At 37.7% G+C, this 72089-nt stretch overlaps 2 protein-coding genes across 2 annotated transcripts in view; both read left to right on the top strand.

The window, feature by feature from the left end:
• Positions 1 to 3167, top strand: part of LOC113228075 (C-type lectin 37Db) — a 78121-nt gene extending 74954 nt beyond the window's left edge. The window contains exon 5 of the mRNA XM_026461215.1: positions 2738 to 3167. Coding sequence (XP_026317000.1) covers positions 2738 to 2988 — 251 coding nt within the window. The 3' untranslated portion in view covers positions 2989 to 3167. The remainder of the gene's footprint in view (positions 1 to 2737) is intronic.
• A 23132-nt stretch (positions 3168 to 26299) lies between these two features.
• On the top strand, positions 26300 to 69914 carry LOC113228074 (protein FAM135A). The gene is made up of 17 exons (XM_026461214.1): positions 26300 to 26555; positions 55098 to 55315; positions 59948 to 60194; positions 60750 to 60779; positions 60899 to 61042; positions 61117 to 61288; positions 61420 to 61580; positions 61756 to 61962; positions 62230 to 62300; positions 62387 to 65340; positions 65422 to 65554; positions 65655 to 65786; positions 66047 to 66232; positions 66325 to 66490; positions 66581 to 66789; positions 66890 to 67137; positions 68916 to 69914. The coding sequence occupies exons 1-17, from the start codon at positions 26479 to 26481 to the stop codon at positions 69102 to 69104; spliced, it is 5544 nt and encodes a 1847-aa protein (XP_026316999.1). The 5' UTR covers positions 26300 to 26478; the 3' UTR covers positions 69105 to 69914.
• The last annotated feature ends 2175 nt before the right edge of the window (positions 69915 to 72089 follow it).

Below are 72089 nucleotides of genomic sequence, written 5' to 3'. Positions count from 1 at the left end.
CTTTTATTTTCAGTAAATGTGAATCCTTCTTCCATTGCTTATTAAATAATATTCAGTTGTTATAAAATTCCAATGAATGAAAACCCACAACACGTAAACAAAACAGACAATGACAACATACAGACAATTTGTTTTAACATTAATCTATGCATCTAATCAACTTTTCTAAGTGGCCAGCTCTCCAAAAAGATTACTTTATATCATAGAACGAACACTGGAACTCCTTAGTAGTGTATTATTACAGTTTTAAGTGAACGATACCTACCTATAATATTGTATGGATATGTTTTTTTTGTATTTTTGTTAAAATATTAATTGTTTTTAAGTTTCATGAAAGTAGACAATGTTTGGTTTTAATTTCATAGTAAATTAAGTCTTGAGTTTTCTTGCACACCGTAACCAAGGTAGTCAAATAAGGAAGTGGTCAAAAGCAGAAATGGTCTTTAAGAGAACTAGCCTTATCAAGAAGTGGTCGAATACAGAACAGGTTGTAAGCAGAAAAAGGCAAATGAAGAACTGGTCCCTAAACGTCAAAACCCACTCAAAGTACTTAATAAATAATTAAATTATTATATTTATTAATGAATTTGACATTCACCGTATTAATATACTGTAATAAACATTTATTAGTTATTAAGAATTTATATTGACATTTCCTATATACACTTGACATTGTTAGTTTCATTCAATTTATTAGTTTAATTAATTATGTTGATTTTGTATATGTACACTATTGTGTACTTAAGAATCACTATTATATAAATTGTAAATTGACGCTCACTTTTCGATAGTAGTATAAAATGACATGTAATTGTATTTGTATGAAATTTGTAATGTTGAAAAAATAAACTAGCTAATAAATCCGCGAGGTCAATCACCAAGAACAACTTTTACTATAGGGAAATTGTGGAAAAAAAATTAGCGTCTTTAAAATTAAGTTCAGAATGTTTATCTTTGAAATGTAGTTGAGTTATATTTTAAATTTAAAAGAGCGGCGATCGTCTAGTGGGAGAACCTCTGCTTCTCAATGGAGAAGTTGATAGTTCGGGAAATAATAAAGAAATTAAATTGCTGTGAACTTTGTTAACTTTAATACTAACTGCGTTAAAATGAGTTTACTGAAAAATAAGGACAGAATATAACGACAAAACAAATTTTTATTTAACAAACAATGAAAAGCTTAGAAAATGAAACTATTTTTCCGATTTTAAATCGCGTATATTTGGTTTTTCAAACAAACCGACGTTTCGGGCCCTTTACAGGTCCCATGGTCACGGTTGACAGTCAACACTATGAAAAAACAGTACTTCCGAATAACATACGAAATCTCCGACAGAAATACTAACTTAACGAAAATGTATATTCCTTAAAAACGTATTTGATACACTGTAGGATTTAGCCCCTGTAACTTTCTACATAATTTTTGATTATACCGTTCGCTAGGGTATGCGAGAAGGGCACTATAACCTGTGCGTGCACAGGAATCTTTTAAGTTCAAGTTCTGACCCCAGATCAGCCAGTGTACAGGACCGTCATAGACTGTTGTCACTTGTCACCACTGAGTTCATCCGGTTCTCAAGACACGCACTTTATACACAATATTGGTTAAGGATTTACTTCTTTAACTCACAATTATAATGAAAATAATCACAATTATTCGGCCCGCGATGGCGACGCTTCGTGCTAGCTACAGACGCGACGCCATCTTCAATTTTTTATCGAGCTTTTATTACTTCGCTGATGGAAACTACACATTGGCTTCAATTTCTATGTTATGAACGTTTACTAGCAATACCTCTCCTTTCAAGTGAATTAAAATATAGTGATTAAAAGTTTCGCGTCTTTTGGAAAACGTCTGAAGTCCTCAATCATCATATCGGGCACGTGTGGTGGATTATGTAGGCCATAATTCACCCTTTTCCTTAAATGATAAGTGCCGTGCCTATTGTTGATGATCATACGTAACAAAAGTTATGTAGATGTCCACGGAGTAATTTTGGCCCTCTAGCAGGTTTTTGCAGAACGTATACCTGCTTCGATAAGTCGTCCTTTCAGTATTCTCACTTTTTGTAGGTGATTTTAAGGTCTTTGTAACATTTTCACAAGGAATCGATCATTTCTGTGCACTGTACATCTTTTCCTTCCAGAACCAGACCTTCTACTGAAAGAATCAATCCCTTGAAACCTCTTCTAAATCCTTTGAACCTTAGAACGCGAAATTCCGTGCCGCAGGGCTACATAACTTTTGTTAAAACCTTCAACGAAAAGAGTGACGACATTACTAGCTACTACAGTGAGTCGTAATGAAACTTGTTTAAGTGAACCCTACTTGTGCAGTACTTCTATTAATCAATAAAATAGTGAAACTAAGGAATATTTGCACAACTGACGATAAATGAATTAATTAATTAATTAAATGATTCCATCTTTAACATATTTCTTTTTAACATTATGCATGTATTTACTACCATGTTATTCATCTATTTTTTGTAATAATACTGCACTATAGTTTGTTTTTTGTTTATTGATATAAATATCGAACAAACACAAAGAAAAATTCTTTCAATCCGACTGCCACCAGCATCTGTCGCCTCAACGTGGCTACACGTAGTCCAATCGGATAGAAGGAATATTTATTGTGTAGCTTCGATCTTTGCATCAATAATATTTTAAAAATACATTTCAACCGAGCCAAAACAAGATTCATAGATAACATAGATTGAATATTCTATTCCAGGATACGGTCGTGAACATTTCTGGACATCAGGCACCGATCTAGCAGAAGAAGGCAACTTCTTCTGGATGGCGAACGGCAGACCCCTTACATTCGTCAACTGGAATGCAGGGGAACCTAACAACTTCCGATATGAGAACGGTGAAGAAGAAAACTGCCTTGAACTCTGGAATAGAGACGACAAAGGGTTAAAGTGGAACGATTCCCCATGTTCATTCGAAACTTTCTTCATTTGTGAAGTAAGAACAGACTGATGGTCTGTAGTTTTGTGCGTTTGTCACTGCTTGTTTGACCTGACTGTTTTTATCAGTGTTTATTATGTATAGCAAACATTGACTTACAATTATATGGACGTCGGGTCCGCGCTAAAAAGTGTCAGAACTTATAGGGCGTTAAAATCGTATACAGAGCGTCATTCACGCTTTAGTCTTCGTTTGTTCGACTGACAGCGAAGCAAGCAAAATTAGACAGTACTGCGATGACATTACAATTTAAATTCAACGTTTTAGCTTTTTCATATTCCTTTACATGTCACTACGTTTACGTTGACTTGGGACATTTTTTTCGTGGTTTTTGTATTAGACCCGTCGTCCATTTATTTGTAAGTCAATGATAGCAATGGATATATTGAGATATCCATTAGGTCCACAAAGGTCCTTATTTGGCTTGATTCGTACGACAGTACCTACATATGTATATACCAATTCAGACGCACCCTTGGTGAAATAAAGCCACATCTGAACTTTCTTTTTACGTATGTTTCTATAAAAAAAAATTCAATAATTGCAAGTGCATTTCAATTCATTACACGTCAGTAAAATGAATTGTTAATATTGACAGGTAGTATTGATAAGTAACTACATTGAAAAGTTCATGTAAAGATTGAAAAAAAATCGGCACTCTTGATGTAATAAGGCTACATCTTCAAAATGACAACTTTGAAGCTTGAACTTGTTTTATAACAGTACAGCTCCTTGTGAAAGAGTTCGTCCAGGAAAGTACTGCCACCTTACCTGTTTCAATTGCTGCATTCATTCCGGTTTTGAAGGGTAAGGGTGCTATTAAAATTAGAGGCACATGGGACTTGTTAAATACAAGCTACATAATTACAATAATATATACATTTACACTTAATACATTTGTTTCATGTAGTTCGTATTATTTTTATGACTTTCATGTGATAAAAGCACTTTTGACGTATGATCACATGTGGCTTTATTGTATGGTCTATTGTATTAGGCTCACTGAACTTGATGACTGTACAGACCATGCCTAGTAAATAAATCAAGATTGAAATAGTTCATTTGCAGTTAGTGCCTCAACCACGAAATTACAGTGAAAGTTCTCACTAAAGACCGCGTAAAATATTTGTATACAAAATGTTGTTTCTTCCTGTGACCGCCAGGGATGTAGTATAATTTACCAAACAAAATTGTGAAGTAATACACGCGGTCGCTAGCGACAGTTGTCACAGTAAACTCATGGTAGAGGCACCGATCTTCAATTGTTTTTAATGCTAAGGTTCATTGACACTTCCAAATTATGTAAATTTATTAAGAAAATGTAATTTCACGACGACGTGTAGGCATCGCATATATAACCAGAAATAGAGACGAAATGTCACTTAATTTCTTTCAAAACTATTCTGCCAAATCACTACGATGTCAACTGCGCTCCAAATGGCCAGCCCAAATTCGAAACAATTGACGGGTGTCTTTAATTGTTTCACTTCAAATCGACCAATTTAAGTTGAGCTTTGCTATAATAGACGAAAATTGAAAAATTACATATTTAATATTTGATTACCGATGAAATATGATTCTGTTTGTTTTGTAATTACATATTTTGTTGCTTTTCCCACATCATCGAATGGAAAGCCCCTCATAGTTAGAGATATTATCTTTATTACAATAAATACAGAATATTTTTGAAATATACGGAGACGTACACACAGGACAGTTGTTGGCGCTGTACTATTTCAGCTTTCTAATTTGTGATTTCAGCGCAAACGAGAGTTGACATTTAAAAGTGATATAAGGCCCATTTGTCTGATGAGTTTCCAGGGATGGATGACCCTTATTTTGTCTCTATTTCTGGTTATGTACTCGATGTGTGTAGTATGTCTTTGATTGAATTGTTTAATTTTTGAGAAATCGATACGATAACTGTTGTAAGAGCGGTTACACACGGCAATTTTTTTGTGAAACGCGCATTTGCATCGCAACTCTTGCGATTTATAGCAGCATCGATGCTGGCGCTTATGTTGAATCACCAAAAACGTACACCGCGTTTGCATTGCTATTGCATCGAGATTGTATTGCTGCTTAAGTTGCGCGTGTGTGTAAAAGTAGACAACTAGCAACTGCATCGCCGTGTGTAAACGCTCTAAGATTTGAGTGCGTTGAGTGCATTTTTTGTTTCTACTTTTATCTAGAATTTCATTATGATAATAGACGCTTAAAATTCAAGTGATATGAAGTTATAACGAATGCAAAAAGTAATTGAAAAAAAAAACTTTTAAAGTACATAAGAAAATGATATCGGTGGTCAGTACAATTTTAATTTTAGGTTTAGTATGAGCTTTATTTATTTTTAATAATACTCTTTGTATAATTTTAACTTCACTTTGTATTGTAAGTTATATATGTAAGACGTACACATAAAAAATATTGCAATGTCCATTTGTTAATCTAATTCCGTATCTGGAAGGATCACAAGATTTATAAGTACTATAAGTTGCCACAGGAATCATACAGCAAGGCGATAATTATAACTTTTATTAAAAAAACCGACTTCAAAACTTTTGCCGGAGTCTCAGCAATAGTAACTAAAACGCGGCCTACTCAACGACAATTAAAACGCATGTAGAAACGAATTCTCGTCAAAACGAATCGTATAAGCCCAAACATGAGGTAGCTACTATATACTGTTGAAGAGTTCCTCTCGTCTGTCTCGTTTAACCGAAGTGACTGAAGTTCGACAAATCATTTTCATCCCCTAATTTGCCTTATTATTAATTTTGTAAAGTTATTAGTATATCAACTACTGCCCCCGTAGCATGGCTACGCATGATAGTCGCAACGATATCTAAATTAGATTTGATTAAGACAGACAATAGCGCGCGCTCATTCCAATTTTATCGCGCGCGTCGCGACTATCATACGTCGCCATGCTACGGGGGCTGGTCTAGTAGGTAGGTACACCTTTGTATATCAAAATTTCTATTATAAATACAATTGCACAATTTATATAATCTAATAAAACTAGCTTTACTTCTTTAGGAAATTATGGATTTTGTAACAAACACTGCCGATATGCGCGTGCGCGCGTCATCTCCGGACACTCAGTGTCCATAGTCAAACTTAGAAGGTAGTTACCATAGATAGTTACCGTAGATTAAGTGTATCATAATAACTTGTAAAGAGTGTACTTGGTACTTGGAGTAACGGGCTGGTGTCCGCAACTCGACGTCAAGGCGCCTATTTTGCGTGTAAAGAGTGTAGAATAAATGTTGTATTAAGTTTTTTATGCTCGTTTTATTGGTATAGTTCCTCGTGTACAAAAAATACCTTACAATATAAGTTAAATGGGTCCTAAAGTATTCTAAAAGTACACAGGTAGGTGCCTATGGGTATTACACACCGTAAAATTTAGCATGAATAGATTGGCACACGTCAAACTTCATGAACCATTGACGGCCCACGATCAGTGAATCGAGAATCGATGTCAAAATATATCGACTGGACAGATTTAAAACAGGTTATAAATATAAATAAATAAACATTAGACAACATCTTCAACTACTTCTTTGGCCGAACGGTTACTTGTTGTTGTGACTAATTTTAGTGGTTACTAAAAATAGGTAACTTACAAATACAATATTTACGACAAAGATCTTTGACTCATTCAGTCAACAATCAGTCCGTTTACCTCTAAAAAATTGCAATAACAAGCTCTTGCTAGACTTGCCAGCCACTACGCGGATGCTTAAAATACACTGAATTTTATTATACACAGTCAGGTCATAAGTGTTGTCACACAGTAAAAACTTTTCTTTTAGAATGCTGGCCACAAAAAAGTTTATTGAATTCGAATTTCGAATTGTTCATGAAAATAAAAATGTATACTTTTTAGAATTTTACTCATTTTTAAATATGGAGTGGACGCTTAAAGAAGACCGTGTTGCAGTTATTGCGTTGCATCGTTGCGGTTACGCGCCAATTCAAATTTTTGACATACTGAAAAATTTGAATATAATCAAAAGATTCGTTTATCGTACCATCAAACGATATAATGAAGACTCTAGTGTAGATGACAGGTCAAGAAGTGGTCGCCTTCGGTCTGTTAGGACTCCAGCAGTGATAAAAGCTGTGAAGGCGCGAATTCAAAGAAATCCCAAACGTAAGCAGAAACTGTTGACCCTTCAGATGGGGTTAAGCAGAACCACGGTGAAAAGGGTGTTAAATGAAGACTTAGGGCTTCGGGCATATCGAAGAAAAACAGGACATCGTTTGAATGCTCGTCTAATGGACCTGAGACTGAAGAGATGCCGCGCTTTGTTGAAGCGGTACGCGGGAAAAAAATATTCTTTTTCCAGATGAAAAAATTTTTACCGTAGAAGAGAGCTACAACAAACAAAATGATAAGGAGTACGCACACAGTAGTGAAGAAGCGGGCAACCGTATTCCGCGTGTTCAACGAGGTCATTTTCCATCCTCGCTCATGGTATGGTTGGGAGTTTCTTATTGGTGCTTAACAGATGTACATTTTTGTGAGAAAGGTGTAAAAACGAATGCAGTTGTGTATCAAAATACAGTCCTGACGAACCTTGTGGAACCTGTTTCTCATACCATGTTCAATAACAGGCACTGGGTATTCCAACAAGATTCGGCGCCAGCTCATAGAGCGAAGAGCTCACAAGACTGGCTGGCGGCGCGTGAAATCGACTTCATCCGGCACGAAGACTGGCCCTCCTCCAGTCCAGATTTGAATCCGTTAGATTACAAGATATGGCAACACTTGGAGGAAAAGGCGTGCCTAAAAGCCTCATCCCAATTTGGAGTCACTCAAGACATCCTTGATTAAGGCAGCCGCCGATATTGACATGGACCTCGTTCGTGCTGCGATAGACAACTGGCCGCGCAGATTGAAAGCCTGCATTCAAAATCACGGGGGTCATTTTGAATAATCTTTAGTGTCATAAGAATCTGTTTTGTTAAGTTCATTTTGGTATATAAATGGTTACATAATGAATAAACTTGTTTCAATTATTTTGTATTAAACATGTGACAGAATTTATGACCTGACTAGGTATACGCTAACGTATTTCGACAAATTTTGAAGTACTTTAAAAACGCTATTGGTACATAAAAATGGACGTAAATTACTAAACTACTCCGCGAAGGTCAAATGGTACAAAACAGTTGCCCTTGCCTTCGCTGGGTTCGGAGGGTAATAGTCTTCTATTTTTTTTTATAAATTTTCGCAAAGTAGTATCTGAATCCATTAACTAAGTAGAATAAAAAAGAACATATAGAAATTAACTTACTTGGTGGGAAGGATATATTGGATTGCAGCTTGTAACAAAAAGTGCGATTGTACTTTAGCTTGTGACTGTTGGTATCACCGAAAAATAATTTAACAAAAAAATGGTTTTGCTGAGAACAGCTCTTATCTTTTAGTTACACCTCGTAACCATTGTGTTACCATAATATTGTCTTCTACAAATGTATAAGGTAATAAAACAGCCAAGATCGTATTGGCATTTCTCTATTGCAGCGCTTATCTAACGACAGCCAAATGCGTCTAGTCAAATTCAAGGCAGTCGCATTAATTAAATTGGGAGATATATCAAGAAGGCGGCTGGCTATACCAACCACTACCAAAATTATATCTCTATAAAATTTTAAATAAATAAGTCAAAACACATGTTGAACGTCAACTTTGAAAGCAAAACAAGACTGTTGAATAGAAAAATAGTATAAAAAGACAACGGCTTGTATGTGTGTACGCTTGCCGCACGCAGTGTACAAGCGCTCATATTCGCATTATCTCGCGGTGCACTTGAGTTGCGCAGCGCGGGCGGCACGCGTCGTTAATTTTTTTAAAGTTTTTATAATAATAAGTGACGGGACGGGTAATATAATAACAAGTCGTGTGCCTGGTGGTAAGCGACATGCCTGCGCCTAACAATTGCAGTGCCACTCAGAGCTTTAAATCACAAAGAACTGAGGGGCACTGCCACTGCACCCGACACTCTAAGACATAAGTTGACAAGTCCCATGTGCCTGTAATTTCACCAGCACCCTTACCCTTTAAAACTGGAACACAGTAATGCGACATTATTGCTGGGCGGTAGAAATATGTAAGGTGGCAGTACTTCCCTAGACGAACTCTTTCACAAGGATCTCTACTACTACTAAATTCAAGAATTCATTACAGGAATTGAAGCGTTCGCTTGGTGTTTAAAATATTTTACATACAAACTCGCATTTTACTTCTATTTCAAATTCCCAAAATGGAGATACTAATCCGTGATGTTGGTACAAAAATATCAATCACGAAGATCTGAGGGGCACTACCACTGCACCGCCCGTATGAGTACTGCATTTGACAATGTATACTTCAATATAGTACGAGAGAGAATGCAGTGATGAATACCTTTTTTCTATCAAATTATCTTTACGACCTGTAGGTAAAGCAAAAATAATAATGTGATATCCCTACGTTTCGTGCAATGCATGGGGGTCGTTTTCAAAAGGCATCGAAAGAAAATAAGTACTTTTGTGTTATTACACGAATGCTAATTAATATTTATTTCAAATTATATCTTGTTTACTTAGTCTGTGATACATTAATATAATATTGTATTCTAAAATACGATAGACATTTAGGAGACTGTGTGCAGAACCTTGTTTTTATAATACCAAATGCTGGGATGAACAAGTCGTGCGCCTTGTGGTAAGCGACACGCCTATCCATAACAGTTGCAGTGCCACTCAGAGCTTTAAATCACAAAAATCGTAGGGTCACCGCCACTGCGCCCGTCGCCCTGAGACACTACTAAGACTACACAAAAAATACCCGTCGGTACATACTTTTGTAAGATCGATGATTACCTATAATACCATGGCATATAGATACCAAATATATAGATACTATGTATGTTCTCCTCTACATGTTTTATTCACATGAGGGGTCGCTAATCGTTATGTAGGAGATTCTGTCAAAACTGGGATATTTAGAAATCTTGAAGTTGAATACTCAAAATATATGTGATATTAATACAGTAAGTAGCAAACGTAATGTGAATTTGAATCTGTAGAAAAGATTCGGATAAGGCCCGCTAGCGAAAGCCCGGGAAGTTAAAGGGATTGCTAGCAATCTCTTCAACATCATGCCCAATTGTATTGTATCCATTTCGTTTTAGTTATGTTTACTTCTGCTTCATTTCTAAAAGCACAATTAATTTCTACAATTTCCTCTTAAAATGACTCAACAAATATTACTTCGTTGTTACAGTGTTATAATATATTGCGCTCTATTAATGGAACCAATGGACAGTCGGAGGGGGATCGCCAGTTCATTTCCTGTGTCTGCGACGTGTCGCCACTCTTATTTGGTCCTAAGTATACGTGTGTATAAAAGAATGTATTATAGACCAGCTATGGAAACAACTTTTTTTTCCATGGTATCAAGCACAGACATTTTAGATGTATGTCTGTGGTATTAAGCGACGGGACAGTTCACCGCCCTGGCCCAATGAGGGTAAAGTAGTTAAGGGTAAGAAAGAAAGAAACATTTATTCGGCTATTACAAATAAGTATACAAAAATAATAATAATATTAATCTAAATTTAAATTAAAGAATAAATCTTTAAAAAACAAAATATATATATATTACTAAATATATAATAATAGAATATAATATAAGAATAGAGTTAGCCAGCTCAGCTTAAGACTGGGCAGAGCCACAGCGCTGATTTTCAACTGGATCCTGAGAAGAGTTAGATGGCTATGCCTATTTGACAAAAACTAAAAAGAATAATAAGTAAGTATTTGATCTGTAACCTAAACATTTAAAACAACAATACCCAATTTAGAATAAAATTATTACAGTATGCAGCGTGCCTCTTAAAAATATAAAGTAACAAAATGTATTTAATGATCTTTATACGTAAAAGTATAAAGACGATTAAACAGATTTTAATGTGGGTATACTTGGAAATTTCCTAAAATGTTATATTTTAATTTATTTATAGGAAATGAAACTAGTTTTACGGATCTAAATATCGTACACTCGTATTTGTTTTTTCAAATAAGCCAACGTTTCGGGCCCTTTACAGGTGCCATGGTCGCGGATGACAGACCGGGCGGGACCTATAGGGCTAGCACGATAAGGCGCGACTTGCGTGAGAGCGACATAAAGTGCGAGATCTCTATGCGAGAATGGCAGTATCTCGCTTTTGTCGCTCACGCGCTAGTCGCGCACTATTGTGCTGGCCTTACTGTAAAAGGCCCGAAACGTTGGTTTATTTGAAATCACAAATATACTAGATTTCGATTCGAAAAGATAGCTTCATTTCCTATGTGTAACAACCGCGAAAACCTAAGAACTCGTTATTTAATAAATTATTATAAGTACAATTTATTATAATTTGACTTATTAATTTATATTTATAAATTATAAGTAGACTTAGTAATTTTTAAATGTTTTATCTTGTTTTCTTCCCATTATGTGCTGTGTACAAGCACTTAATTTTTTTTATATAATACCAAGTGACGGGACGGACAAGTCTGTGTGTCAAAACCTATACATGACAGTTACAGTGCCATTCAGTGCTTTAAATCGCAAAGATCTGAGGAGCACTGAGACAGAAGTTGACAAGTCCCATGTGCCTGTAATATCACCAGCACCGTTACTTTTCAAAACCAGAACACGTTAAAGCTCACATTAATGCTTGGCGGCAGAAATAGGTAAGTGGCAGTACTTACCAAAACGGCTTTAATATCACTCCTCTCTCCATCACTGCCACTCCTACTGCCCTTTTGCGATTCTATACTACTCAAATCGAACGATAACTAAGTATTCTATGATTTTTTTTTTAATTGCAGTTGCGAGAATAATCGAGAATTAAACAATGCATTAATTACCTGGTGCTAACATAAAGAATGTTGTAACATTAATCAATCTAAATATTTCCATAGAATATTTAATTCATATAGAAGTAAGTATGCAAATGCTCATGTACAGGTAGGTAACCAGCCATTCGTGAAAAATTATGAAGTGTTCGCGTGTTCTTACCTTATAACCTTTACTTTTTCGTGTTTACGAGGGACCTTAAATTGTTTCTGAAATGCCAATTCCTTCCTTTGGGACACTTAAGAAATACGAGTGTTGAGGGTTATTATATTGTGGCCCCTAATAAAGAGCAAAGAAATAAACGACTTTTTACCATTTCCGATGCTTTTTTGAAGATATTAAGAGTCGATATTACCACAGCTCGAATTCAAATTTTCCCCGTACTAATACGGTTCATTTTGCTTGGGTCGAGCAGCAGGGACGCCGGTTTATTACAGAATTTATATTTTTTTTAAACGATATTATAGCTCTCTATTTGAAAAATATATATCGTATATTAGATATTCTATTTAGTTCAGTTGATTGAGTATACAGGGTGTAACCGCAAGGTGTAGTCATATTAAAGGAGCCAAACCTATACTTGATCTAGACCCTCTGTGCAAAATATCAAATAAAAATAAGTAACTTTTAATGTTGATATAAGTTTAATTATGTTTGTATAAATAGTGATTGTCCGAAACAACCACTGCGTCACAACTCTATTGCTAGTTACGTTACTACGACTTCACAAATTCATTCATGAAACCTGGGCGGCCGCAAGCGGGGAGAAAGAACAGCTGACTACAATTGAAATGCCATTGTAAAAACATGATTTGAATATGTTGATAATACGTTAATATTAAGTAACAAAATCTTTAAATACCTAGAAAAATCGAATTATTTCTAACAATATTATTTTATGCCATACCTAGGTACGCGTACGTACTTATTTACATACAATTTAAAGGATATTTATTTACTTATTAAGCCCGTAGTTACGCACGCCTTCATCGTATACACATTCTACATAATTTTGTATCAATACATTTATTTACGACAATTTTACAATAGTGGATACTTTTTTAATTGGTACCTACTTACCTACTGTTCAATTCATACACGTTTTAATGAATTTCCTACGAATTGTAATTCACTGTTGTACAATGTACGAAAGATTGACTTGTTTACGATAATTTTGAATAATAAGTACAATCACTGCACGCACTGCTGGCACATTTCACACATTTACAGGTAAGGTTCAAAATGCCGACCTCCATGCAATATGCATATTTCCGTGCGTCGGTACAGAGACTGCTCTACTCTTTGAAGCATCTGCCGAGTGATTTGACTAAACGCCATTTCGATCCTCTGCCTCATTTCTTCTGCGCTTTCACAGGACTCCGCATAAACAATATTTTTATATGACCCCATAAAAAAAATCGAGCGGTGTCAAGTCTGGGGCCGCGCTGGCCAGGGTACAGGACCTCCCCGCCCAATCCACTGCGGGAAACGGTCGTTCAGATGGGAACGTACATTTCGAGCAAAAGGTGCTCCATCGTGCTGGAAAGTCATCCTGTGTTCCATCACGAGTCTCACGTATTGTGTCACTGGCAGGGCCATCAGAACGTCATCCAAGTCTTCTGTTAGGAATCTTAAATAATTGGCCCCATTCAGACTTGCCGGCAAAAACACTGGACCGATGACGGCACAACCTATTATACCAGCCCACACGTTAATCCGCCACTGGTGTTGAAAATTTGATTCCCTTGATACGCGGGGATTCAAATGAGTCCAAAAATGTTCATTATGCATATTGATAATGCCCGCACGCGTAAATGACGCCTCGTCTGTCCACAGTACCGACGAAGCGAAGTCGGGAGACCTCCCCACCTGGTCGCGGTAGGTACCAGCGGCAAAATGCCAAACGTAGATCATAGTCCGCTTGTAACAGCTCCTGCGTTCTTTGAAAATGGTATGGGTGCTGGCCATCATCCCGTAGCACACGCCACACACTCATATGGTTCACACCACCAAAGGCTGCCGCAGCACGACGAGTACTTGTCTTTGGATTGCCGAGAAAATGTTCCAAAACATCTGCCTCGAATTCTGGGTCTCGTGAACTCGGCCGGCCTTCAGAACTGGAACCACGGAACGATCCACTATTATGAAGTCTCATAACCATCTTCCTGAAGCATTCCAGAGTAGGAAATAGTCGACGTCGATTTTCTGGGACGCCATCAATAAACTTTGCCCAATAAATTTGGCGAGGCTGGCGCAAGCTCCCATCGGCTGCGCCTACGCACAACATCATCTCATAGTAATCACTATTGCTTAAGCGTGACATAGTTTAAATAAACACAAAAACGAGACACAAACAAAACGATGACACCTATTTAGTCCTCACAACGCAAACGGCAATTACAGACTGTTACAAAAAATTAAAAAATAGCGCCTCTGCCTCAGTGGCGGCACATCAAAGGACGCCGACTGAAACGCAAATTTTGGAATACAGGGTAACGTTTTCATAATGTACCTACAGGGTGAAATTAAAATTATTACCATCCTTTTAAAATAAGACCCTTCTCATGATACAAATTACATCATTACATACACATTACACGAATACCTATATCATACGTATCTACGACCTTCAACGTTGCACTGCATACGCCTTTGTTTGTAAACAAGCTCTGACCATCACCCGTACCACTTCCACACAACGCAAGAACTGACTGGGTGAATACGGATATACTGCACTAAGGAGGCAGTCACCCATCGGAAACCCACGACGTCCGAAACGAAAGCCTAACACACTAACCACTACACCATGGAGGCAGTCGACTATAGGAATCAAATCCACGACCTCCGAAACGAAAGCCTAACACTCTAACCACTACACCATGGACGCAGTCGACTATAGGAATCAAATCCACGACCTCCGAAAACAAAGCCTAACACTAACCACTACACCATGGAGGCAGTCGACTATGGGAATCAAATCCACAACCGCCGAAACGAAAGCCTAACACTCTAACCACTACACCATAGAGGCAGTCGACTATGGGAATCAAATCCACGACTTCCGAAAAGAAAGCCTAACGCTCTAACCACTAGACTATGGAGGCAGTCGACTATGGGAATCAAATCTACGACATCCGAAAAGAAAACCTAACACTCTAACAACTACCCCATAGAGCCAGTCAACTATGAGAATCGAATCCACGACCTCCGAAACGAGTCTAACATTAACCACTACTCCACTTCACGATGTATAAAATGAAATGCTGGCGGCGAAAATCAAAGGTGATATTTTTGCCGCTAAAGTTGCCGCCAAAGGTTTGCGACTTCGCTACGATTACGTATCGTGTACGCAAGGCGACTAATCTTGATACTTTGTTTATTTAGGTAAGATTTTTTATGGTTTTACACTATTGCTAATTTAAACTATTCTAAAATATTTCTTTAGATGAGTAGATATTATTAGGAAGTAAGAACCTTAATAGGTTCAACGGATATTAATTATTTCAATTTCACCATGTAATAAACCCATACCCAGAAAGTTGTCGTGTGTAGATAAGTCAAATTAAGCGTAAGCCTGTTGTTAGAAACGTGCGCGCAGCAATAGACGTATGTAAGTTAGTAAAGTACTATTTTTTGCACAAGGTTTAGTCCACTGCACTTGCATAGTAAGTACTGGTTGGAAACTTGACATTCTCGCATCTTTGAAGATTTCGGCAATTATCTCCGAAATCCAAGTTTTCTCACGATATTTTCATTTCCAAGCAAGTGATGAAAATTTATTTTATTTTTATTTTTTATTTTTTATTTATGGCACAATGTACAGACATCAGATACAGAAAGTGAGGAAAATAAAAACACTTAAAAATTAATACAACAGGCATATCTGTGCCCAATTATTACTGTGCTCAACATTCATTTTAAAACATTTAGATATACTTAAACAGACACTAAATCAATCATAAAAAAAAAATTAAATTAAATTAAAATTACAATAATTAATTCGTGGTCAACGATCAAAACTAATTTCTTGACGTTTACCGACCTTCAGGTTGCACCTTTACGATGAAAGTGTCCCAATACAAAATTTCAACTTTTTGGGAATAAAAAAGAAAATAAGATTTCAAGTTTTTTCATATTTTCATATTATTTTATTTATTACCTACTCTTGAAGTACTAAAGGTGATGGCCTTATTAGTCTTTGAAAATAATGAGGAAAAATGGAACTTTACAACTGAAAATTGTTTCTGATCATTTTAATGTTCAACAATTTAAAAACATAATTTACAAAAACTAGTCGCCAATAGGTCTTTTTTTTAACGATTTTTTTGTTATCATTTAACGTATTAAGAATTAAGTCTTTTTAATGTTCATCAGCTAAGCAAGATGTCATAACCCTTGATATTGTTTTGTGGTCCCTGTTTCACCATTAAAAAAGAAGAAAGTCCACGAAACAAAAAAGTAAGTCCCTTTAAAAAGTAAGTTACTAAAAAAATATATTTTTTTAAAATATTAAGCGACGGGTCGAACAAGTCGTGTACCCGGTGGAAAGCGTCACGCCTGTCCATAACAGTAGCACTGCCGCTCGAAGGCTACTGCTACGGTGTCCATCTCTCTGAGACATAGTTGACAAGTCCCATGTGCCTGTAATTTCACCAGCACCCTTACCCTTCAAAACTGTAACACGGTAATGTGGCAGTACTACCCTGGACGAACTCACAAGGAGCTCTACTGCTACTAGTGATTTTTGAATATGATTTTCGGAACGAAAATGGCTCAAATGCTAATCCGTCAGTGGCAGCGTGTTGTCTTTGCAAATGCAGATTCAACAATAAATGCGGCGTTAATATTTCGACGCGGGAGTAGAATTTTTAAACTGAAAGAACAAAATGAAAGGGACCTTTATGAATCAGTGCTATTCGAGCAAGATGGTTTTACGGTATAAACTCATTTTTTAATTTTTTGATTTGAGTCGCTTTCATTGTAAGGGTGCGAAGTATTAGTCGAATAATTGCGTCATATTGCGTCATGCATTAGAAGAAACATACCGGCTGATTCGCTAGCCGCCATGCGTTAGAACAGTACCGACGGATAGAAAGAGACAAATTTCATTCATTAAAATACAATAGATGAATGCGTATGGTAAAAAGAAACAGAGATAACTTTAAATATGTGTTTTTTAGAGGACATTAGTTTTATTAATGGATATTAAATGGAAATTTGTGTATTTTGTATGATTGAAGATATGAAGTTAACGAAACCATATTACGTTATTATGTACTAAGTTTTAAATAATAGTTTTTTTATAAAGTAGTGTATTTTGGCAAAGTAATCGATAATATTTATTTTTCATTAAATGTTCACACGCATATTACATGAATAAAATAATAATAAATTTAGTAAATTATAACATAGCAATAAGAATATGGATTTAGTACTTTATCATTTACAATAACATGCCTGAATTTCACAATTTTTTCAAGTTACGTAATTTGGTTGTATTATGATACTCAATAGAGATGTGATGTGACTATTTATTTTCGTTAAATGACATCAGCTGATCGAAACTGTTCATGGCGAAATTTCCATAAATAACGTAGTGTGTACTAAAACAACTTTGCTAACTAGTTTCATACCATTAACTGAATCCGACCTTCAAATATGACTACACCTTGCTGTTACACCCTGTATATACAGTTAGGAATCGTGTTTTCACGTAAAGGAATCAATGTATGTATGTATATAATAACGCTCACACTCAACATAGCCCCGCACTAGGGAAACCCTGTGTCGCGGGTGCCATGGACACACACATAAACAACCACAAATTACACCCAAACTCACGAGAGAAATAAGTGTAGGCCATACAAATATTTCTCCCGGCCCGGGAATCGAACCTGGGACCTCTGCGTGGCAGTCTGGCATGGTAACCGTTCAGCCACAGAGGCAGTTAAATCAATGATTCGACACTTTTCTATTATGCGAAATCAACCAACCCCATTTGAAGTTATATAGACTCTTAAGTTTGATAATATATTATGGTTATATTATTTATATCTATACCTAAATGCATCGCTGTCAGTTATATCAGGTAAGGTTGTGGCCCGTGTGTCAGTTTTTCATAAAAAACAATTAAATAGACCCCAGAATCGAATAAAAAGCGGAATGGTCATAAAGACTGAACAAATCTTCAAGGTATGAGCGCCCCGTCACAATTTTTAAAAACTCTTTAACGGTCGGCGATAGTGCGCATACATTTTTTATGTAATATTTTACCAAATAATTTTTTTGTCAAATCACTTAATATGTTCTCCGTCTTTCATTATCAACCTAAATCATCACCTTAGTAAATAACGCCAAAGTATTAATTTTCATAGACATATATCGTCGCATACATACGTATATATCGTCGCCTTAGATTGAAAACCTTGCATACGCATTTTAATACAGTACGTTTTTACTGTTTTTTGTTAAAGAAAATAGAAACTTCTTGCTCAAATACATTAAAGATTTTTTTGTTTTAGTAACGCACACACTCAACATAGCCCTGCACTAGGGAAAACCTGTATTGCAAGTGCCATTGACACACACACACTCAACCACAAATTACACCCTAAAATTACAACCTAACCTAACCTAACACCTCTGCGTGGCAGTGGTAACCATTCGGCCACGGAGGCAGTAATATAGTATCTTAAAGAGGTATACTGCCCTCGTAACGAAAAAAGGCACAACTATGCGTACTTTATGCGACAGTTGTGCCCTTTTTCGTTCCGAGGGCAGTATAATTTATGAACATTATTGCCTGTACTACATTTTACACCACATTTCTATCTTCGTCCTGAAAAATTACATGGAAATTACATACGAAGTATTTACTTTAAGGCGACGATATATTATTTTTATATAGTAACATGGAAATTAACGGTCCATCAAAAGCTGCATATGAAACTAAATACATATATATAATCGTAACTCAAAAATAGTGGAATAGAATAGAGAAAACACGATTTGAAAATTATAAAAAAAATACTGAATGAAACGTATTGCGAATAATGGAATTATTTTTTATTTATATATAATAATTAGTCATCCAATTACAGACGAGAATATAAATATAATTATTTTTAACTTTCAAATCGTGTTTTCTCAGTTCCATCATTTTTGAGTTATAATAATATTTGGTTCACGCGATCCAAATGTATGAAATTTTTCATGGTATAAAGCGGGACCCTTATATTAAAAGTGGCTTGTTTTGTGTACAGGATATACTCTCAAAAGGATGTCAATTAATTATAAAAGTTGTAATTTATAAGTATTACACTAATTATTAAGAAAAAACTGAGTATTACACATGTCTGAGCAATAACAGGTGGATACGTAAAAAAAATTATAAACAGAAAATTTCCTCGAGGGCCGTACCCTGGGGCATCGTGGCCAGAAGGCGGGCAACATTTTCCCTTTGAATTGCTAAACTTATTCTTTATCGGAAATAACTGCCAGCTTGTGGTCACCGGAGGCTTCTGTGAGACGATCCGACAGCTCGTTCACTGTAATATGTACTACACATTGGAAATAAAACTATATTTAGCAGCAATATAGTTCCTTGTGATACAGTGTTCGTCCAGGGAAGTACTTATTTCTTCCGCCAAGCAGTAACATGAGCATTACTGCGTTCTGTTTTAAAGGGTTTTTTAAAGGGTTTTAGAGGTGCTGGTGAAATTACAAATGGGACACTTCAACTTATATCCCTATACCCCTCAGATCTTTGCCATTTAAAGCTCTGAGTGTCACTATGACTGCAAGTGTTATGAACAGGCGTGTTTCTTACCACCAGGCGCACAACTTGTTCGTCCCATCACTTAATAACATAAAAAAGGCTTTCCCGTACATTGTTTTTTCAAACAAACAAACGATTCAGGCAATTTGTTTGAAAAACAAATATACACGATTTAGATTAGAAACAGTTATTTGTTATGCAAGGCTTCAAAGTTGTTGTTTGACGCGAGTGTTTGTATTGAAATCTGAGGAAGCGAAAGAAGCTAAGATTCTTTGGATGCGTTCTAAATTTACACCTCATCAATATTTATTCTTGCTTGTACTTTTATTTTGTATGATTAACTGAGTAATAGAATTATTTTAGTTTTTCGACCAATCAAAATATTTTAATAAACACAGTAAGTTATCATTGTCAATTTAATGTAAACATACAAACGGATTTATATTAAATAAATAAGTAATGTACGACAGATCGCGTAGTTGAACGGGTCAGTTTGTTTTTCACCGAAAGAAAAAATTAGGTGCATCACGGTCCAACATCGTCAAGTTCAAATTACAAAAACCTTTTCCACCCTAGCGTGCAAAAAATGCTTCTGCGCGCAGATTTCTAATGAGAAAGAAAGCCATTACGAGCTAGTAAGGTGCAAAAAATATTTTCACTCCCAATGAGTAAGGTCCAACTCACGCTGGCGCAAAGTCGAAACGTCGCATCGCGTCGCGTCCTGTTTTTCAACTACAACGCCAAGCGACACGCGCCGACAGTCGCATTAAAGCGCCCGGATCACAATGTGGTCGGCGTCTGACGCGCGAAACCGCTCGACTTCAACCAAGTCGACGCGTCGACGCGCGTTTCCATATTTGCATAACACGCAATTGTACCTTAATAATGGAAAAAAGAGACGAATATGCTATAGGCGAAAAACATGACGCGTCGCAACGCTTCGACTCTGCGCCAGTGTGAGTTGAGCCTAACAATTGCGAAAACTAAACAGTTAATTTTCATTAATTTCAATAAAACATTCACATTCATTAATTGTTTAGAAACTAAAAAAAAAGCTGACACAAGACCAGGTTATGATATTTTCACCAACACGTATTTTTCTTCCGACCCAAATCTTTTAAATCTGCTGGACGTATCCCGCAAATTATAAATTACGCTGCAGGCGGGTGCTTAAATTAAGATATTTTCCACCAGTTGGTTTCAGTCTCATTAAAAAGCTCATCAGCACAATTTTCGTAATTTTCTCTCAAATTTTCACTCTAACTCGCACTTTGCAGGAGCGTCCGCTATTTCTATCTACTCAATGAACAAAAACATAATCGTCTCAGAGTGTGATGCAATCTCTTTTCTTTTTATTTATTTATTTATTTATTTTAGACCTTAGAGGATACAAACAGCTTATAGAAATTAAGTTACTAAAAACGCATTTGTTACACAGTCCGTTTAGAGAAATAATAAAAAAAAATATCTCAGTACAGAGTACTAAAAAAACTGACCTCATAAGTCACCCATTCCCTAGTTTGCCATCCTTAGAGATGGGATATCTTCTTCAAATTTAAATGGGACCACTACCCTTTTTCCACACACAAATTCAGGAACAGGTACTGGGGTATTCTCAGAAGACCTCAATATCAGGATATCAACACCGCTTGGTGACCACAACACAGTATTCCAGGCTGAATGCATGGGCATCAAGCTGGCGGCAGAAGCAATCATAGCGAGAAGAGTAAAGAACCACTCCATTCGAATACTCTCTGACAGTATGTCAGTACTTCAAGCACTGAACAGCTATGACATAAACTCAGGGCTCATTTATGAATGCCATCAAGCACTCATGGAGGTATGTATACAAAACCACTTAACTCTACAGTGGATTAAAGGACAGAACAACTATACACAAAGGTACAAAAACTTCACATAATAATACATGGACCACCCTTACGGTTTCTAGACAGGCGAGGGAAGCACTCCCAACGCTCAATGCCAGTCTATCACGAATATTAATTAAACTCAACAGGCAAGAGCTTCGCACTCTAACTGCCGCCCTAACAGGTCATGGTCCATACAATAAACACCTTTTCAATTTAGGTATCACAGACAGCCCTGTATGCAGAGCGTGCATGGAGGGGGAGGAAACGGCTGCGCACATCCTACTACAGTGCTCCGGCGTGGCCAACTACAGGGCAAAGTACCTTGGAGTGCCAAGGTCACTCCCCGAAGTCTTCAGCAAACCGAGGAGGCTGCTGAGATTCCTGGAGGAGCTTGGGTGGCACGAGTAGGACCCTGCACCCACCACACGCAAAATAGGCGCCTTGACGTCGAGTTGCGGACACTAGCCCGTTACACCAAGTACCCTTTTTCCAACAAAAAATGAATCATCAAAGTCGGTTGGCCGGAGTTATCGCGTAACTACATAGGAAAAGAAACATATTCCTCCTTTTTTTCACATTTCACTCGCACAGTTGATATCTAGATCAATACACCTCTAACCCACGTAATGCTATTCATGTAATAATAACACTCGCAAAACCAACATAAAAAATGTATAAAATCATCCATAAAACCTATAACTACATTATATGTAAACAAAAAAAACATGCTACCCGCTTTAAAAATTGTGGGGTTTTATATTTTACAGACATCTATTTCTGCTAAGCATTATCATTGATGCAACATCACTATTATACATTCTAGAAAGAGCGCATCAACTTCCGTCCGTTCGTTTACCCGACCCACAAACTCATAAACGAGTACGATGTCCTATCTGTTTATCCTACAAATAATTTTGATAAAGCTCTCACAACAGACGCACAGCGCACTCGGATAGATTCTTCTGCTTCCATGACACATTCCTTTACTTTAAATTTTATTCTAATTTGCATTACGATTATTTCCCCATCAATAAGCTAGAATGTAAAAACATCGTCAAATCCTGGCTTTAGAATAAGACTTAATAACACAGAAGGCTTGCTAAAGTTATTTCATATTTACATTTATACTACTATTAATTTATATTATTTAACTACTAACAACTAATTGTCTTATTGTTCAATAAATATACCAAATTTGTTTTAATACAAACAAAGTAAGCCCAAACAAGACGCCTAAAATATCTACATAGGTACTCATTTACTTAGTTTAGGCATCGCAACTAGGTACCCTATTACAGTTCAAAATTTTAATTATATGATTTTATGTACAATAAATATTGTTTTATTTAATTTATGATAATTTTATAATAATGAAAGTTCTTTTTTACTGTTTATTTTAATACAGCTTTCTTTACATTTTGTAACTTGAAAGAATGAAATAAGTATAATATACATCTTCTTTACTACTAGTTCGATCATATTTTTAAAGTCTATTTCGCTGAAAAGAGGTTTTATACTGCTTCATAAATCTAAAAACACCATAGAGAAAAATATCTCGTAAAGAAATTCATACACCTGCAAAAGGAACAGATACTTATTATTCCCACAGTAGCGAAGCCAGAGGTGCATTTAGATACTGCACTCAACAGTAAACGCCTGCTCGTAGCGCGTTGCATTTCACGCTAGAGCGCCGAGTGCAGAACGCAAAGTGCAAGCAAAATGCATGATTAAATACTGCAGCAGCCAGGTGATTTATTCCTCAACATGCACGCTCTAGTGAACCATCGGGCCTTTACCAAACGTTAGACGGGGAAGTATATCCCGACTATGTAAGCAGTGTACTGAATTTACGGCTCATTCACAAATGTAAACTGTTGCATAGTATTATAGAAAGACTGCTTACTGCAATAAATAAAACTTATGCGTGTCATTTTTTGTTGTGTGTGATTTTTCGTGCAATAGTGGTACCTATATAGTAAAACATTTCGTCTTTCTGGTCAGTCTAAGGTGTCGAATGTGCCATACCGCCAGGTATTAAATTGTAATGTTTCTTTAATAATTAATTTTTCGCGACATTTTTTCGGGGGTAATCTTTTTTATCCAAATATGGCCATTTTCTTCTTCTTGTTCTTTATTTTTTGGCTCCACGCGAATAAAGTTTGAGCATAAGACTTTTTCTAAATTGAGAGAACTTTAGTAATAGAAATATTTTTAAAACGATATACGTATTAAAAAAAACACATTGTATAAAAAGAAATATGTGTCCTTGTTTTGTGCCGCACGTTTGTTCTTTTGCAACCGCGAGCAATATGCTGAGTGGTATACTTGTCTATTGTACACATCGACCATTGTCGCAGTCCTGCTTTCTTGCTTTGTGTACCTACTTTATCTGCTACCTAAATACGCTATCAACTCGTAAAGTAGAATTGTATATGCGAAGTTTGAATGGCAGTGACTAGCATATTGTAGTGCGTTAAAAGGTTTCTGTTATTTATTTTTGTGTTTTGTATGCAATAGTCCATGCAATTTTTTATTTATGATTATTAGAAACGAGACGGGCTGTAAGTTTCGAAATTTTTTTTTCCGAAATTCCATGGTCTTTTTAACTCCCGACGCCAAAAGGCGGGAGAGCTTTTAATATCTCTATTTAATGTCTCTGTTTATGTGTCTGACTGTAACATCGTAGCTCCCAAAGTTTTTGTTTGAATAAACAAGTCGTGGTAGCCTAATGGTTTGACCTACCGCCTCTCAAGCCGAGGCCGTGGGTTCGAATCCAGACGTGCACCTGAGTTTCTCGGAATTTATGAGCGATATATAATTTGAAATTTCTATGAGCTTTTCAGTGGCGAAAAACATCGTGATGAAGCCTGCACATCGAAAAAGGTTCAAAACTCTCGGAAAACGTGTGAAATCCCCAATCCGCATTGAGTCAGTACAGCGGACTATGGCCTAAACCCTCGCCTGAGAGGAGACCCGTGTACAGACGTAGAAATGGACTGATAATGATCAGTAATGTGTCGGAATCGCATACCAGTATTAATAATACAAGCTTGCGCTCCTGATAGCTTGCAAGTCTGTTCTACAATTTTAAATTCGAACACTGTTTTTTGGCAAAGTCTTTACCATGCCATAAATAATGACGTCATTATGAGGTCACCTCGTTGTAGTACTACTAATATAATAATTATGAATAAATATATTATATTTCTTTTATGACGAAACGAATAAGCCGTGCACCTGCAGGTAAATGGCGTACACGTCCATAGCAGTTACAGTGCCAATCACTGCATTATATCTCAAAGATTTGAGACACGCTGCCACTGCGTCGCCTGAGACATAAATTGAAACGTCTCATGTGCCTATAATTTCACCAGCACCCCTACGCTTCGAAACCAGAACACAGTAATACTCAAATGACTGCTTGGCAGCGGGAATAGGTGAGGTGGCAGTACTTCCCTGGACGAACTCTTTCACAAGGAATATATTTTCAATATCCAACCTCAAGTCCTACAGAAGGAGTACTTTCAAAATTTTAAGTTTAATACCTAATTCTATTTTTTGTATATAAGACTTTAACTTAAGTAGAAAATCATATCTAGATTCAGCACTAGTAAACTTTAAGTGTTCTAAAATAAGAAACTTATGATGAAATAAAGTCGAAATAAAAGGCACCCTCCTACGCAAGTCTTATTTGATTGAATATCGCTTTGAGGGAATCCCAAAAAGGGTTCCGAATAAAGACACGCAATCCAACTTTATTATAGTGGAGCCCAACGCGAGCGCCGCCCGTCTTTATTCTGCAATACCTCGTTGCGTTCCTTCAACCCGCTAGTATCGACCACCCCAAAACTGAACTATGACCTTTTGCATTGAACACAACGGTACCCAAATTTACTTATGTATATGATTTCTAAATACTTTCCAATGTCGGAATTCAAACTTCTTCGTGGGCGATCTATTTTTAGTGTCTCTTACTTAATGCTGAATATTATGTTATTTTTAACCCAAAATAGCACACAGGTATTTATATTTGCGTAAGCAAAAAAAAAACATTTCCTCCTTACTAAAATAAAAATGTGTTGAAATCAGTAGGTAAGCATTATTCAAAAAACGTGACAAAAAATTTTGTTTTGTGAAATGTATACTAAAAATAACGAATCACGTGGTTACAACTCCCGAAATATTCAGCTACATCCCGGTATTAGCTTTATGTCGTGTATTGCGAAACCGTGGAAGATATCGGCGCGGCTTTTTGCGTGATCGTAAAACATACAATCTCACCAAAGGCCGACCTTAATCGTAGCCCTGCCGCAGACAGGTATTCATGAAATGGCGTTATCGGATGTATCTAGGATCGTGGGTTCGGCAGGTGTGACAAAAGGTTAGGTCGCAATACGGCGCTGCGCGGATCCCTAGAGGCCCGCTCTGCTAGTCTAAGCAACGTCACCGCCGCCGCCCCCTGACCTTTAAATTGTCTCCCGCGGGAGAAAGTCATCGTGCCGCATTACCACGCAGCAACATATCCCCAAGACGGCCGGCTCATAATAACATCCAACCGGCGATTCGAGTGTGGATTAACGTTTTATTGCAAGAGCACCTGTCTAGGTGGGCGAGGCGAGACGCGCACTGCTGCAGGCCAGGCGGCGCGACGGCGCGGCCTTTTTGCGCATGCGTGCCGTCCGCTACTAAAAAATGAATTCCTGGTTCCCGCACTGTGAGCCGTACGGCGTTCGCAGTCGCCGCGTCGCGCGCTCTATTTTCGTGCGGTGAGACGAAAACTCGATCAGCAGCGCGAGTGCGAACAGTGCCGGGTGTGGTCGTGCCGTGGTTGAGTGCTGTGCAGTGCTGTTTGTGAGATGTCAGGCCTTGCGCCGGCTGGTCCAGCGCGCTGCTAGCGGCCGCGGCATGGCGCGCCGCGCCGCCCGCGCCCGCGCCCCTCCCTACACTCACGCACCATGAGCGACCTGCAGGCCACCTTCGAGTTCTCCGTCGAACTCTACAAGTTCTACAATGTCGATCTCTTCCAGAGAGGGTGAGCAAGCGAATCCTTGTTTCTACGGTTTTGAGACAATGTAGAATTGTTATAAAACTGTATTATACTACAAAATATCTACCTTCCATAACCACGTTAAATAAAAAAAAACATTTTTTGTAAACATTTTAATCATTCGTAGCACTCGCAGGATTAACAGAATTCCTAAAGCCGTTGCTCATCAACCCCGTGTGATAACAACCGACCCGCCGGCCGGTAAACCTACTGATAACCGAGCAAAGGCTATCTTGCTACCAGATAGCACTATTAGATATTGATTACGAACTAGATACATCGTTTCAATCAAATTGGATTTCGCGTTTCGCCTTATATGCTGACATCTTAATCTCATTATACACACAAATTAACACGGCAATTTGGTTTTTTATTGCAATAGTTATATAATATCTATATATATAAACCAATAACAGAAACCTAATGATAATCGTTTTTTCTTATATTTAACCTTTGACGTACGTCATTAAGTAACATTTAAAATCAGTAAGTAAATCATGTAAATACTACTAACACTTAAATTATAACCATTATTAAAATGTAAATGCACCAAAAATGAACTAAACAAAATTTAGAGAATTTTTCATAAAGATAAGCACGCGGACAAATCCGACAGTAACGTTATCTACTGCCGACCCAGTTTTTCAGGTTACGCAATTAATTACCAAAACAACACTAAGTACATTATAAGTCACGTACTCCGAAGTTTTTGTGTTCCATAATAGCGCAGGCAATTAGAGAACTTGACGAGATATTATGATAGTTGTTAAGACAGTCATCGTAGTCAGTTATGAGTGCGTTTGAAATCTTTCAGCTTGGGAAACCGTTTCTGTAAGTTTTGGGGAATATATGTTCCAGGTAAGATTGAAAATGCACTACATCTAGCTTCAAAAGGAACTAATATAGATATCGAACTATCGTTTTTACGTTTACGTTTCTATAAAAAAAGAAATTATTTTCATAACTGCAAGTTAAAATAGAACAACCTGCCTCTGAAATGCCGATGACTTATAATAAATTATTATATATTAACTCGTATAGTATTGATAACCAAATAATAGTAACTACATTGAAAATTTCATGCAACGATTGAAAAAAAATCGCACTCTGGGTGTGATAAGGTTGCATCTGAAAAATTATGAGTTTTAAAGATTCTACGAAAGAAATTAGCTGATAACTTTTATGCTTAGATAGAAGTTACAACATTTTACTAATACATAATTTGTTTCACGTAGTTCGTCATATTTTAGTGACTTTAATGTGATAAAAGCACTTTTGCCGTATCATCGAATGTGTCTTTATTACACCAACGGTACGAATTCTCATTATTGTAGTATTTAGTTGCTATTAAAAGTAGTAAACAATTTTCTTTAGATTGTTTGCATTATTCAGAAGTAAACCCGGCGGAAATCGTAGTGGTAGTGTTCTTTTCATTAAAAATGTACTCTTTTCAAAGCGCCGAGAACGTGCGCATAATAGAGAGTGCCTGATGAATAACCGTTTTAATGTTCCATGTTCATTGTAACTCTTACAATTTTTCTGGAAACCGCGTCCATGATTCAATTCGAAATGCGTTTTGTACTTAAGAAAATCGTCCGATGGGACGATGGGATGGGATGAGACGTAGATGCACAGGCGATGGCCTATGCGTCTACGTCAACTTTACAACGAAATATGAATGCTGCCTTCCTTATCACAACTAACATAATCGACATTTTAATGAAAATCGCCGAAACGTGATCTACAACCCCCTCTTATCGGTTTTTTTATATCTTTTTTCTTTTAAGCGAAAACAGCGTAATTGACACTTTATACCTATTAGCAAAAAAACTTTAGGTGCCAGTATCTCGAAAGTTATTTTTTTATTTTATTTTTTTATATTAATTTAAGTGACGTGACGAACAAGTCGTGCGCCTGATGTTAATCGACACGCCTGTCCATCGCAGTTGTAGTACCACTCAGAGCTTTAAATCGCAAAGATCTGAGTGGCACTGCTCCTGCGCCCGATACCCTGAGACATAAGTTGACAAGCCCCATGTGCCTGACATTTCACCAGCACCCGTAATCCTTCAAAACCGGAACACAGCAATCCTCACACTACTGCCTAGCGGCAGAAATATATATGGTACTGCTATTAATATCGAAATGTTGAAAAAATATAGTTATCGAAATGCAAATGCGTTACTTATGACAAAGAGAATAGATTTGCCAATTGTGAGGCTTATTTTCTACATCATCAATAAAATTCTTATTACAATGATAAACCTAAACCTCGGGTGGTCATGCAGCGCAATTTTAAGAACTTGATGAAGGTAGCTTTATGCGTGACCTTAGCGGTATTGACTGGGACGCTATTCTTAGAGCCCCAACTATCGACCTGAAGATGGACATTTTCAAGTCGATGCTTATCCAGCTCATATCACATACACGCTCCGTCCTATCCGGCTGAAGCATCTTCCGGCTCCAGGCGCAATCTTGCCAAGGTTTGATATGGAAACAATCCCTCGGATGAAACCTACCGTAAATTTAAGGATCTTCGGAACTGTTGCAGCAGGGTATGCAGGGATGCGCAGCGCCGTCACATACATGCCTCAGTTTCCAATGGTGATCCTGCTAAGGTATGGTCATTTCACGACAGCACACATGATACTTTTTTCTATTATAAGTTGATTTGATTTTGTATCTGTTGTTTATATAATCCTGTTTTTGTTCGTTTTAAGTATTTACTTCATTGTTTGTTCTGTCTTTGTATTTCATGTATTGTGTTCTTTGTATGCAAATAAACTATCTATCTATCTATTTCTCAATACCCTTGGTATTGGCAAGTCTAAATCTCCTATTCCTTTAAATCTTGATCCTAACTCTTTGAACTTTCATTTCACAACGCCTTCCTTTCTTTCTGCTAGTGTTAAGCAATCTACGCTGAAGTCACTCTCTATCGCTTATGACTCACAACATCCGGCTTTCTCTTTTAGGTCCGTGTCCGAGGGCGAAGTCGAGAAAAATATCTTGGCCATTAAATCCAATGCTCAAGAGCTGGATGGAATAAACCGTAGGATGATCTTACACCGTTCTTCAATTCTTGTTCCTATACTTTGCCTTATTTTCAACTTTTCTCTCGACACTGGCACCTTCCCAAGCTGCTGGCGTCAAGCTGCTGTAGGACCTATACCTAAAACCTCTAATCCATATTTACCTTCTCACTTTCGTCCTATTTCTATTCTTCCACTCCTTTCCAAAGTTCTTGAGCATCTTGTCCATCACCAGATCACAATATTCATGAACTCCTACAATATCCTTAGTCCTTTCCAATCTGGCTTCCGCTCGGGGCATCGCACTGTTACTGCCTTAACCAAGGTATCTGATGACATTCGCGAGGGTATGTCGAATCAACATCTGACAGTATGAATTCTCTTACATTTCAGCAACGCGTTCAACACTGTTGACTTTGACATCCTGTTAGCAATGCTAAAATCTGTCCTTGTGTCAGATTTGGTAGTAGAGTGGTTTCGCCACTATCTTGTTGGGCGTCGGCAATGTGTTCGTATCGACAATAAGCATTCAGCAACTTCTGTGACGTTACTGCAGGAGTGTCTCAGGGCGGGGTTCTCTCTCCTCTTCTTTTTTCCATCTTTGTAAACTCCCTTACTTTCTTGTCAGTATCATTTGTATACTGACGACCTTCAGATTTATTCTCAGTCTCCTGTTTACGATGTGGACAATTTAATCGCCGAACTTAATGACGACCTCGCGACTTTCCTATAAATTACTCTGCCTTTGATATGCAATCTTAGCAGTAGAAGCGTTTCCGCTCCTGGCTGCTCTCATTTTGGCTCTTCATTTCAAATTCAAAATTGGCTATTCGAATTTCGATACTCCCTCGCGCTCTACCAAACGCTCGTCATTCTTGTACTGTCCTTGGAGGCATCTGGTCTTCACGAGACCTAGTAACTGCACGAAGTCTCACCTTTTCGAAGCCCTACACCTGGCCTTACCCCTGCCACGCTTACGCTCCTGCCTGATGATCAGTTCCACGACTGCCTCACGCTAAACCTGGGCTTCAAGTTTACGCTCCTCCTACCTGGACTGTGTACCTTACTTTCACTAAGTGAGTTTGGTGCGGCAGGAGTGACTAAAGCCAACGCCAAGACGAAGTAGAACTCCACCTCCGAGTACAAAGTGATAAAATCCACTGCTGCACTACCGCCGCTGTCGGTGCAGCCTCTCCACTCACCGCCTCCGCACCGAACCCACTGCGCTCCGGGTCTGCACCTCCGCCCTCGGTCTCCAACATTGGAGAGCAACTTCGTATACCCAGCTTCGAGCTTCTCCTATCTTCACCTACACAGTACACTTTCATTTGCACCACACCACTCAACTCACCTACATACTTACATACATACGTTCATCTTACATACATACCCTCAGGTTCTTTTGTTATAACCTTATTGTTATACTTCATCATTCTCCTTTTTTTAATTGCATACCTTTCGTCCTTCTAGTTCCTCTACCACCACAGGATCGTTTTCGCTTCCTCGGGGATGATCACAACCGTGAAGTAAGGCCTAAAATGGATAACCTACTAAAGCCTCCTCTCACTCGCTCTGAGTATTACAAAGATTCCTTTACAATTTAGGCTGCAAAATTGTGGAATGATTTCCCATTTGAAATCCGACATTCTAAGTCGCTACCTATTTTCAAAACCGGATTGCGTAAACTGTCCTTGTCTGCAACGTGTATAGATTTATTAGTAAGTATAAATTGAAGACAAGGTTTTTGTATATATATATATATATATATATATATATATATGTATGTAGATATAATATATCGTTATTTATTAAATATTTGATAAATAACTATGTATCGAGTTCTTGGGTTTTTGCCATTGTTACACATAGGAAATGAAACTATACAAACAATATATTTGTAAAAAACAAATATACGCGATTTAAATCCGGAATAACCTAACCTCCGGTTAAAAAAACCGACCTCAAAAGTCATTCATCCCCTAGTTTACCACCCTTAGAAGTGGAAAATATTCTTAAAATTTAAATGGGACTACTTCTGAGGCACCCTCTTTCCAACAAAAAAGAATCATTAATATCTGTTCACAAATGGCGGAGTCATCGCGTAACATACGTACAAAAAAAACATAAAGACGAATTGAGAACCTCATGTTATTTTGAAGTCGGTTAAAAATAAGTTTCATATCCTAAATCACTATGTCTTTTTATTTATTTATTTTTTAATTTTATTTGTATAATTGGCGCACTACGTCTCCCGCTCCGAATAGCTTTCCTTAGCCCCGCACTAGGGAAACCCAGTGTCGCGGGTGCCTTGGACACACACAAGATAATCACAAATTACACCCAAACTCACGAGAGAAATAAATGTAAGCCGTACAAAATATTTCTCTCGGCCCGGGAATCGAACCTGGGACCTTCGCGTGGCAGTCCGGCAAGGTAACCGTTCGGCCACGGGGGCAGTTAAAAACGATGAGAGCATTTTGCACTAGCGCTGTCCACTACACTATAGTCCAACGTTGACTACCCTCCGGGTGCCCGGCGAATGCATTCATATTATGACGTGTCGCGATCGGGCCGGGTTGGAACTGGAAAAAAATACTCAACGCCGTGTCCCGACCGTGTCTAGCCGTGGTTTGGACTCGGCCCGGTCTAACATAAAGTTCATACAAAAGCATAATATAGATATTTGACCGTGTCACGGCCGGCGCACGTCCGGAGCACGGCCCGGTGTAACATGAATCAGCCTAAAAATGTCACATAATCATTAAAAAACCATTTGATTACAATACCAAAGCAGAAAGCTTTTTATATAGATAGATTTAGTAAGTATGTACATTTTTTCAATAAATAAATTAATATCTGATATATATGATAGTGCAGGTAGAACAATGGAGTATGCTCAAATTATACAAACTTACAAAACCTAATGTTAGAATTAAATTTAAAACAAATAATAAATACGCCTACAAGAGTGACACGATGTTCTTCAAGTTGCATTGACCTACTATTTACAAATTATATAAAGTATAACGTGACGGTAGCAGATAGTGGTATTAGCGACCATAAAGGCATAATCTTCGTAATTGAAACAAAAACGAAAGACGTTAAAACAACAAAACAGGTTTACTTGTTTTTTTTTTTTTTTTTTTTTTTTTTTTTTATACATGACAGGCAAATGACTCCACTCCACCTGATGTTAAGTGGAAAGTGGTATCCAAACGCGAAGGAACCTAGTGCAGCGATGGAATCCTCACTGCACTAGCCACCTCCACCCTGCCTGCCTACAATATGCCTCTTCACGCCTCGTTTGAAGGACCCCATATCATAAGAGGGAGGGAAGACATGTGCCGGAAGGGAGTTCCATTTGTCAACCGTGCGGCAGAGAAAGGAGCCACCGAACCTTTTAGTACGCGATGGAATTCGGCAGGTAGTGAAACGGTGACTACGAAGGCCAGCACGCGTGGTTCTGAGCAGGAACGGGGAAGGGGGGATGAGGTTAAACAGCTCTTCAGAGCACTCACCATGGTACATGCGGTAAAAGGCGCTAAGCGATGCAACATCTCTACGCAGTTGCAGAGGTTCAAGGCGTGATGAGACCTCTTCGTCGCCTATGATTCGAGTAGCACGACGCTGTAATTTATCCAAGGCATCGAGTAAGTACTTGGCGGAGCCGTCCCACAAGTGCGAACAATACTCAACGCAAGACCGGACCTGTGTTTTGTACAGCAGGCATAACTGGTCCGGCGTGAAAAAACGTCGCACCTTGTTCAGGACTCCGAGTTTCCGTGAGGCTGTTTTGATCACAGATTCGATATAGCTCTTTGGATTCAAATCACAGCAGATTTCCATACCGAGCAAGGTAAAACTGCTCTGAGGTGAAAGTGCTGTGCTCATCAGAGAAGGCATGGGAAGGAACGGCGACAATTTTGTTGTTAACGCGCAAACCTGTGTTTTCTTGGCGTTGAACTCAACAAGATTACTGGATCCCCATGCAGAGATAAGGTCCAATATTCTATTGAGCTCAACGACAAGATCAGATCGCTCTCTGTCAGTATCGGCGCGCCCAGCTGCGGGGAATCCATGATATCCCCCATGAACAGTGCTATCATCTGCATAACAATGAATATTCCCAAGTGGAAGCATATCATTGATATGCAGAAGGAAAAGCGTGGGAGATAGGACGGATCCCTGCGGTACGCCGGCGTTCACATTCACGAACCTCGAAATGCTGCCGTCAGAAACGACGCGAATTCTCCGCTCACGAAGGAAATCGGCAATCCAGCTGCATAACTGGGCTGGCAAACCGTACGCCGGGAGCTTGGAGAGAAGAGCTTTGTGCCAGACCCGATCGAACGCTTTGGCTATATCGAGGCTAACAGCCAACGACTCGCCACGTTTGTCTATAGCCTCACCCCAAATATGCGATAAGTACGCTAGAAGGTCACCCGTTGATCGTTTCGGACGAAACCCATACTGCCGATCATTAATTATGGAGTGATCTTCTAGGTATTGGGTCAGTTGTTTGTTAAGGATCCGCTCTAAAACCTTGCATATTATGGAAGTAATGGCTATGGGACGGTAATTATGCGGGTCTGATCGGTCGCCTTTTTTGGGAACTGGTTGCACATTAGCCTCTCTCCAAGAGTCCGGCACACGACCTGAAGAGAGCGACAGACGATACAGTCGCGTTAGCACGGGGGTCAACTCAGCTGCGCAGTTCCTAAGTACAATCGCTGGGATACCATCAGGACCACTAGCTTTCCGGACGTCGAGAGATTCAGAGCTGCGTACGCACATCGCATTGTCTGATACGAATATCAGACATCGTGTAGCCACAGTGAGGTAGAGTTGGTGGCTGTGCGTTACAGTCGTCGAGACAGGAGTTAGCCGCAAACAGATTTGCCAAGAGGTCGGCTTTATCTTGCGGCTTGTGGGCTAGATTGCCGTCAGAATATCTCAGCGGGGGCAGCGAGGGCTGGCAGAAGTTCGACGCAACGGCTCTGGCCAGACGCCAGTAACTACGACTACCAGTGGGATGCGTCAGGAGTTCTTGGCCAACTCGTGCGACGCGCTGAGCATCCGCTCTGATGTACGCTCTTTTGCAAGACCTGGTGGCATTATTGTAGGCTGTTTTAAGTGAGTTCGTATTGGGATCGTCTGAAGCTAGACCCCTGATCCAAGCGCGGTATGCAGTCTGTTTGTTCTCAACAGCCACAGCACACTCACGGTTGAACCAGCGGTTGCGCCTCCCTTTACTGACGAGATCCGAATGCGGGATGTAGTATTCCATCCCGATTAAGATCTCATCAGCAACGGCAGTCGCGCTAGCTGTTGGATCCACCTCACTAAAACAGCGCTGCCGCCAGGGAACGGATGCAAAATAGTCCCGCATACCGTCCCAATCTGCCGACGCATAATGCCAAATGCGGCGTTTAGCCACAGTAGGTGGTGGTGGCAGTAACGTTGCCACTTTAGTGGATATCAAGCAGTGATCCGAAGTGCCCAGAGGGGCTTGGACCTCCACCCGATATCCAGCCGGGCGAGACGTCAGCAGAAGGTCCAATAAAGAGGGCGCGTCACCAACCCTATCTGGAATCCGGGTGGGCTGGTTTACCAGTTGGGTTAAATCGTGTGTGAGAGCGAATGTGTGGGCAGTTCTTCCAGCATGGTCAGTTTTAGAGGAACTTAACCACGACTCGTGGTGAGCATTGAAGTCCCCTAAAAACACCAATTCCGCTGTAGGAAACTGCGCCTGCGCGTCATCTGCCGCCCGAGTAAGGTGGTCTATGAGACGAGTTGTCTCCATGTCGCCGTGGTGGGATCTGTAGAGGCACATGTAGACACGGCAATGACTGCCCAGGTCAACATGTACCCCAAGGATGGAGAAGGAGGGGTCCTCCAAATGACGCAGACGGCGACAGCAAACATCTGCCCGGACAAACAAGCAGACCCCAGCTTTCGCTTTGAAGGACTCTTCAAGCATATAGCCAGGGTAATTCAAGTAGCTGCTGTCAGCCGGGCAGAGTATTTGCGTCTCCGTAAGGAACAGCATTTCTGGTCGAGCCGTCTCAAGATGTTGGTGGACGGCGTGGATGTTACTGTGGAGTCCTCGAATGTTCGTGAACTCCACCTTAAAGAGCGCTTTAGTGGTGGGGGTGTGCACCGCTGTACGACCGAAATTTGTACTTTGCGCTAACATGTTGGAGGGAAAAAGAGGCGTGAAGCGAGAAAACAGTGCCGCGACACAAGCGGTCAAATCGCGGGGCCTGCTTCCCCAGAGACTTGCCTACAGACAAGTTGCGCTGATCCGCCGGACGGAAGGGCCCCCGAACCCCCCCGGGAATGGCCGCCGGGACCCCACCTCCCGGTCACCAACCGGCACGACGAACCACACCGAGATTATGCGCGGCATGGTGAGGCAGCCTCACGAGCTGGTTAAGCACGCTTGGGCCCCTGTACTGTACCGCGGGCGGCCAGCGGAACAACCGTTTCTACGGGTCTCCCTGGCCGGCGGGTCAATGCAGTTGTCCTGGCACTGGTTCGGCGGAAGCCTCCACAGACCACAAATGTCGCGGCAGCGTTGCCTCGGGCTCTGGTTGTACGCTGACTGATCCCGGAACGCATCCGACTAGCGAACACTTGGCGTGTTTTCCATCATGCGCACGGTGGTCACTAACCAGGCGGGTTTTCAAGCCCTACCACCAGTGGAGCAGCTGGTTGCTCAATATCCCTTAGTCGCCTCTTACGACACCCACGGGAAGAGAGGGGCGGTGAATTGTATTCTAATCCGTCACCGCACGGTAATAAATAAATAAATAATAGATGCTTTTCTGAACGAAATATGTCGCTTTTTAAATCAAAAATTGCAGAAATAAATTGGAATACTATTATTGATAACTCAAATAATATTAACAACAATTACATAGCTTTCGAAAATAAATTAAAGTATATAATGGAAGAATGTATACCGCGGCACCGCACTAAATTACTAATTAACAAAAAACATAAATGGTTGACTACTGGTATAAAAAGATCATGCATACATAAACGACTACTAAAAAAACTTGTGAATGTAACAAATAATAATGTATTAAGAAACCACTATAAAAAATACGAAAAAATTCTTAAAAAATCTGTAAAATTATGTAAAAAACTTAACTACTCTAAATTAATCTCCAAATCTAAAAACATTACAAAAACTATGTGGAAAATAATAAAATCTATAACTAATAAACAAAAGTCTGACATAAAAATCAACGAGAACATAAAATTGACGGTATCAAATCTGGTTTATGAATCCCCCTCAGAAATTGCTAATGTTTTCAACGACTATTTTGCATCAGTGGGTGAGTCAGCGCATCAGCTGATACCGGTCTCCGGCCAGCGACCTCTACAGCCGCCCGCTAAACAGGTCCTAAATTCTATTTATCTACAACCTGCTACCGAACGCGAAGTTATCGCGATAATAAAAACTATGCCAAATAAATACAGTTACGGGGCAGACGAAATAACCGCCGCACTAATTAAAACCTGTGCTAATGAACTATCCGGGCCAATAACATCATTAATAAACCAATCGTTTGATGAAGAGTGTTATCCGTCAAAGCTCAAAGTAGCAAAAATCAAACCAATATTTAAAAAAAGCGGTAAAAATGATGATGTCAGTCAATACAGGCCTATTGCACTATTACCGGTCATATCAAAAATAATTGAGAAAGTAATGGCTAACAGATTAACTCAGTTTTTAGATAAATACAAATTACTAAATAATAATCAATTCGGTTTTCGTAAAAAACGTTCAACAACACTTGCGGTAATTAAATATATACAGGAAGCTTACAACAATATAAATGATGGTCACTGGGCAGTAGGGCTATTGCTCGATATGTCCAAAGCCTACGACATGGTATCTCATAAAATGTTATTGCAGAAACTACATAATATCGGCATCCGAGGAAAAGTGTTTAGATGGTTCCAATCCTACCTACTTAATAGACAGCAATATGTTGAAATTGAATATTGGGATAAGGACACGAATTCAATCGACAGAGTAAAATCAAGAACAAAAACTATAAATCATTCCATACCCCAAGGCAGTGTTTTAGGTTGCATATTGTTTGTTATTTACATAAATGACCTACCAGAAGCCTTGAACACTCTGTGTGTTATGTACGCTGATGACATATCATTACTATTTAAGTGTAAAGATGACCGTGACAGTATTCATAATATTTTAAATTCCTTTAATTCGGTTAAAAATTGGCTATTGGACCACAACCTCAATATCAACCTAAAAAAATCTAGACTCATACAATTCAGGCCACATCAAAAAAGAAAATTAGACCTTAAAACAGTAATTAATACGTTAAATATTGCGGAAGTGGAAAACTTTAATTTGTTAGGTGTGAACATCGATTCACATTTAAATTGGAAAACGCACACTGAATTGTTAAAATCTAAGTTATCTTCATTCACCTACGCTTTGGCACTTTTAAAAACCAACTCAAATTATAAAGCGGCACTTACGGCCTATTATGCCTACGCCTACGCATGGCTGAAATACGGTATCATGTTGTGGGGTAGCAGCATAAACAAAGCAGATATTTTCGTAATGCAAAAGAAATGCATACGAATACTTATGAATTTAGGCCCCCAAGTTAGCTGTCGACCGTATTTTATTAAAGAAAAGCTACTTACTTTCCCCTCGCTATATATCCTTGAATCAGCATCATATATAAGGAAGCATATACAAGAATTCAAACATATAAAGAGTTTGAGAAGAAATTATCAACTGGAACTCCCCAAACCAAAATTAGAAATGTACAAAAACAGTCCTTATTACCGTGCAATAAAAATATATAACAAAATACCTACTGACATAAAAAATGAACCAAATGACGATCTGTTCTTTAAAAGTTTAAAAAAATATTTAATGGATAAAAATTATTATACAATTGACTACTACATAAAGTATTAAATAATATAAATAATGTGTGTGACATTCACATACTAATTTAACGTAACGAATCAAGCTAGAAATGCTTACCTAATAATTAATTGATATTGAGTTTACTTTACATGAGTTTAATTACATGTCATTTCTGAAAAATCCTTGACTTATATGCATATTATATCCTCTCGACCTGCTAAATAAATTGACAAGTTTGTTTTCTCGTTTATCAATACTACTTTAAAATGTTTTTTACTATATAAATTAACTTGCAGTGCCCTATTCAGGGTCATGTACTACTCTAGTCGTAATGCCTGTAAACATTGTAACACCTGACTATGTACATGAGTCAATAAATGAATACAATACAATACAATACAATACAATGATCAATAAATTAATATCTGACCGACAGAGGCTTTAGACGCGGAAAATCAGGATGCGGTATCTTTGCTTACTAACATATTGTCGGATTACCTGGACAGCAAGACGGCCTGTATGAGGTTTTTCTCGATTTGGCGAAGGCTTTCGATACCGTGGCCATACCCATTCTTATTCGAAAGTTGGAATCTCTTGGTATTCGTGGCATCGCACTCGACTGGTTTCATAGCTATCTGTCTGGTCGTTCCCAGAGCACAAGAATTGTAAATCAGTTAAGCAATCCCACGCCCATTGACTTTGGGGTGCCTCAAGGGAGTGTGCTGGGCCCCACCCTTTTTACTGTGTACATAAATGATATTGTCTCTGTTCTGGACCACACTGACACTATCTGCTATACAGACGATACCGCCATTATTTTCAGTGGTCCTAATTGGTCCAATGTATATAATTTGGTCGAGTGCGATATGTCACGGATAGCTGCTTGGCTTCGTGGCAATCTCTTGACGCTTAACTTGACGAAAACCCGTTTTCTGTGTTTCCATAAGACAAGTGCCTCAGCTCCTTTGTACTCCCCTGAAATCCCGGTTCATTCTTGCGACTCTGAAAAGCAAGTGTCAAAGCATCATTTGGGCCGCAAATATAAAATATCTTGACGTAGTTATAGATCAGAGGCTCACCTTCGGTGATCACTTGGTTGCTACCGCCAAAAGAGTACGTAAATTAAAAAACTTTTTTAGGAATCTCCGTGCGGCGGCCGACATAAGATTACTGGGGATGATATACAAGGCTCAATGCCAATCCATTATTACCTATTGTATCACTCTTTGGGGTGGCGCTGGAAAGCAAAACATGATGTTGACTGACAGGGCACAACGATCCGTTCTGAAAGTAATGATGAAAAAACCCATCAAATATCCAACTATTGCTCTATACGAGGAGTGTGGGGTCCTATCGGTTCGCGGTCTCTTTCTACTCGGAGTTATGGTTCTGGTGCATCGTGAAGTGACTTCTTCTCCTAATTATTGTAAGTTACTCGAAAACAGGCTTTTTAAACTTTATCTACCAGCTATAACTCCACCTTCGCCAGAAGATTTCCAAAATTCATGCATCCGTATATCTACAATAGAGTTAACGCTTTGTATAGCGTCAAGCTCTGCTCAAATTCGGAACTTAAGCATAAGGTCAATAAGTTGCTACGCACGTAAGACATACAATGAAATAGAGGACTTGCTAAAGGAGGTGCGCTAGTTCACTGCCTCAATCCTTCGTACATGCATGCACGCGAACACGCATACACGTGCACGCACGCACACACCCACCGACTCACACACACGCACTGATTCACACACACATACTTACGCGCACGTACACACAAACACACACACACACATCCTTTATATAGGTATATATATAAGGTAATTGGTATTGAATTAAAAATAGAATGAATATTATACATTAAACAATATATATATATATATAATCTAATATAATAATATAAAAATATGATAAGATAAAATAAAATAATGTATTATATAATAATAATAATAATGTTTGATCATAATAATTTTTTTCGCGTTTTTTTAATACACAAAATCAGTGTGCGCATCAACATCCGCAAATGTGTAAAAAAACTGCATCACCAAAAATCCTTCTTGAAATCATTAAGCTAGCCTGAAGGATGACATAGTAGATTTATAAGAACCAACTGTACAATTATGATGAATCACTAAAGATTGCTTTGCAGGTGCTAAGAACATAATTAAGTTTCATAATTCATAATACATTTATTGATTGTTTCATGTAGATTAACAGAGGTGATACATGATAGTATTCCAGCACATGAATTCTTTAAGGGCACTACAATAATAATAACTAATTATTAATGTTGTACACAAGCTTATGAAATATATTCAAACCAATGCAAAATTTTGGATTACAATAATTAACATTAACAGGCACAAATATAGTGATATAATTTAATTAATTAATTTATGGTCAAAATTGGATAAAAGTTTGAAGACAAGAAAAGGTTAAAACAAAAAAAATATATTAGTGTGAACAGTGTAAAGTCAGAATGGTTTAAAATAATCTGTTTGCATATCCCATCTTAGCCGCGGGGTTGGGTAATGCTGTACTAGTATATTCATTAAATTTATAATCCTTTTGCATTGACTTACAAATAAATGGACGACGGGTCTAATACAAAAACCACGAAAAAAATGTCCCAAGTCAACCTATTCGAAATTTAAATTGTAATGTCATCGCAGTATCGCGCTGTCAGTCGAACAAATGAAGACTAAAGCGGAGTTTGGCGCTCTGTATACGATTTTAGCGCCTTACAAGTGCGGACACTTTTTAGCGCGGACCCGACGTCTATATAATTGTAAGTCAATGTCCTTTTGCATCTAAATAGACTGTTCTCTTTGGGTAATTTCCAGATTAATTTTCTCTACTAATTTCTGTGACAATTTTTATTATTTAAATGTTCTAGAATATTATCATGAAGTATCGTTTAATATTCAAGTATAGTATCCTAAAATATTGTTTCTTAATTCACGATAAATGTACATATATATATACTCGAATACTTACTCGTAAATGATCATAATAAAATTTGCCACTGAAATTAGGCAGAGAAAACTAGATTGAAAATTACCCGTTTACTTCTTTTGAGACCTTAATAACGAGACGTAGGTCTTCATTATTAAAGACAAAAATATTTGACTTAATTTTACTAGAAAAATTTAAAACAAATCATAAACATTTCACTCAGTGTTTGCCAATCAACATCATAATAAATAAAAAAACACTTACACAAATATAATTATAATAAAGATTTATAATAGAAAATGACTTATAAATATTTAATTATTCGAAATCATAAACACGTTTTGTTTCAAATAGAATTCAAATACGTTTTTTTAGATACATATACAGGGCAATTTGTAAAAAATCCTCGCCATGTTACTAATGTCTTTTATAAATAACAACTTTCCATGACTTTTTATAGAACCAAAAATGAACTTTTAAGTTTTTGTTGTACATACTATCTGGCACTTTTTAATCGACTTTAAGAGGAAGGAGTATATTATACGTTCGGTTGTATGTACGAGTATGTTTTCCGATTTCTCCGTACATTGTGGACCGATTTAGAAAATTCTTTTTTTTTTTTAAAGGGTGCACTTTTGTGGTGGTCCATTGTCACCAAGTCAGAATCTGATGAGGGGAGCCCATGGAAATAGAGGAAAATCCTTAATTTTTATAGGCATGTCAGTGTACTCACCGATTTCTCCATCAATTGTGCACCGATTTTGAAAAGTCTTTTTTGTTTGAAAAGGTATACTCTCGAGGTGGTCCCTGATGCCAACGGAACTGTTCCTTTTCTATTACTAATTCGTTTCAGCTATCACAAATTACTAACTATTTTCTGCAAATAAAAGTCGACTTTTCATTTGACACAATACATGTAATCGACAAATCACCGTCAACATGAGAACCAGAAAAAAATGAAAATAATGTACAAAGGAGTCCGTAACAGTCCCATTGTCACCAAGAAGTCAGAATCTGATGGAGAGATCCCATGGTAATCGAAAAAAGCTGATAAGCAAACTTTTGAGGTCGGTTTTTTTTTTTCAATGAAAAAGTTACAATTATTATTAGGTCTGTATTTGGTAGTAAATTTTGCACAGAGTTATCACCGTCTAGAGCAATCTATTTAAATATTTTAATTTTTGTACGAAAGTAAAATGACATGAATTATTAAAGTCATGGAACAAAAGTTATTGTTTATGATGTTAGTAATAGGTACGGTCTTCAGAGATTGTTATTATTTAACAAATAACCCTGTGTACTTAAAACTACGACCACATTTACAAAATATGCAACACAAAAAGGTATATACCGCAAATGCGAGCTTTGGAAAACTACCACTTCTTATTAATTTTTGTTTTTTTTTATTTATCCATACTTATAAACTATCATTACAGGATTTTACCTAATGCGATAGTAAGCTACATATGAAATATCTGCCTGTAACTAATCTATATATTTTCATAACATATTACAAACAATTGTAAAAAAGTACCTACTTATTTATATGGAAATTGTCAAAAGTCGAACAAATTTTACATTTGAATTGACGCTATTCTCGGAATTTGGAGTTTACCCGGAATTGGAATTCTAAGTTCTGATGACTCTACTCGGATAGGATTATCCACCAAAGACGAGGCTTAATGACTGTCTACCTAAAATCACCTAAAGCTAAATTTACCAAAACCTGGCTGTATGATTTTAAAACTTTACCTTTCGCCTTAACAGAAAGAATTTAAAAAACGACAACATTAAATAATAGTAATGATGATTATTTATTTTTCGTAACACAATGATCTTAATAAACAGATCTCATACGTAAAAAAGAGCATTGTTGAATTTTATAACCTTTGTGGAGAGAGAGTACGTACTAGGCATAATAGACCTGTTCGCAAGCCCTCTATCTCAGAGTAGTCAGTCAACTTTACTAGCAGTAGAAGAAGAGATCCCCGTGAAAGAGTTCATCTAGGGAAGTATTGAACCTTTATTTTTTTTACGATACAAGGTGATGGGACGAACAAATCGTACGCCTGATGGTGAATTACGCGCCTGTCCATAACAGTTGCAGTGCCACTCAGAGCTTTAAATCGCAAAGATCTGATATACACTGCCTCTGCGCCCATCACCCTGAGACATAAGTTGAAAAGTCCCATGTGCCTGTAATTTCACCACCAATCAAATTTGTGTAGAATCTAGAGCCATGTCGTCTGTCCATACATCTCTATCTAACACGTAGTCTTCAATTTTCTAATATGAGTTTTCAATTAAAATATTTTTAATGTAGTTTTTTAACTTAATAAATGATAATCTTAATAATCTTATTGTAAAAACGTATACAGTTCCCCATAAAATAGTTTACCTTGGTTAAATGAAATCGTAGTACCATGAGCTTAGACTTAACTCTAAGGTTATGTATTATGGATATCTTCTTTCTTAATGAAATTATGTATATTTTTTTATTAAATAAGTCGATTACGTTATGTTATGCTTATATTCCAGATTATTATGATAAAGAGATAAGTTTTAAGATTTTTATCATTAAAGAGGGCAGGTCTTTACGATTTAAAGCCCTGAATGGCACTGCAACCGCTAACTAGGCGCACAACTTGGTCGTCCCGTCATAGTATCATAAAAAAGTTACACAAAGTGCTGGAGTTGAATTGCCGATAGTTTTGATTCATTTTATGTATTAAATCTTCAATAAATATAGAAAAATGACTAATAGAGCAGCGTTATTTAGTGTGTATGTTTGTGTATAAACATTTTATCATCCAACGCACGCCCTGTTTTGAAATACCTTACATGTCAGTATGTTTGTAAAGTGCTCCATGAAAAACTGTAAAGCAGATGGTTCACGTTTATAAATGAACATCATTAATTCATAACATCAACTACTCAACCCCATAAACATATTAATTAAACTGCCTCTGTGGCCGAACGGTTACCATGCCGGACTACCACGCAGAGGTTCCAGGTTAATCGAACCCGGGCCGGGAGAAATATTTGTAAGACTTACATTTGTTTCTCTCGTGAGTTTGGGTGTAATTTGTGGTTGTCTATATGTGTGTCCATGGCACCCGCGACACAGGGTTTCTCTAGTGCGGGGCTATGTTGAGTGTGTGTGTTATTATTATTATTATTATTATTATTATAAATTATGGTCAATTTATGTGATATTGTCCGACTTGTGATTTATTTAGTGCGCATATTGAATTAAAATGGTATTTACGATACAATACAATACAATACAAATATTCTTTATTGCACACTGGTACAAATACAAAACAATACAAAAACTAAAAAGATAGCTACAGCAGGCGGCCTTATTGCTATATAGCAATCTCTTCCAGGCAACTCTCGAGTTACAGAAAAAACTGTGAGTAATAAGTAATTGAGGGCGCAACAGAATACGTATTTAAAACACATATTGCACATACACAAATGAAAAAAAAGAAAAATAATAATAAAAACAGTCTAGAACATATAACCAAAAAAATGGTAATGAGTAAATAAAATACTTAAATAAATAAAATAAATAAATAACATTTTCTATTGTGAAGTAGTAATTAACCTTTATATATTATATACCTATTTCTGCCGCCAAACAATAATGTGCTGATGAAATTACAGACACATTGGACTTGCCAACTTATGTTTCAAAGTGACGGGTTCAGTGGCGGTGGCCTTTAGACCTTTTCGATCTAAATCTCTGAGTAGCTCTGCAACTGCTATTGACGGGCGCCAGGCGCTGGTGGTAAGCGACAACAAGTTTAAAGCTGGTTTATTACATAAAACTAACAAAACAATAATTTCAGTGCAGAGTACTAAAAAACCGACCTCAAAAGTACGGTGTTACATATATCGTCTCATCCGTAGAACAAAGATCTATGTGCAAAACTACTTGTTCTCTCGACATAGTACATTTCGGTCGTTCTTCTTCGCTGTAGATGTCAGATCGACTTGTTCGATTTTATGTTTCCGAAACGAAATAAGATATATAAATCCTCAAAACACCTTTACAAATTATTCTCGTAACGTACTTACTTTCTTTTTGCTATATAATCACATCGGACTATGTTCTTCGGATGTGTCGATATTAGCCAAGTTTTATTGAAATATCACCTAGTTCGCCACTATACAGGACTTTACACTGGAGACAATAAAAATCGGTTCTCACTACTCAAAGTATATTGAGAGAGAAAAACGCCTTGAATTGGAGAATAGCAATACCAACCATTAAAATAATTGCTCGTTAAGTAAAATTTAGGCGCTATTTGTATAAAATGAATTTTCATGCGTGATCAGCCACTCTTAGAGGTGGATGATTTTCTTCAAAATGAAATAAGACCACTATGGAGGTATCTTTCTAACAAAAAAAGAATCATGAAAATCGGTTCACAAATACCAGAGTTATCGCGTAACATAAAAAAACGTACAGTCGAATTGAGAACCTCCTCCTTTTAAAGTCGGTTAAAAAAATTCAATTCAACTTTCTCCAAGCAAGTGTAAAATAATTGAACATCATCACAAATAAAGCTTATTAGTGAACTGCAAAATAAATTGTAAATAAGCTCGAAATTGCCACACGTGATCTTGCTCCCGGTTACAATGCCGACCGTAGCTCCCAAAAATAACTGTTCTATTTGTTATTGCTGACCAAATTGTTTTGGTACAGCTCTAGTACTTAAAGCTTCTTACTATAGAAATTATAATTAAAAACGTAAACAAAATATACATTAAATAAAAGTATTTTATTTTAATTTTTTGTACTAAGTTTTTTTTAATATATGTACGTAGATAATTATCAAATTCAAATTCAAAATTCAAAATAATCTTTATTTGAAATCGTCACAATATTAAACTCTACCATCGACAATAATAACATAACAATGCAGATAAGATCTTCGAATCTTCCACGTCAAAATATTGTGGTTAAATATGTTGACATTATTTAATTTATTAGACTTTAGAACTGAAAAAAACTAAAAAAAAATTGCAATATTTTCTTTGATAAATCTATTGGACAGTTTTCAAAACGATTCCACAAATTCCGAGTGAGTGAACCGTGCGACTCCTACGCACCGGTTGTTTTGACCTAATTCTAAATTAACCGGACCGCTGCCGGTCTTCTCCCGCAACATAAAACACTTACGGGACATTTTATCGTTCGCGTAAATGTCCCGAATAATGCTTACGCTATTACTGTGAATGAAAAATCAAAGCGTCGTCGTATCAAACAGACGATCACATAAATTGAATCGTAATCATGTACTTGATTAGGATTTTATTGAAGTGTTTGTCAACGGAAACATAAACGAGCCTCTTGTAAATAAATATAAAGACAAATTTATTTAAATACAACTTAATCTAATATAATACAAGCAAAATGAATATAAATAAAGCTATTACAGTATTAAAATAAGCATTAAGAATCTAGCATGCTTCATTTTAACTTTAGAACCGAATGTTTAATTGCGATGCCTAAACTAAGTAAATGTGTACCTGTATTTTAGGCATTTTTGGGCAAAATTTCCTTATCTTATAACTTCAAAGAGACAATTTCTATATTTAATGGTTACCTACATAAAAAGAATTACGAAATAACTTCCAGCAAGCCCTCTGTTTCATTGAAAGTTTTACTCTGAAGCCACATTTTGACGGTCTTTTTACATTCTATTATGTTTCAAATGTTTTAATCATTCGCAAACAATTGAATGTTTACATATATGTACTTTGTTATATTTGTTTACAAATAATAAAACTTAGAAAATAATATATACCAAACTCATTCACGTATATCGCTTAAGAGGGAGCTGAGGAAAAATTCTTAATCTTCGATTTGATTTTAGAGGGGTATATCCACTTTAAAGTTAAAAATAAAATATTGTATAAGTAACTACACGATATATTCAAGCACAGACATTAATCAGAAACATAAAACAATAAAGTTTCCTCGATAGATAAAAATCACGAAATGACCTCTAATTTTCACATTTTTTCGATTTATCCTCGAAATGCTACAGATTATTAGGACAAAAATTAGATAATTAATTATATTTATGCATGATACGAACTACATATGAAGATATGAACTGTCACTACGGATTTTTTTTAATCCCTTTAGTTTTAGAGTTATTCCGCTAAAACGAATGGTACTTTTAATGCCCAAAATTCAACATCTGCTGTCGCATGTCACGCGAGCTTCAGGCATATATTTGTTTCACAAATTTGGGCGGAGCCAACGTCAAAACTTTTTTGGCATGAGAGCTCTTAAGTTTTTCCGCTATGTTGTTATAGGTATTATTTTACGAATATTTCTGATCAAATGCTTAGGTTTCCGCAATTACTACTCGTTGGATAATTACTACTTTTTTATATTAAAAAAAACCTACTTCAAAAGTTCGTGAAATTACATCTATTTGCCAAGTTTTATTGCAATCGGTTACCGGAAAGCGCGCGAAACGCGCGTGAAGCAGATTCATCCCCTAGTTTGCCACCCTTAGAGGTGGAACATTGTCTTCAAATTTTATAGAGGCCAATACTGAAGTATCCTCGTAGTAGGTACAGAAATGTTGGAGTAATCGCGTAACATACATAAACAAAAAATACAGTCGAATTGAGAACCTTCTCCTTTTTTAACGATTCTACGAAAGAAATTAGACGATAATTTTTTTTAATGTTTTTTGTATCGACAAAATGAAACATTTTTTCACATTTTTCGAATCTAAATAGCGTTCATTTGTTTTTTCAAACAATTTAACGTTTCGGACTCGCGCTTTTTAAAATTAGAATAATACACTTATTCTAATTTTATTATTTCTTTTTCTCAAACATACTCGGAAATGTACACGGAAAGTTTGTCATTTTCGGACCATGCGACTTCTTTCTGGCCAAGACCTGCAAAGTATGAAAATCCATTATTGTCCTCTTCTCTAAACTTTTAAATCTACCTACTAATAATGAACTATGTAAACAGGCAAAACAAAAACTCTTACACCAACTGCCCAGTGTTCATAACTGCGAGAATTAAAAATACCTACTTGTACCGCTTACCTACTTAAAAAAAAGAAAATGGCGGTAATATTTAGACTAAAGTGTTTTGGTATTCTGTTGTTTTGTCCCCTTTGTATTTTGGTCGCGAAAATTAGTGCTAGTGGGAAGAGTAATAACGAAAATACAGTAATAGATAGAGAATAGACTACTATTAATGTGCCTGGAAAAACAATAACATTTTCTTTTAGCAATTGTATTGTATAAATTTTAATGCTAGCTAATATTTTTTTTACTTTTTCTATTTTACATCTTCCTCTCTTTAGTCGTTTATTATTTCCTCGCATTGTTTAAGAAATAGTACATTATTGCGCAGGCCGGGAATTAAGTGATAGCTGGACGAGTATGAGTTACAAGGACGAGCGCCAGCAAGGCTTGTACTAATACGAGTCAAGCAATTCCCGTTCCCGCCGAGGCATATACAGAATTTTTCTATACTACTTTCCGAGCACAACATTAACGCTTTACAAATAGCCGAACTAAGTATGTAAGAAAGTAAAGAGTATACAGGGAAAACCAATTAACAACAATTTGTGAGTGTATATAGAAAATCCTAATTAACTTAACCTAATACATCGCCACCATTCTAACTTATAATTCTAGTAGTTTCTTTTTAAGACAAATATAAATTCTATATAAGCGTAGAATATAAGCGTAGTATGTATAATAAGAACATGGGCCACACCCGCCTGTTCACTTCCATCGGACTGTAGGGTTGTTATTATCATTTGTATCTACAGGTTGTAAACATAATTTGAAAAAAACAGAATAGAAATCATTTATTCTGTATAAGACCCACAGTACACACACATTACATTATTAAACAAAATACATAATAGTTTGCGACCACAAAATTAGATACAAAGCAAAATTCAAAGCACAGCATGACATCATTACAAACTATTTAACAATTTGCGGGTACGAAAGAAAACAAGAAAAAGGAATAAAAAAAAAAATAATAATTCAAAAATAAAAAGAAGAAAACTTAATAAATAATTAAAGTAACGAATAATTAACAAAACTGGCAGTATGTGCGCTCTGCCGTTACAGAATCCGTCATCCATTCAGCCTATTATCGTCTCACTGAAGGTGCTACGACGCTTTTTTTCAGTGGATATAGTAACAGAACGTATGGCACGGAACATAACAGATGTAGAACTAGATTACGTTGTCATAAGCACTATTTCAACAGAAAATTAAATTGTTTACACATACCTTATTTAAAAAAATTCGTCTTCACAAAGTCTCAAATTCATTTAAGCAATGTATACGCTTCTATAATAAGATTCCAATTTTAGTAGCAGTAGGTAGAGTTCCTTGTGAAAGTGTTCGTCCAGTGAAGTACTGCCACCTTTCTGCCGTCAAGCAGTAAGTTGGAAGGGTAAGGGTGTTGATGAAATTACAGGCACATGGGACTTGTCAACTTAGGTCTCAGGGTGACAGGTGTAGTGATGTGCCCGTAAGATCTTTACGATTTAAAGCTCTGAGTGACACTGCAATTGCTATGGCCAGGCGTGTAAAAAAAAATTTGGTATTCAAAATTTGCCATTTACGAGGTTTAAAACTATAGTGAAACAAAAAGGATATTAACTAGATTTAGCGTACTTGGATGACATAAATCCGTGGTATTGACCCGTTTAGCTCTAAAAAAAGGTAGCCTCGACCTAAGATGTTTAAATTAAGTATTATAATGACAAATGTATTCAATTGTATATTTATAAAGAACAACTCCTAAAGTTTCTTGCTCATTCTTCCCAGGGGAATCTGCCTTAGGAATGAGCAGTAAAGTTGAATCAGTATGACGATGTATAATTCGGTTACATATGAAATAACGATTATTTCACTTTGACGTTGAGTTTGACCGAAAGACTTCTAGTCTACAATTTTAAAATTATAGACTAGACCCCGCACTATGCAACGCGAGTGCACCGCGAGATCTACGCGTAGTGTACGTTCCACGCTGGGCGTTACACACATTTGTATGTGTCATATGAGCACAGCTTGATGTCGGTATGTATGCATAGGCACATACGGATATTGAAATTGAAACTAATATTATATATTTTTTATTGTATCAAGTGACGGGACGAACAAGTCGCATCACGCTGCTACGTTTGTATGGAATTACCATACTTGACTTACCACCAGGCGCACGACTTGTTCGTGCCGTCTCTTGATATAATAAAAAAATATATATGATATAAGTTTCAATTTCAAAATACAAATGTGCCTATGCATACATACCGACATCAAGCTGTGCCAATATTACCCAGGGTGTGCGGTGGGGTTTGCCCGGAACACACGCCTAAATTGGTTCAGGGTTGACGCGACAGGTTTAAATGAATTGGCCGTAAAAAGATTGTATAGCTGCTATTATAGACAAAATGGCATCATCACTTTTCACAATGCAACGATTAGTTAGGAAAATGTAAAGTTTTCATAAAGCCATTAATATTGTTGTTTGACGTCGACGCAGTGCCTTGTATATTCAGCGTCCTAAAATATAATAATAATAAATCTGCCAGATATAGACAGAGATAGATCATACCAATTACCTGGTCTCTACTACATAATTCCTTGTACTATAGGTACCAGAGCATTGTGAAGACTTTTGTTAACATCTCAATCTATTTTGTTTCGGTAGGATGCCGATAGATGGCGTTGAACCATTTGTGAGTATTCTCTAAAATGCGCTAATAGCGTTGTTAACTGAAATTGTATTAATTGCCAAGTGATTTACAATATATTATGAACATGCCGTTGGAAAATTTGGATATTTTTGGCACACTATACAGCAACGGAATTCACTCTGGGGATACCCACCAGAATCAATTCAGAAAAGATCATTTCCCATACGGGGGAATCGAAGCCGGGTCGTCCTCAAGCATCGTCCGCAGTGCAAAGCGTTTTACGTAAAATTTGTTGTGCATTATGAAATTTTTAAAATTATACCTTTATTAACAATTAGGATTCTTGACGTAATAAGGCCACATCTGCAAAATGACAACTTTTCAGGAGAAGTTAAATATTTTATGAACGAAATTAGACGATAACTTTTTTATGATTACATAGAAGTTATAAAATTGTGTATATAATTATTTTATGTAGTTCTTATTATTTTTATGACTGTCACGTGATAAAAACATTTGACGCATGATTATATGTGGCTTTAATAATAAAATATAGATCATTTAAATTGGTATAAACAAATACGAGTTTTTTTTAAATTACAAGTTGACAATGACGACACATGACAATGTGAAGTCCTAACTCTGCTATTGCACCAGCAAAGAGCTCACAAGGATTGGTAAAGTTACAGTAATATTGTACTTAGTACTTAGTTAATTAATTAGGACTTAAACATTACACTTGTTATAGTAACTTACAGGCACATGAGACTTGCCAACTTATAACACATAAATACTGTCCTATCTCAAAATTGTGTAGTTGAGAAAGCACAATTCGAAAATTTAAAAAATAATACGGACTAAATCTTATTGAGAATAGTATTTTATTTTTATTTATACATAATACTTAATTATCCATTCATAAACGAGATTAATATTATATTGGTTACATTCAGTATTTTTGAAATGTTCAAAACGTGTTTTCTCAATTCAACAATTTTGAGTTATGACAGTATTTGGTTAGTGACGGGCGCAGTGGCTGTACCCCTGAGATATTTACAATTTAAAGCTCTGAGTGGCACTGTAATCTCAACTATTATGGACAGGCATGTCGCTTATCACGATTTGTTTGTCCCGTCCTTGGTTGGAAAAAAAAATCGTACATCATCGTAGATACAAAATGTCAATGTTGATTTTAAATAACACGTAAGCAGTACCTAGGCATGTTACTCGTGTTATTGTTATTACTAGCACAATAATAATCAGTTGACGTTAAATTGAAGGGCGTTTAACGGGAACGAATCGATCAGAAGCAGAATGGCAGATATTTGTGGAAAGCTATTTGGCTCGCACGCGATGTCTCAAGTTCCTCGCTCCACTGCGACGGAGTATTTAGATATAACTATATCTCTTTCTGCTCTGATTTCTCCTTTACAGTATCAGTTGTGTTATTTGTAAGTAACCCGTTACCTACAACGGGTATGTAGTCCACATTAGTCTGGTACAAACAAACAGTTTAGTCTTACCCCATTATCACTGTACTCTGTACTGTTTATCTGTTTAACATTTCAGGGGAAATGTTCTTCTTTGGTCAGTAGTCTGGTCAGAAATACCCTCGTTGTCTTTTGTCCAAAAGAAAATAGGTCTAATTTTGAATTTCTGTCAGTCTAATCAACCGCTGGTCATTCCAGAGCTGACCACAGATATTGCTTATTAATTTGTTTTATTCAATGTAAAAATGAGATTCAGATGTTATCCCGTGACCAAACAGGGTGTGACCGCTCTGAATAATGAGGAGAAATATATTTCATTTTACATTATATTGAATGTTATATTTTATTTCTGCCAAACTGGCAGTAATGTGATCATTAACTCTGTTTCGATTTTGAAAGGTAAGGGTGCTGGTGATTTTTTTTAAATTACTGGCAGGTAATACTTGTCAACTTATGTCTCAGGGTGACGGGCGCAGTGGCAGTGCCCCTTAGATCTTTGCGATTTAAAGCTCTAAAGGGCACTGTAGCTGGTCTTGAATAGGCGTGTTGCTTGCCAGCAGGCGCAAGACTTCTTCGTCCCGTCGATTGATCTCATAAAAAAAAAGTTATACCATGGTAATAAACCTGTTGTTTGTAATAATTAAAAACCCGAAATTCTCTATTCAGATTTAAATTAAAAATCAAATCATTTACCGATAAAAGAAGATTTTACTATATGGTTCCCTGGGTTTGGATAGTCACTCCAGATTGTATATTTTCATGCATGTGTTGTAAACTGTGAACCTTCCTTTGGTGGATTTGCGTGACTCAAATAAAAGGTTATGAGAACAATGCGGCGCGATACCCAGGCGGCTTATAAAATGTCCCTAGCTACCTATAATTTTGCGCAGCGTCACGAAACTTTCAATTCGTTAGGCCGTTGCATGTTTTTGTTAGTATTTAATATATATATACCACACCATAATGACATCCTTAAGTAATTTATAAATTATGACTGGGAAATGCTACAACTCATCTACTTGTTTTATCCCTGTCTGACAACGACGCAAATGCTGAATATTGGGGACTAGTTCAGTTTATAAACGGTAACTCATAGACTAAGAATATATTTTATCTACTTAGTAGTCTTAAGTTCCATTTTGAAAAATATCTTATTTTTCTGAAAAATAAATATTTTTCCAATATTTTTTCTTTCATTTTCCACATTTGACGTTGACATCTGTCAAAAGTGGAAGGTACTGAACGAAAACGATCGAGCCAACAACAGTGGTGGTGGTGTGGTTGGTGGAGGTTTTTCCACTGTTGTGAAATTAGATTTAAATCTCGTTTTTTTTTTCAGTAGCTTCTAGCTAAACAAATTTATTTTATGATTCACGCCAAATAAAACTTCAAAAGATATATGTAAGCGTAGAACATAACATGAGCATTCCAAATTATATTTTTCCATTTTTTCGGGAATTTTTCAGGAAATATTTACACTATTTGAAATAACTACAAGGCAAGAAAATATAGAATGCCGCCAAAACTGATACACATTTTTGTAGCCCGTCGAAATTCTGTGACTTAGAACGCTCCAAGAATTTAATCCAACAATAAAATGAAAGAAAATTGCTCTTCCGCGAACCTAGTGAAGATTAAACGTACAGAATTGTTGCGCTTGCACACTAAACTCAGAGTATATTTTTGGTTTTTGTTTGTTAGGGATTATAATTGCGTGTGTGTTATTAAACATTTTATTAATGTTTTACCTGTAGGTGAGAAAATTAACTGCGCAAAAAATCTTCAACACGAGACAAACCTTCACTGAATTCACGGAGTAGCAAAGTAATTTAGATCCATTTTTATTAAGTCAAGTCTCCGTAGGAGAACCCCTAATACCTAAGGATATTGTCTATAGAATGTGCTAATTTGTTACACAATAGGATGTACTTCATTTTACCATATATAATCCCGAAAACAGTCTAAACTAAAAATCTAAAACGAATTTTTTAAGAATGAAATATCTAACTTTGCACGTAATTATTATATGGACATAATTCTTTTTATGTACTAAAGAGAATCTGCAAAATTTTTGTTTTCAACTGAAGCCCTATAGTTATTAAATTCACATTTATCCCAATCTTTGAAAATTGCCCAGTGGCTTAACGTCGCGCCGCGATTCCTTCTGCCCCGTCAGTCGCCATCGGGCGCCTGTCGACGTCGGATTTGTGTTAAATTTTTTCCACCTGTTCTTACTTTGTTCGTATCAATTTTCAGCGCGCGGCTGCGGGAAGCAAGGGGCAATCCCCCACACCTCACCTTCTAAAATGTTGGCTCACATTGAAATACCTTGCCTTAAAAATATATAGAACTTTGTGGTATCATGTAATATTCTGCCAAGTATAGAGCATTTTCCATATGAATTACAGGCTATACCAAGTCCGCGTGGGGCTCCGCGTATCGCCGAAAGTGCCAGTGCACATCGAGGCATCAGTATCGAGCAGCAATGGCGGCGCGCGCGCAGGCCGGCCTGCCGCCAACGCTGCACTCATCGGTGGGCTGGCCGCCTCGCGCCCCTTCCAGATCATGTACCGCAACGAGGAGGTCACGCTCAGGGATATCGTGCACTTTAGAGCCCATTTGCTTGGTGAGTACCGAATACTATATATTTCTGGCACGGTTTTTATAGGAGATTTATTCTCGGTGAAAACAACCGTCGGAGGGGTAAAATGATCAGTGGTTTTTCAATGACACATTTTCTTACATATTCATTCATTTTTCATTCATCCACTAATCACATACCTAAGTATGTGATTAGTGGATGAATGAAAAATGAAAATGAAAAATGAAAGACATTGTATCGTGATATGAACTAATTCATATCACGGTAAAATATCTCATAAATAACTATGCCCTTTCAGAGGCTACTGTCTTAAATTTCGTACCATAACGTCGAACTCTTTTACAGTATGCATAATAAAAATAAGAGGCGAGTTGTTTCACACTATATCAGCGACGAATAGCTTTATAGAGTAATTTGCTAGTATGATCATTTTCAACCGTTACCACTGTGCAAAGATAGGGTGAATGTATTTTCTGAAGACATCAACAAATAAAACTCTACTAACATGAACCGACATTTGAAATATATAGGTAAGAACCACATTAAACTTTCAATGCTTGAAAAAGTAATAAAGTCTTATAACGGTCCAAACGTTGCTTGTGTGCGGCATGATGGTAGCGTCCGGAGCCATATTACGAGTTTTAGGCCCCCGAGGGCGCAGGAACTCACCTAATCCCGGTCTCGAGGAAGCGCTCTGTGCGATTATTAATTTGCCCCTCGTGACACCATTTTCTGTGAAACTCGTTACAAAGTTGCACAAAAGTGGTATTAGTTTTTGCAAATTCACATTAATCGGATTCGACATTCTTCTTGTTATATGGAGAAAGAAGTTCCTCAAAACTAAATGAAACGTAAATAAATAGCAATTATTCGCCTTAATACGTATAAGGTCATCATATCAATAATGAATAATCTTAAAAGTATTATAAATATTTATTTTTATAAATATATATTTATTATAAATAATAATATAACAATAATTTAAAATTTCTTCATAAACATAAAAAAATTAAAATTATTTAAATTATTAAAAAATCATCCTCGCAAGCATCCCTCTTAAGCTCGCATAAACATGCCACAGACGCTGCAAAAGCGAGGAAGCTTCAATCAAGGAAAAATCCTAAAGATTTAGGATTTTTCCTAAATCTTTAGGATTTTTTTAGACTTGTAGAGTACGCGCAAGGCGCTGCAAGCTCGGTGTGTGAAGATGGACTACAGTATACAAGTAAAAGTTTCCATGTAGTTTCTATACTTTAGCCTCTATCTGTTGCGTTGTGAAGTTCGATGTTTTGATATTCATTTATGGTTTTAGTTCTATCCTCTAAGGATTTTTGCTTAGATTATGGGATTTTAGTGTCATTTCGTGTCAATGGCTGAGTAATAGAAAACATTATGAGATGATGATGATGCGTCGGAGTAGTGGAAACTAGTCTGGGTACTGGCCAGGAGCTGTATCGTCGGCAGTTAATTGAATTTATGATATGGTACCCAACTTGTACCAAACTGCCTCCGTGGCCAAACGATTACCATGCTGGACTACCAAGCAAAGGTCCCAGGTTCTATTCCCGGGCCGGGAGAAATATTTGTATGGCCTACATTTATTTATCTCGTGAGTTTTGGTGTAATTTGTGGTTGTCTATGTGTGTGTCTATGGCACCCGCGATACAGTTGTTGTTGTTGTTGTATGTTGAGTGTGTGCGTGTGTGCGTGCATTAAACTGACTTTTTCCATGCGCCTACTTCAGGTGGCCTTTGAGCCGTCCTGGACCATTTTGAGAAGGCTCCTAATCTACTACACGTCGCAATACCTTAGTGTTTAGTACACTTGTAATGAAGTTGACGACCAGCACCCTTATTACTTTCGCCGCCCCCTTTTTTTTCTTTTTTCTTTTTTTTTGACGGCGGGGAAATCTTTATGGATACCCCTGAGCCCAGGGAGACTCAGGGGTTATGTGGGGGCTCTCCCTCCAGACTGGAGGGCCTACCCCACTAAAACCCCCCCGGGTTTCCCTCTCGCCGGTTGAGTCGGCGCCGTGGGATCAGTGAACATTCACCACGACGCCGCCCGGCCGCCCTAGCTTACGCCAGGGCTCCCGCGCCAACGGAGGGGCGAGTCGGTTGTCCTCTGACCCGCCCCCCAGACGAGTGAGGCCGTGCAATGCAGGCTCCGGAGTCTCTGTCCAGAGCCCGCTGGTCTCAATAGGGGATCAGGCGAGCAGCGAACTGCCTTCGCCTCCTCCCCGTACGTCTGCGCCGGAGCGGGTGCGCGTCCGGCGCGTCATCGCGCACCCTCTCCGCGGCCTCCTTTTGCGACATAACCTCTGCGCAAAAGGAGGCCGCCGCCTCCCAGGACTCCTCGCTATCGAGCATGGCGGCAACCACGCTCGGCAGCGAGAGGTCCTGCCCTACAGTCCCCGTCAGAGTGCGGCGCTGCTCATCCCACCGGCTACACACCTCTAGGGTGTGCTGCGCGGTGTCATCCGCAGCGTCGCACTCGTGATACGACGGGGACGGTTCCCTCCTCGCCACCTTGTGCAGGTAGTGACCGAAGCAACCGTGCCCGGTCAGCACCTGCACAAGGTGGTACGACAGTGGCCCGTGGGACCGGTTTACTAGGACACTTTACTCTACTAGGACAGGGCGGATCGCCTCTATGGTACGAGCGCCATAGGGGGGATCCGCCAAGCCCTCTTTCCACCGGTCCCGCATGCACTAAAAACTACTACTAACCTAACCTACCCTAACCTAACTATGTACTTGTAAAGCATAATATTTATACAACTACAGGCCCTTTTGAGGCAAGTTCCTTTTCTACCATTATACAATTAAAGTAAGAATGGTTTGGGTGTGGCGCCTGCGGCGGCATCGGCCGTAGTCCCGCCGGGCCGTGGTACTGGCGGTGCGGAGGTCCCCAATCTCCGCAGTCCACCAGTACACACTCTTTTTGCCCGGGGTCCATCTGACCCTGGGCATGGCCCGCTCACGTGTTGGCATGGCCCCGGTTGAAGACGACCAGCCCTAAGACTGCCAATCCTCCAACTCTGGCCCCCTGGCATTGGTGACCGGAGAACCCCACGCCGCGCTCTTGGCGTTGAAGTCCCCCAACACCAACACCGGCGTCGGAGCTGCCCTCCTCAACGCCCTCTCTAGGGTCTCCAGGAATGCCTGGAATTGGGCCAGGGAGCGGTTTGGAGAGAAGTACACCCCAATTAGGATGACTTCTCCCCACCTCGCCGCCACGAACCCTGACCCGCGTTCCTTCACCACTAGAGGGGGGGAGTTTCCGGCAGTCGACGCCACTATGGCCACCGTCTCCTCCCGATCCCCCGCCCAATTCTCCCGCGGGGGGACAAAGTGTGGCTCCGCCACAGCAGCCACCGCAACCCCCCACTGCGCCATGGCCTGGACCAATAGGTCCTGTGCTCTGGCGCAGTGGTTGAGGTTGCCCTGCAGTATAATATGGTGGCGTGCTACTTTCGCCGCCCCTAGGAACTGCAATCTTTTGCAAGGAGCTCGCAATTACCGCTGTGCCACTATATAACTTATCAAAGTCAAATAACCATTTATTACATAGGTAAATTTTTACCTTAAAAACGTCATTTTTTAAGCTACTGCTCGTTCACTACGCTGACCTCCCTGAGAAGAACAAGCAAGAAACTCAAGGCATTTCTGTTTTCAAATAAACTTAAATGCTATGGAATACATTTTGAATCATATTTGTATTGAATTTAGACCCACGTTGTCTTTCCATACATCTTTATCTAACACGTAGTCTACAATTTTGTAATATAACTTTTCAATTAAAATACTTTTAATGTAAGTTTTAAACTTAGGAAATAGTAATCTTAATATATGCTCCGGAATCTTATTGCAAAAACGCATACATTTCCAGTGGTACCATGAGTTTGGACTTAGTTCTAAGGTTACTATTATCATGGACCAATTATGGATATCTTCTTTCTTAACGAAATTATGTATATTTTTACGGGCATACAAAATATTGGAGTAAATGTACTGTAATGCCACAGTCATGATACCAGTCTCCTTAAACTTTTTTCTGAGAGAAATCCGAGAACCTAAACGGTACACAGAACAGTCAAAGAGAAACGGCAATTCTAGGACCCGGGCCCCTTATTCCTTCCAAATAGTCGTCGTTGAAATTGCTACAATACTTGATTCTATTCCATTACAGCCTACGTACTTACTTGACATTGTTTATGTCATGTTCGAATCATTAGCTCAATTAATGACGCCCACTACACATCGCAGAACTAGGTAATTTTCAGCCGCAATTAATATTTTAAGTGCTATAAGTATATTATGCTTTAAGTAATTAATAGATTCAGGCGTTACTTTGCTGAAGTCCATGTTAATAAAAATGGAAGTAAATGAACCTTCACTGGGTTCGCGGAGTAGCAAATTAATTTACTTCCATTTTTATATTATGCTTTATTGAACGACATGTAACTATTTTTAACAATTGTAGCTACACGCTTTAGATTTTATTTAGCGGTTATATAATCGAGAGCTGTCACTAAATCTTCAAAACCCAACTGACGTACAATACACGTCTCATCAGTTTTGATAATCCACTTATACCTGCTGAAGAAAGATGTACATAAAATAAGTACATGATACCTTTTTTCTTCTTTTCTAGTTGACAGCCGAAACCTAAAAGAGTCTCTGGAGCGGGCGGAATGGAGCCTTGGTGTGGAGCTGTGGTGCAGCGAAGGCGCTCAGTCGAACACTCTTACGCCCGTTTCCTGTCGTGTGCTGAAGCTCCACTTCCAGCCAGCACAGGGTCTGCACTACCACTTGCCTGTGCTCTTCGATTACTTCCACCTTTCGGCCGTCTCCATCACCATCCACACTAGCTTGGTTGCTTTACATCAACCATACATAAAGTAAGTTTCATATACTTCTGTTTTTGCATGAACCTTCTTACCTATATAACATAAGTTAATATGCTTAAGAGTCTATACAACCTCAAATGGCTTTGGTTACTTCCGCATAACAGTGAAAGTGCAGAATCAATCACTTTAGAAAAAATATATAGTAAAATTGAGAATGTACACTGATTACTATACGGTGTGAAAACACGAGTCCTAAAAATTATCACGACAGAAAAAAATACAAAGTTACTTCGAAATTTTACAAGAAAACGTTGTATTCAATAGGTACTTTACATATACCAATGATATTTTTTTTATATCAACTGAATTAAATATACGATATACAATTTTCAAATAACTTTAATTTTGTTTGTAAAAAATAAATTCTGAAATAAAGCCAGAGGTACCCGCCGCTCGACTCGATTTAAATGAACCATATTAGTATGGGATAAAATTGAATTCGAGCTGAAGTAGTATAGACTCTTAAGTAATTTACGTCTATATACTTATTATGATGCCCAATTCGCACAAGAACCTTATTTTATGCTACTTTCCATGTCTGTCAAGGAAAAGCATAATGCACTACGTGCAAAGTTGGTAAGTACGCAAATAAAAATCTCAAAGGTTTTTCGACCTTCTAATTGTAATTAATAAAAACGAACTAATAAATACACATAAAGAAACGGATATTATCCAAAACGATTTAATATTTTCAGCACCCCGCGCTCTAGCAAGCAGTGGGGCAAGCTGATGAAGAGCGCAGGGTCAAACTTCAACGCTTCCGCCAGCTTTGAGAACTTGCTATTCGGTTCTGCTGGCAAATGCGCTGGTGGCAACTCTAGCAAGATTGCACATGCTAGGTAAATATGATTGACTTATACAATGGACTAGAAGTATGAGTAACAATTTTCAAATAACATTATTTTTCCTATAGACAAGTCCATGCGGAAATTTGTGGAATACTGCTAGGCTCCTTGGAGGGCCTACAGAACGCACTAGCGATCTGTGGAACTACCGGCGTGATTTTGACTCCTGAGGATTCCTCGGTCAATTCCGTTATCGGCGAAGTAGCTCAACGAATAAAGGACCTTAGTAATGGAGGCAAGGTAAGAAAAATAAGAATCGGAACCTATGCTTCAGTGTTTTGCATTTTTATAAATTGTTCTATGAACATGTAGAATAGAAATTTGTAACATAACAACCATTTCAAGTTTAATCTCTTGTTGGTTTGTATCAGAAGTCTGAAGCTGGTGAGGAAGAAGAATGGGCGATGGGAGCAGCTCATGACATTGCGCGATTATGCGCAGAAGTGACGCTACGCTGGCGTGCCTTCCTTCACCACACTTCTGATCGGCCTCATGTTCACCATGCTTTAGCGGCTAGGCATCATGCGCTAAGGTACATTTTCTGTGCAAAATTGACTTAAATTTTCATTGCAAAACAGGAACTAAATTCAAAATGGTGTTAACCGTTCTGTAAAACGTTCTCGACGTTTCAAAGTCTACCATCCTCCAACCATATCAAAGACACAAACGGTTAAGAAACTATAGTCGCTGCCTGTTTAAATTTTCAGAATTCAACGCTTCTCTGAATGCTTCTTCGTACTAGACAATCCACGTCATTCATTAGCTGGATGCTATGACAGCAACTACCAGTCGTACCAGAGCGTGGGTGAGCTGGCGCGACGATCACGTTATCTTGCGTTGTTACCGCCGCTTCCCGTGCATTGCATTGCGATGGATGGTGACCCACATATCATGCCAATCATCTTTGAAGACAGGTGAGAACTTAAAGATCTTCGAAGACAGGTTAGAGCATAAACACAAGCGTTTTTTTTTTTTGGAACCCGCATGCATACAGCTGATACTTACTAAATATCCATGGATTTAGTCAACAGTGGTAATTGATATTGAACGTGGTCTTTACTTAACTTGATGGAAATGAATATGGAAACTTCTCAATAATTTATTTGATAACAAAGATATTATTTTGATACATAACAAGATACTCGGGAGAATAAATAAAACTATCAAATTTGACGTTTCAGGTATCAAGACGCGGCGGAATTTGCTAGACGCCGGTCATTACTGAGTTCTGGTGCTAGTAAATCTGGTAGTGGTAAGTGACCAGTATTTTATGTAAATATTATTAGACACCAAATACTTCGACTTCACCTATAGGTTTATATATTTCTTTCTTTTCAGATCCTTTTTTGTGTTCGGAACCCCTTGGAGACGACTGTGCCTGTAGCATAAGCTCGATTATGGATTCGAGAAGACCCTCTTCTGAAGCATCTAGAATAACGTTAACTTTACCAATGACAATTATGGACGTGCTAGAGCCACAATTCAATGCGCCCAAGTCTTCTACTAACGTAGTACAAGCAACACTTACACTAGCGCCGCAGAAATCAGCTCGTGGATCGCCAAAAAGATCTCTAGTCAAACAAAATGCAGTCGAAATGAGTAAACCACATAACAAGCAATTAGAACTTTCAGGCAGAAATAGGTACATCGTACAAAATAACCAAATAAGTGAAATACAACTTCCTCCCAACAGCGCTTTTGCTTCATGCTCCATACAGCAAGGGCAACAATTGTCAAGGTATTCTGCTTCGACGCTCTTAGACATCAATGCAGCAAAGAGTAACACAATGTCAAGAGCTGGAAAAGTTAAAAACGATCTAAACGAAATTTTTCGACAAAAACATGAGATCACCAGTGGTGTCAGTACACTTCCAGCGAGACACAGCAAGTCTTTGGATCAATTAAGAGTTTCACAAAATATAGCACCTGTAAATAATGCGCAAACAATAGCAAACAACGTCAGAAATAATTCTAATACATCTGTAAGCTACAATCCACCTTCAAAACCACATGTATCTCAACAAATAAAACCCACAACTCTTCCCCGAAGTGTTACCACTACTGCTTATCCCACGAGTACGACAACAAGATGCGGAAATAAAGGGGAAGATTACAGAAGAAACATTAATGAATTCAGAGAAAAATACAAAAACCCCTGCAATATGAATTATAACCACCATGGATTGAATAATGATGTGTTTCATAGTGTAGGATATAATTACGACGGAGTTATGAAAACTAATCCAAATCAAGTGTATGGTTATACTTTCGGAAATCAGGGTAATTTGCAGGTGAACAATATTATTCGCAATCCATTAGAATTTCAAAGAGGTTACAACAATGTAAATTTACCCCGTCCTATGTTACCTCCGCGTAATTCATACCCACCTGTTAGTGGAAAAAACCAAGGGACTGATCAAAATAACTTAATTTCTAATAAGCATGTTCACAGATCAAACTCTACACATGTATTTCATCAAAATATGGAAAGCCAGCAGCAAATCGATATAGAGGCAGCACGCAATCAATTGCGCCACGAACTCAACTATTATCTCCAGAAAGGTGACTGGAGTTACGATTTTAATACTGGTAGCTTAATCCAAAATTATCAGAAAAAATCAAGTAAAAGTAGTGATGATAGTGGATTTGTAATGACGCTAGATAGGAGTAGTGACTGTACTTCAAAGTCTACGTACTCTAAAACGCCTCCTTCAACCCCACACTCTACATTGCCCTCAGTAAGACACAAGAAGAGCCGATCCAAAGAATCAAAGATAAATAGTAATAGTAAAGATCACAATAAAATAAATTCAAGCAGAGATTCTCTAAACAGTCATCATTCAATAAGATCCAGAGATATCAAATCTGAACGACACATTTCAAAATCGGAAAGAGGAACACCAAAATCTGATAAAACTACTCCCAAGTCAGGAGCGATCACTCCAAAATCAGGAATAGCTACTCCGAAATCAGGCAGAGCTACACCTAAATCTGGAGCAACCACGCCAAAAAGTGGACGTTCTAGCGGAAAACCCGAAAAACGTACAAAACACAAACCTTCCGAAAAAATGACGCAACTGATGTCAGAAGCTGCTTCCTCTTCAAGTAATGAAAGTATACCTTTTGAACTCAGAAGATTAGAAACATCTGCCAGTGTCCCTTACAGCCTTGATCAAGGCCCAGAGTTACTACGACACTGCAGAAGTGCTGCATCTGTATTAGACGAACCAAATTTAAATAATACTTTCGGTTCGGAGTCGCTACCAAATTTAGCACCGCCCCCAGCATTCGAATCGCCGCCTCTCGATATAGGAGACAAGGATTTTAAAATTCTTCCTCCAGAAAATTTCCTCACAAAAGAAGAAAAAAGAAGTAAAAGTAGCTCAACGTCAAGTTTAAGTGAGCAAAGCGGATGGGTATCCAGTGGACGTAGTTCAGGGCCATCTACCCCTGATAATGCTAGTTGTCAATTAAATCAAAATTTCCCTCCTCCTAGCAATACAACCTCATCAAAAGTTCAAAGTAAAAAGTATGACGATCCAGCCGATGAGCATGAAAACACGGAAGGTGAAACAATTAATGATTTCAAAAGAACTGTACTTAATGGAGAGCAGTTACGTGAAAGACTACTAAAATTAGCTGTCAAGGTCTCTCAAAATAATACTGAAGAGAAAATAGAGTGCTGTGATAAAGAAGTATGTGAGGAATGTACTATTTGCAGTGACTCTATATGTACAGATAGTCAATGCGAATACAATAAACTCATGCATAGCAGTGGCATTGACGCTGGATGTAATTCAGATACCTGTACAGCGAGCTGTTATCAGCAGTGCGAGGCTAATTCAGCAAAGCTTAGTCAAAGGCATAATTCTTTCAGTGCCGGTCAAGGAAAGTCCTATACTTCTAATGCCAAAGTATCTAGTGAAGGTATGGTTAAAAAATCTCAAACAATAGCTGATAATCTTCATCCTTACATACGCAAAGAAATCCCTACCAAAAGTCAGATTCCCATTAAATCAAATACTATGGCCAAAATTGTATTAAAAGATAGAATCCAGTACACTGAAAAACTAATAGCAGCAGAAATAAGAAATCTATCAACAGATCATTCGTGTAAAACTCGCGTACCCGGTAAAAATGTTGTGGCAGGACCAGTGGCTGCAATCCAAAAATATCACGGTAAAGCCAAATCAGAGATAGATTTGGCTCATTTCATTGGCGACAATGATTACGAACATCTGCCACCACCACAGCAGTTTAGAGATGCCCCACCACCACCTGACCAGTTCAAAGTAAGACTTAATTTTCAATTTGGAAACAAAATTGTTAGTACTTTAAGTAGGGCTCATTTCCATCACTACTACTCGTTTCAGGACCCTCCTACAAAGTCACCTAAACTGAGCAGGCAAAGCAGCAAATCATCTACACCTTCAAAAACCCCAAGGAAGCAACCTGTCCAACCAGCAAGTCTGCAGTTAGACAATCCCATGTATCACGTCTGCGAAGGTAATATTTCCCATTTCATTGTTTTGATTATTATTAACCCTGAACACCTTCTGAGCTTTGCCAATAACAACACTAATCCCCCGGCTTGGCTTTTCATCAGGTGTAATGGAGAGGCGAAAAATGAGGCCTCAAAAATCTATAAATTCAACTACACCATCTACAGCCAGTACCCTGAACAAAAGTCAGAGTACTGGAGAATTGGCTAATAGAAATGAAAATGGAAGTATAAAAGGTAAGGTAACAAAAACACGATTAGTACCTATATTACAATTTTTTGTCCGTACTAACCAATTACGATGATGACTCATTTCTTGATGGCTGGCTTCCGTGCACTCGCTGCCATATCTTTTTATTTCTGTCACTACGCAATACTACGCAAAAAGAAAAATTCTTTCGATAATTCAAATTTGTATAAATCAATGCTTCGTTAAATTTATCTTTTAGCGTTAAAACTATACGATATTAATACTCAGATTTTTTTGTTATTCCTAGGACGTGAGAGTGATCTCGTAAGCATCTTTGGGTTGGCTGAATCTGAGCGACTCTTCTTAAAATGTAGAGACGAATTTAGACAGAGTGTGAAATATCCCGGAGCTATTTACTCGGACTTTCCTCCCGTGGAAAACTCTTTGCCGTACTTCCACATTAGCGACGAATATAGGATGTTTAACCCTGAAGGTAAGGTCAAAGTACAATAATTAAAGTTAATACAAACTGATGAAAACACTTCCACTGAATTGATTTCTTAATACATTGCTTATTCTTTATAGGTTTACATCTGATAATCTGTGTCCATGGCCTAGATGGTAACGCAGCGGATCTTCGCCTTGTAAAGACTTACCTGGAGTTAGGATTGCCAGGAGCTAGATTAGATTTCCTAATGTCGGAAAGGAATCAAGGAGATACTTTCTCTGATTTCGATACTATGACTGACAGGTAAATTACTGGACCATTAATAATCACTCTACATCAAATGCAAGTTTTTAATATAAATATTTTTGCTGAATCTGTTTTTATATTTCTCAGACTCGTGCAAGAAATCGTGACTCATATTCAGAATTCAAGTGAACCTGCGAGGATTAGCTTTGTGGGTCATTCTCTAGGGACTATTATAATCCGGTCAGCGTTAACGCGGCCACAAATTAAACCGTTCTTGGGCAAAATGCACACTTTTTTGTCTTTGAGTGGCCCGCATCTTGGTACTTTATACAATCCTAGTGGATTAGTTAATGCAGGTACGTTGTACGATATCTTACCTTACTCCTATAGGTGAAAATGAGGTCCTAGATCTTCAAACCAACAATAAAACATTTACAATTACGTTGTAATTCCCAGGAATGTGGTTCATGCAAAAATGGAAGAAATCTGGATCTCTCCTGCAGCTATCCTTGCGTGATGCATCAGACCCACGCCGGTCGTTCTTGTACCGACTGAGCGAACGAAATCAACTCCATCAGTTCAAACACATACTGCTGTGTGGTTCTGGACAAGATCGATATGTGCCCCTGCATTCAGCGAGACTGGAGTTGTGCAAAACTGCTGCTAAGGACATGTCCCTATTGGGTCAGGCTTACAAAGAAATGGTGAGCACAATACCTTCATTCTCCGTAGCATAAAAACCACTACAACTAACGCTCAATTTGCGATAAGATATTCACGACGGTTCCTGATTACGTCATAAAAATACAAAACTGAATACATCGCTGACTTTATACTCTAACACAGTATTGTAGAATATTATTATTTTGAGCTTACAACGATGAGTAGATCAAGCAAAATTTTACCGTGAACAAAGCACACAACTCTTACGGCAAAAAATATACGTAGGTAAGAAAATGGGTGCTTTACTCACGGTAAAGTTCACATGCTCTGCGCTCTCGCTACGCTACACTCGACGATAGTCTAGTAAAATTCGAAATAGAATCTTTTAAAACAAAACATTGCTTGGCAACCAATGATGACATATGAAAAGAACGCTTTTTTAAATACTCATTGTTTAGACTTGCTGCACGCCTAATTATAATTATTTAAATAGACAATTATTATTGGGTTTTGTAAAATTAATATTTACCTAGTCAATTTTATAAAGTACCTATTGATACATACGATTGAAATTGTGGTAAGTGTGAAATAGTCTGAGGTGAAAACCCTAGAAATCATATGTATTTGTTTGTTGGCATTTATTCTATATCGAACTTGGCTACAGTACAGATGCATTCAAAATCGTAGTATTCTGCAATAGATGTTATATAAAAGGCAGCGAAATAGGTATCAATGGTGTCAATTCGTCTCATTTAAGATTTATTTACTATTATGATCTTCAGAGACTTTTCCAAATATTTTTTTTACAAAAGGATATCTAAGAGCGGTTACAGACTGCGACTATCACAGCGATGCAAACGAGACGCCGCGCGCCGTAGCGATGCAGTCACTAATCGTCTACCTTTACACACACGCTCGACTTTAAGCAACGATGCAAACGCGATGCAAATGCGATACAAGCGCGAGGCACTGTTTAAATTAATTAACTAATTCATTAATTTAATGTATTTATTAATTACACTTTTAAATTTACAATTAACAAAATAAAATAATGTGCATAAACCTATACAGATTTTTCATACTTAATTATTCTATATAAGCGACTACCGATGTAGTCGCGCGTTTGCATCGATGCAATCGACTGTAAATCGCAAGTGTAGCGATGCAATCGCGCGTTTCACGAGCGCGCGTTTGGTTGAACCGTCTGATACTCACGCTGTTATAGGTACGTATATATGCACGAGGTGTCATAAATCGAAAAAAAATAATTGTAATTTTTATAATAATTTATTAACAATAAGAGATAACTAATAAAGATTTCCATGTGGCTATGTATTTTTAGATGTCTTTAATTAATAATCAACAATGTATTCGCATCCGGATAAACAATTTATACATAAAACAATGTGGGAAATACGAGCATAGACATGATCAACTTTACCTAAATAGTAAAGTCAAATAATTTATCTAAAATATTATTATATTTCGATGTCTAATTACATCCGCACACATAATAATTTACGTGCACCACTATATAAGTATATGCATACAATTTACATAAAATATTTTAACGCACGATCCCACAAACTATTAAAACCATGTTGCTCTGCGCAAGTACCTACATTCATTGCGCAACTGTGTGGTTGGTAAAACTGTAATTAGGATGAGTTGCATTCCATGTGCTGTATGTGTTTGAAACCACGCTTATTCAACCAATGTCTCCTGAATACCGTAACTTACAGTTCTCGAACGCCTAGTGGGTGAATTTGGACTACAGATGATGATTATTTTGTACTACATAGCTAATATCATCTTTCAGGTTCACAACATGGTGTCTCCCCTTGCCGCCCGAGCGTCTACCGTGTCTGTGGTCCGGTACGAGGTGCAGCACGCTCTTCCGCACACAGCCAGCGCACTCGTGGGTCGCGCGGCCCACATCGCCGCATTAGACTCTGATCTCTTCATAGAAAAGTTCCTCCTTGTTTCTGCCCTCAAATATTTCCGATAAAACAACTTTTGCACGTAAATTAATTGCTAAGAATTTAAATTGACAGTTCTGAAAGTGATTTGTCTTGCTATGTTATTTATAAGCATGTTAAAAACGTTACAAAGCATTTTTAGCATTTAAGTGAAGAAAAATAACGTTTTTTTTCTTTGGTCTGTTTTGACTACAGTTTATGAAATGTGCAATGGCCTCCAAAAATAAATTTGCTGCTTACCTATCGAGTTCTTAGGTTTTCGCGATTGTTACAAATAGGAAATTAAACTATTTTTATGGATCTCCATCGCGTGTAAAAGGTATAACGTGACCATGGTTTCTTTGAAAAATAAATATACACAGGCGATTGAGATCCGAAAAATAGTTGCAGTCCCTATAAGTTTTCTACGTTAGGCCCTTTAGATTGTTTCATAATTAAAAGTAAACCCCTTGTTTAGCGGTGATATAAGCTCGAGGAATGTGAAACCATATAACGGTATACAGTGTGATAAACATTTAGTCCTACAAACTTACGTAGTGTGATTAATCATGAAATGGGGATGTTTAAAATATAAGTAGGTAACGTTAAGAAGGATCTTTACACCAAATAATTAAGACTACAAATAGAAAATGTAGTTATTATAGATGTTAGTTATTTGTAAAATTGTATTGTGGTGTAAGTACATGGACGGTATTAAAGTTGGTAATTCACATAATGTTTCTATACTCACATTTGATGTTTTCTATTCGGTTTGCTTGTTATAGAAATGTTAGGTATCTATCTTTGTCACTAACTTTGAATTACTTACACAATAGTGTAAATTTGGATATTGTATAATCGTTGTCAGAAACTGATAGTAAATGGTACTCACTTAGGCTGAGATTTGAAAAACGAACATTAAGTTCGAGTAAGCAAAAATGGCGAGCTAAGCAAGTCTTTCGTATTTACTAAACGAACTTTGCTTAAGTTGAGTAAACTCAGAGTTTAATTTAATTTTATGCTTAAATTTAGACACAGTTCGTTTCGTCAACACGAACTTTATTAGCTCGTCACTTTTGCTTAATCGAACTCAAAGTTCGTTTTTCAAAACTCAGTCTTAGATATTACGGTACCTACTAATATACAAAGGTACAGCAATTCGGGGCAAGGGTCGGGCAAGTATAATGTATGGACCGCCCGAATTAGAGGGTTACGAAACTTACATTCGGTGGAATCACATGCGCTCGAATTACCATCTACAGATACGCGGTCGGCTGCACTTCTTGGTTAACGAACGACAACAAATGGTTGTTATATTTTTTTATTATAATGTTACCGAAAGTACTGCCTATTTAATAATAAGAAGGGCAAGAGGACACACCCGGGCTGAATGAGTTATTCCACCTTTTTCATAACAACAATAATCGACCTATGGCACAGTGTTTTTAAAAACCTAAATTTTGTAGCATTTCCTTTTTCTTCCAGATTCATACAGTTTGAACTAATAGAAACTCGAGAGTAGAACACCGGTGTGACAAATATGTATAATTTGAGAGAATGCAATTTTTTTATTGGAGTAAGTAATGCAATTAAAATAATTTTCGTCCGAATATTTAAACATTAAAAAAAAACATAATTTATAAGACCTATTTAAATATTATTGGCCATAAAACCATAAATAACACACATTTTATAGTGATCAGCAACGACATAAGTTTATTCTTTACGAAATTATTTGATTTTGTTTTTTCCGTTATTGCAAGATTTCCAAGATTTTTACACCAGCAGCGGTACTTTAGCTGTCTTCTACATACCCTAAAATTATCATCAACTAATTCTGAGGTTTATAAAATACTGCGTATGGCTAATACACTTTATATTTTTAAAATAGAGTCAATCTAACTACGCCTAAGACATTAACACGTTCCAATATCTTACAAGGAAAATTGCTAACTCTTGCCCCGAATGCACCTACAGATTATTATGGTTTCGTAATCTGTTGATTTAGCATTTATTTGTATCGATAAATGTTCTTATTAATTCACAGCGCCTATATACTTAATTGACAAAAGAGTCAACAAATATTCACGCCAGGTTTTCTTTAAATACCCTCAGTTACAAGAGCAATGTAGATGGACAAAATTGAACATATAATTTATAAATTAAAATAACTAAGCGTTCGTCACGTCAACGATTTGTTGTGAATGTTTATGTTCCTTAATGGTTCGGCTCCATTTGTCAACATGCACCAGGATCACGTCTCTGCTAAACGTGTATTTTATATGGAATATAAACCACAGAAACCAAATAAACGACATGTTTAGTATGAAAATACGACGCTAATGCGTGCTGGCAAATGAAGTACAACCCTAAATTAAACTGAGGAAAACTACGGCCTTTATAAACGGCCATAGCCTTAACAAAGGATTTCAAGTTAGTAATTTTAAAATTGTAAATTTTTATCGAATGTTAGACTGATCTTTAAAAATATACGATCGACTTACTTGATAAGTTTCATAGAAATAAATATGTTTTCTTATGTAGTCAATGATTTTGTGGGGTGAGGGGACCTTTCACATCTGTGACTTCAGCGCAGAGAACTTTTTGTAAGCAAACGCAACGTTAATCAGCAGGAACATGATACCATAGTAAAATAAGTGTAGTGTAGTAACTTCGTACAAAGTAACAGCACGACTTGTATGTGTGCGCGACTGCCGTGGCCATCTACGGACGCAGACATTCGAATAATAATTAAAGGCACGTTCCGACGACTATAGAATGTCTTTTTTGAAGATGGTGTAAAATGACATTTGCAGGGTTCGTACAATTTGAAAGAGTCGTGTAGTCGTTGTTGACAGCTTTATCGATAGATTGTGAACATACTTTGCCAAAAATGGCTGAATTGTGAATGTTACGACGTTCTTATTATTACTAATTGCGTTATTGTATTCTTTATTCTTATTTTGACATTTGGTCTATTAGTATTAAAATCAATTTTTAGACACCTACATTATAATAACGACAGGCGGATTTGA

The sequence above is a fragment of the Hyposmocoma kahamanoa genome, unplaced genomic scaffold (assembly GCF_003589595.1).
Source record: "Hyposmocoma kahamanoa isolate Upper Pololo Valley unplaced genomic scaffold, ASM358959v1 220, whole genome shotgun sequence".
In the NCBI taxonomy this organism is placed as follows: domain Eukaryota; kingdom Metazoa; phylum Arthropoda; class Insecta; order Lepidoptera; family Cosmopterigidae; genus Hyposmocoma; species Hyposmocoma kahamanoa.
This window is presented reverse-complemented; position numbering and strand designations above follow the sequence as displayed.

What these genes read in the sequence shown, in the direction of transcription:
- LOC113228074 (XM_026461214.1), top strand. Translation starts at nt 26,479, where the DNA reads ATGAGCGACCTGCAGGCCACCTTCGAGTTCTCCGTCGAACTCTACAAG. An exon ending in TTACATCAACCATACATAAA is followed by an intron (nt 60,195 to 60,749) that starts GTAAGTTTCATA and finishes ATGTCTGTCAAG; the next exon opens with GAAAAGCATAATGCACTACG. An exon ending in TAGTGGATTAGTTAATGCAG is followed by an intron (nt 66,790 to 66,889) that starts GTACGTTGTACG and finishes TGTAATTCCCAG; the next exon opens with GAATGTGGTTCATGCAAAAA.